Below are 57,500 nucleotides of genomic sequence, written 5' to 3' on the forward strand. Positions count from 1 at the left end.
GACGGGGACACTGGATATGTCAGTACAATTAAATCTTGAACATTTCATAACTACAGTATCGTCCATAATAATGATTACAAACATGTGATTCAGAATAAGCATTTTCTAACAAACATTTTGAGTATAATCAAGATATAAGTTTCCATGTAGTTATAAAGTGATCGGCGGTAAGGGTCAGAATCGCTTGCTCTGGAGGCTATTTGTCAATGTCGTTCCGTTCTGGGCGCAGGTCAGAGTTGGCGCAGGCGATGACCAGTAGAGCCTGGGTACCGTGGGAAGTCGAGGGTGAGTGGAGGGGAGAGGTCATTAATAGGAGTAGGAGTGGGAGAGGGAGAGAAACAGAGAGAGAGAGTAAGAGAGAGAGAGAGAGAGAGAGAGAGAGAGAGAGAGAGAGAGAGAGAGAGAGAGAGAGAGAGAGAGAGAGAGAGAGAGAGAGAGAGAGAGAGAGAGTAGAGAGAGAGAGAGAGTAAAAAGAGAGAAAGAGAGAGAGTAGAAAGAGAGAGAGAGAGAGAGAGAGAGAGAGAGAGAGAGAGAGTGAGAGAGAGAGAGAGAGAGAGAGAGAGAGAGTAGAGAGAGAGAGAGAGAGAGAGAGAGAGAGATAGAGAGAGAGAAGAGAGAGAGAGAGAGAGAGAGAGAGAGAGAGAGAGAGAGAGAGAGAGAGAGAGAGAGAGAGAGAGAGAGAGAGAGAGAGAGAGAGAGAGAGAGAGAGAGAGAGAGAGAGAGAGAGAGAGAGAGAGAGAGAGAGAGAGAGAGAGAGAGATAGAGAGAGAGTAGAAGAGAGAGAGAGAGTAGAAAGAGAGAGAGAGAGTAGAAAGAGAGAGAGAGAGAGAATAGAAAGAGAGAGAGAGAGTATAAAAAGAGAGAGAGAGAATAGAAAGAGAGAGAGAGAGTAGAAAGAGAGAGAGAGAGTAGAAGAGAGAGAGAGAGAGAGAGAGATAGAAGAGAGAGAGAGAGTAGAAAGAGAGAGAGAGAGAGAATAGAAAGAGAGAGAGAGAATAGAAAGAGAGAGAGAGAATAGAAAGAGAGAGAGAGAATAGAAAGAGAGAGAGCGAGAGAGTAGAGAGTAGAGAGTAGAGAGTAGAGAGTAGAGAGTAGAGAGTAGAGAGTAGAGAGTAGAGAGTAGAGAGTAGAGAGTAGAGAGTAGAGAGTAGAGAGTAGAGAGTAGACAGTAGACAGTAGACAGTAGACAGTAGACAGTAGACAGTAGACAGTAGAGAGTAGAGAGTAGAGAGTAGAGAGTAGAGAGTAGAGAGTAGAGAGTAGAGAGTAGAGTGTAGAGTGTAGAGTGTAGAGTGTAGAGTGTAGAGAGTAGAGTATAGAGTATAGAGTGTAGAGTGTAGAGTGTAGAGTGTAGAGTGTAGAGTGTAGAGTGTAGAGTGTAGAGTGTAGAGTGTAGAGTGTAGAGTAGAGAGTAGAGAGTCGAGAGTAGAGTGTAGAGAGTAGTGTAGAGTGTAGAGTGAAGAGTAGAGAGGTGTAGAGTAGTGTAGGTCATTAATAGGAGTAGGAGTGGGAGAGGGAGAGAAACAGAGAGAAAGAGAGAGAGAGTGGAATAGAGAAAGAAAGAGTGAAAGAGAGAAAGAGAGAGTGAAAGAGAGAAAGAGAGAGAGAGTAGAAAGAAGGGGTATAAAGAAAAAAAAAAGAGAGAAAGAGAGAGAGAGAGTAGAAAGAAAGTAGCGAGTAGAGTGTAGAGTGTAGAGTGTAGAGTGTAGAGTGTAGAGTGTAGAGTGTAGAGTGTAGAGTGTAGAGTGTAGAGTGTAGAGTGTAGAGTGTAGAGTGTAGAGTGTAGAGTGTAGAGTGTAGAGTGTAGAGTGTAGAGAGTAGAGAGTAGAGAGTAGAGAGTAGAGAGTAGAGTGTAGAGTGTAGAGTGTAGAGTGTAGAGTGTAGAGAGTAGAGAGTAGAGAGTAGAGAGTAGAGAGTAGAGAGTAGAGAGTAGAGAGTAGAGTGTAGAGTGTAGAGAGTAGAGAGTAGAGTGTAGAGTGTAGAGAGTAGAGAGTAGAGAGTAGAGAGTAGAGTGTAGAGAGAGAGAGAGAGAGAGAGAGAGAGAGAGAGAGAGAGAGAGAGAGAGAGAGAGAGAGAGAGAGAGAGAGAGAGAGAGAGAGAGAGAGAGAGAGAGAGAGAGAGAGAGAGAAAGAGAGAGAGGAATAGAGAAAGAGAGAGAGGAATAGAGAAAGAGAGAGAGGAATAGAGAAAGAGAGAGAGGAATAGAGAAAGAGAGAGAGGAATAGAGAAAGAAAGTGAAAGAGAGAAAGAGAGAGTGAAAGAGAGAAAGAGAGGGAGAGTGGAATAGAGAAAGAGAGTGAAAGAGAGAAAGAGAGAGTGAAAGAGAGAAGAGAGTGAGTGGAAGAGAGAGAGAGTGAGAGAGAGAAAGAGAGAGTGAAAGAGAGAAAGAGAGAGTGAGAGAGAGAAAGAGAGAGTGAAAGAGAGAAAGAGAGAGAGTAGAAAGAAGGGGTGGAAAGAAAAAAAAGAGAGAAAGAGAGAGAGAGTAGAAAGAAGGGGTAGAAAGAAAAAAAAGAGAGAAAGAGAAATAGAAAAAATGAGGAAGAGTGTAGCGAGTAGAGTGTAGAGAGTAGAGAGTAGTGTAGGTCATTAATAGGAGTAAGAGAGAGAGTAAGAGAGAGAGTAAGAGAGAGAGAGAGAGTGAGAGAGAGAGAGAGAGAGAGAGAAAAAAAAATCTTCAAACTTGAGAAACGGTTCTCCTGGATATTTTGTCTGAATATAAATATTTTCCTCTTTCCGTTTGGTGTTTTATCCTCAATATATTTTTAATCAATCCTTTTAAAAGGTAATGAAAGCACAAATACAATAACACACATGTTCAGTGCTCATAAAAATTGCAATATATGACAATGAAATATAACATTTATATCAAGAAACCACATGTAATAGCATTTTCTTTTTCTTTTCTTTTAACTTTTGTTGGCAGATTACCCATCACAGTGCTAGCATCTGACAATCGTTGAGCCTTGTTTATTAAGGCATCTCGGATTATGCTGTCGTGCCTTAGAAAGTCATGTATGCAAGTAATAAAAACAAATATGAGAAATAAGGTACAGTTTTCTATTCACTGAATTTTAAGTGAACTTTGTGCTTTCAAGTTTGTGGTATTATTTCTTAATCTTTTCCAATTAGAGAAAAGGCTAAGCTTTCCCTAGTTAAGGGGTTAACAGGGTGAATGAAAGGTGTTTTTACAGTCAAACAAAATACTTTATTGAAATTCTCTAGGTTAGCCATTACAGCATTCAACAAAACTTGCGCCATGAAAGACGATAAAATATTTCTAAATATTTCTTTGTGAAGGCAATAGTAAGAATCTAAAACAAAATAAACAAAAAACTAAATAAAAAGTATCCTTAAGAGTATGATTAGGATAGCAGATATGATCAAAATCACTGAAAATATCATAAAATTGTGGGGCCATTCCAGTAAATAAAAGACAACAAAAATTAAATACTAAACCTGGTGATTCATATATGGAAGTTGATGTAGTTTCAATCATGCTACATGAATTCTATCTTTTGCTGTCATTTTCTTCTTTTAAGTAACATTTTTTTTGCATTTATACATACACAAGAACAAATAATCCTCATACAAATGATCAGTTCATACACTTCTTGAACTAAGTCTCACAATAATAATGCTCTAACAGACATGTATGCAAGAATTAAATCACCAAACATACAGTATTTGCAATATAAATCTGAAACAAGCCCAAACACTTTTGCTCATAACAAAATCAACACGATGCAGAATCTCGTTATTAACAGAATAAATTCACCATTATATTTACAACACAATGATTCGAAAAACACCACAGATGAACTGATGTTGACTTGGGTACGTGCAATATCTGAGCAACAAACACAACCCTTCGAAAACCAGCTCATCTGTGACCAGAACAAAACGACTATATCAGCTTCCATACAATGTAACTTATCATTTTTTTTTTATTCCTTCTTCAGATCCACTATTGAGACAATTTGTTTATTCATATCTTTGGTAAGAAACTAAAAATAAAAAAGAGAAGGTGACCAAAGTGTACATACATACCCATAATATCTATAAGTAATAAGAAATGGAGGTGGGGAGCAGGGGGAAAGGGAGGGGTGTGTGGGGGGGAAACGTGAATATATCCATCCTATTGGAGATGTAAGAAATTTAGAAAAATAAACACTTAAAAATTTGTACACAATCCCTACTTTGTGTATGCCATGTTTGTTGACCACAGAGACTATGATTAGCTTTCATGACACTGGCCTTGCTCTGACCAGTAACTCGTGGTATGAAGATGAGAGACAGCCCTATTAATTAGTTTGGAATGGTCCCTTCACCAGCCTGCTTTGATGGCAAGTAGAATTAATTTGTAAATAACACAAGTGCCAGCAGGTTAAATTGAAGAAAATAAGAGAAAATACATGTCATAGATACCAATGATTATGTTTGGGGAGTTGGGGGACAGGTGATGAAGATTTTGGGGAGCATAAAAATGGAATGAATATCCAAGCACTAAGGGGAGGGAAACTAATTGAACAGGCAATAAAACATGATAAATAAAAGGATTTTCAATAATAAATAACTTCCTAGAAGGAGCTTGGATCTGACAACATTTGAACAAATACATGTTAAGGTAAACATTGCTAAACAGTGAAAGGGATCAAGAAAAGGCATAAGACGGTCTGATCTTGCTAAGGGGCATGCAAGACCAAGGTTAGATATTAAAGATGAAAGTGGTTGGGGAGCATAACCTGGGTGTTTCAAAAGGCCTTATTACCTACTGCTAATTCATATCATGTTCAACTTTCGACTTGTCTCACAAGCAGCTATAAATATATACTTTTTTAAAAATTTCTTTAAACTTCTCTCAACAAATGTAATAATAAGTAACAGAGTATTTGGAATATTTGAGAATCAGTTTGGTGCTAGTCTGGTACTAGTCTCCTGATGTAGCTATCTGCAAGTCACTTCAGAAAGTTGAATGAAATTTGAAATAGCAATAAGTGATATTGCCTAGACAGTGCCAAGAGGACTGAGTGCCTCAAACACATCACCAAATAGTCCTGCAGCAAAGGTGCGTCTTAACACATCAACAACGAAGGTGGGCCAGGGGGGAGGTGTTTCTGTCCTCACTGATCAGGAGCTGGTGCTTCACTGTTCCCCAGCCTACATCTTGGAAGACCAACAACTCCAAGCAATCGATGCTTGGCCTCAGAGCACTTAGGGTGTGTTGTGGAGAGGACAGTATAAACTGGCAATGACTTAACAATTTTTAAATAAATAAATAAATAAATAAATAAAAAAGGAAAATCAACAAATGGTGCCAGAATAAAGTAGAGGGCACTAACCCTACTGTGCTGTCACTACTGGGTCAGCTAACACTCCCCGTGGCCCATCTTGCTACAATATCAGGGATAACAAGATGTTTAAAACAAGTCCAAGATTGATTCTGTAACAGCTCTTATATATCAAAATAAACTGAAACTTTTTGAACAACTGACAGACATGGCATATCTTTTCTTGTGTTAGACATGGTTATATGAATATATAATGCTTTACACACTACGGGACCATTTAAGTGGGTAACATGAGTTATGTATGACTGTAATTGACACACTTGGACCTTAAACAATATCAACATGGTTACAAACACAGATCTCTACAAAAGCTGCCGTAAACACTGTACACAGAGTAGTTACTGGCACCGCCCTGGCCTGGTATGGGGGGCGGCAGAGTCAGGACAAGCAGAGCAAACTTCCAGCGGTTAATATCATCACTGACAAAAGTCTCCCTGGCCAAAGTGACCCACTTTTAAGTACATATTTTGATTTCTAACACTTGGAAGAGGGGGACTTGCTCGTCCTGTCTCTGGGTTCTGGTCATGACACTTTTTCCTGATGCTTTGGACTAGGCACAATAATGATCAACTACTGCTTTGTGAACAGAAGAGGTTCATATAGCAAAAATAGCAACACACATCTGGTGGGCACTAAAGAGACTGGGCGATGGGTACAGCTCGAGGCGGTAGCGCACACCCACGCCCAGCCCAGGGCCCAATCTACAAGCAGCGCTACTACAAAAGTAACATGATACAAACAGATAGAAAAAACAGCAAAAATAGTGGAATGTTTCATCTCTGGTAAGTAGTCAACGCGTCAACAGCAGAGAACTGGGTTATGATACTCTTAACGTTAGTAGAAAAGCAGAGGGGCGCAGGGCGGGTCAAGACGGTGCAAGGCATAATACTGGTGGCCGCCCTACCCCCTCCGTCTGGGCCCGCGGGCTCACCAACCCACCGCCCGCCCACAAACTACACATTCTTTTGGACTGTAGAAAGGTGAAAAAATAGACTTTGGAACTCCTTTTTTTAAGTAGATACGAACGAAGTCATGCTTCAGAAAGGCCAATGGAAGTGGTGAAGAAATTATCAAACTTTGTTGTAGTGTCCCAATTTATCACTGGTGTATTGTGACGGAGAGGTGACAGATGAAATGTGGCTCTAGGCAGGGGTTGTGGCACCAAGGAAGGATAAACATTTGAAGAGTCAACAATTGGAATGTTGGCTGCAAAAATCAACAAATACCTTGTAGGTAATTTGCCAGGTAACTTTTGTGCGTCTGCCAGGAGGATTGTGGCATTTCATCTGGACCAACAGGGACAGTCCGAGAGTGAAAGACGAAGGGGAAGCCCCCTCAGTACTACACTAAGTCCGCCTTAACCTATGGGTTGTTGATCTACACAGCACAGCGAGCACTAACTAGAAGTGGCATGTAGCTGCCCAGCCACTCAGCCACATGTATCCTGGGACTTTCCATGCAACAAGCACACACACAGAGGTCAGCCTCCACACTCAAAAGAGGACACCAGCTCATTCACCAGGACTGCGGTGTGTGGAGGGCAGCCACGAGCCCCGCACCATTGATGCCTTATGCCACCAGGACTGGGCCCGGCAGACCCAGGCAGACTGGCTGGCCAGCCGGGCCCTGACTAGTCTACTGAGGGCCCCATACAGCTGGTGGGATCCATACAGCTGGTGGGACCCAGACAGCTGGAGGGACCAGACAGCTCCACTAGCATCTACACAGTAGTATCAACAGGAGATATGTATTGTCCAAGCCATTCAGTGCTCCCTTGCAACACAGTGATTGGCTACGAGAATTTGAAAGGTAACATTTAATGCTTATGTGCTACCTAATACAGTTAACTAACTGGCGACAAACTGGTTACCGCCACTCCGAACACTGAAGTTGATTCATCATTCACTGTATTGGGAAAGCAAGCATTACCACAAAGGCCGTGTATGTGCTGTTAACACCTCTATTATGCCATACAGAGTGATGAGAAACAATTAAGTACGAGCCGGCACTTGACTAACAGCCCACGTCCATATGCCAGGCGTAGGATAACAACCAGGTACAAAGCAGACTGTTTCCTGCTCGCGACAAAAACAAGACAACAAATTATTTCCGCTCTACTACACAGGAAACCTTTTAACTTTTTAATCTTATCTGAGTAAATGGCTAGTACATCACAAAAACTAACTCCAGTGAATGAATAAACAGTTTCAACAGTTAAACAAGCTTACAATTTACCCAGCTTGGCACAACTCGTATGGCCAAATTCTGAACACGAAAAAACGAACAACCATTTTCATATCATAACAAAATGTGATTCTGCAGTTACATTCAATCTACATATCAAAGACCTGTTATTGGTTGCAGAAATTCACCAATTCTAAAAATCACTTGTGCCCTGTATCTGTTACCACAGTAACAAAAAACAATCATAGACTTTGTGCGGGGAATCTGCAACCAGCGGTCGGTTTTGGAGCGGACCCATTCCCGCATGAAGCAGAGGTGTGTGTGGCACAATCACAACACAGTCACGACCTTAAGGACTACAACACCGCACAACACTGGTAAGGCATGATCTCAGGGAAAGGTCACAAGTTGGTTTAGTTAATATCAGCCATCCTAGGCAGGGTTACAACAGGTTGAGCTTTGTATTACACTACTTGAAGCAGATACAAAAAAGGCAAGATAGGGAATAGTGATTACAACAATGGTACTCAACTTCTACCTAACATAGTGAGCTAGTCTAGATATATATCAACAGGTAAGGGCAATAAGGGCATATTAATCCGGCTGTTACCACACGGGTGCAGAACCCACAAGTCCAGCCCCGAAGGTGGACTCTAGGATGTGGCTGGCGGGCTGTGTGGTTAGAGTGCTTCATTACTACAAGGACAGAATTTGATTTCTGTTCTACATGTGTTTCAAGAGTTCAAGACAGTTGTTAAATTCATATTTCTAACTGTCAAATGTAGAAAACATCACCAAAGTTATATTATCACCTGTAATTTAGTTTGGCCCCCATTTTTCTTTAGTGTTTGTTGCTTCACAAAAATGACTTTCCTTGCATGTACAAAGATAAACATATCAGGCATTTGCTTCCTCTGACTTTGATTGTCACACTTGGGCTAAATTTATAAAAGCAAATCTGGGCAGGTTTAACATCTCTAGAAACACCATTAACTAATTTTGATATATATTCCTCAGCAAACAGTGTGAAAAGGGTATAACAAGTGAGTAGCAAACTTCTGGATGGCTCAACATGTAACTTGTCAATAGCATTGACTTTTTTTTCTTTCTTTTAAAATAAATAACGTCTCCATTCTGACCAACGGAATACTTGTAAAAAGGAACAAATTTTCCAGCCTTCCATAAAATGAAACTTAAAATCTTTTTCTTCTAAAAAAACAAAAGACCAGACTTCTTCCCGATAAATAAAACTGTTGGCTCCCGCCGAGCCATAGGACCGGCCGACTGGCCATCTTTCTGACTGACAGTGACAGACTAACTACATCCTGGCCTAACTTTGTTGTTAGCCCCTGAAATGGGGCACTGGCTGGCGGGTGGCCCTGGTAACAATATGCTAACCAGGGCCTTCTACTGCCCTGCCTCCATGCACATCTTGCCTGTAGCTCTCATGCACAATTCCTTACAACTAACAAATGCAATAGAACAATAATGGGTGAGTTGATCAGCTGCAGCTGCAATATATAAAGAGCTACAGCTGAGAGATGCTACCACTAGAGGGCAGAGGAGCACCACTGGCACCCTGCTGATGCGTGCAGTGGTGCTCCACTCCCAAACTTCAACACCTCAATAAATTACTGCACATAAATATGAAAAATAAAAGAAACTTAAACAAAACCAAAACAAAATACCATGAGCAGGCTATCCAAGAAACAAAACTTAATCCTTAATGGCACAACTTACGACTGTAGGTGCAACAAATAGAAAATTTTGAAATAAACTCTAAAACCAATTGAATAGTTATGTACATGACTATTGGCAGAGTTAGAAAAATTGAAAATAAAATAGAAAAACCTACTTTAACAAAAAATGCGAGTAAATGTAAAAGTGACTTGTATAAACAGGTATCTAAGCCCATTATATGGTAACTGCCTGATACCCAAGTACACTGGTAACTGGCCTCTTAGCCTATAAAGGAGGCCTCAGCCACTTTTTGACTAGGGGAGGGCAGACTTGGGCCTGGCATCTGCCCCTGGGAGTACAAACAACTGCAACCACCGTATTAAAAATAGACTATATGAAGGAACAGAGACAACACGGGAACCTTGCCTCTCACCCAGAGAAACAGCCTTCAACAGTGGCTGTTGAGGCTGACCTTGGCTTGGAGTGAGGGGTGAGGTCATCAGGAGAAGGTTAGTGTCCTGTCACTTGTGCCACACTTGTCACAGTGCCAAACAAGATTACAAGAAGTGTGCCTCTTTGGGCAGTATCAGCAGTCTTCATCTAACAATGCTGTACAGCTTCTCATGTTACAACCAAATTGGAAAGTGCACCACTGTGACTGTAGGCGAGATGAGGCAACCTCTGTCTCACATGTGGGGTGGCGGCACCTGCAGGTACCGGTAAACATACAGACGGTAATCTTTGGAGGCCAGGACCACTGATCCATCATCCATGAGTGCAACGTCAAAGCATTGGGCGTGCTTCACCTTGGACTCATACGCTGACACCAGCTGGCCATCCTGGGTGAAGAGTGTGAGGTTGAAGTTGTTGTGGTTGTCAGCAATCAGCACTTCACCTTGGCTATTGATGCCTACACCAATTGGGTAGTTGGTGATACCCTCACCACCAATTTGACGGAGGTACTGTCCTTCATAGTTGAACACCTGAAAATAAAATATATTAATATATGGCATGACATTTTTACCACGCTAAATGTGATGGTTATTTTTCAAACTTAATGCTGTGAATATAATTTATCATGTTTGAAGAAATTACAATTATTTTTTTTTGCTTCTACTGCATCTACTATCAAATACATTATTATAAAAGCAAATATATAAGATTTTTATTTCTTTGAATCTTGCTCATGCACGTAAAAGGCACACAATGAAGAATTACCTTTACACAATGAGCTCTGTTGTCAGAGATGAAGATTTCTTGTTTGTCATTCACCACCACACCATTGGGGAATTCCAAGTGGTTGGGGCAATTGAACTGATGTAGCACTGTACCAAACTGGTCGAAGATGATGACCCTCATTACTTTGCACTCCACAACAATGATGCGTCCTTTGTGGTCAACAGTTACACCACGTGGGTAGCATAAAGTGTTGGCTCCAAACTTCCTTACAAACTGTCCATACTGATTATAGATCTGTATCTGATGGGTTGGAGATCGTTCAGTCACAATGATGTCACCACTGGTGCGTACTACAGCTACCCTATTCGGGTAGAGCAACTGGCCATCGCGTTTCCCACACTCTCCAAACTGGAATTTGAAACGTCCTTCCTTGTCAAAGATCTGGATTCTGTGGTTGTTGGTATCTGCTACAATGATGTCATTCTGGGCATTGACAGCAACACCACTTGGTTCAGTAAACTGGCCCTCAAGAACACCGAACTCTCCAAACTTGCAGTGATAGATCATCTTCTGGCGCTTGATCTGTGATCGTGGTGGGAATATGGAACAGGACAGTAACTTGTGGGACAGATCGTGAAGAACTGGATCTGGTGCAGTAACTCCATTCACCTGTTCCTGGTTGAACACGCCTTCGCCGCCACAGCTCCACTTCTCATAGGATGTGAGCCCATTTAGGTTGAGATCTCCAAGACTTGTAGAGAATGGGCCCATGGACTGTGAGGAGCTGAATCTCTTGGACAGTAAATTTGACAGTTGACTGTTGCTATATGGACGCTCCAGCATTCCATTCAAATTGCCATTCATGGTGCTGTTTAATCCACTGGTAAGCCCATTAGCAAGTCCATTTGTTAAACCATTGGCAAGGCCATTAGTGAGACTATGAGATAATCCTGAACTTAAACTATTTGCAAGACTTGTGGACAGACCATTGGCCAACTGTCCATTAGAAATTTGCCCATTTGCCAAGTTCTGTGTGCTGACCAATTGCTGGGCACTGATACTTCCAGTTAAGCCATTGGCTAATGTTGTATTAAGTCCTGATAAACCATTCAGGCAACTGTTAATTGTGTTCATACTACTGACAGAGACGGAGTTGGAAGAGTTGGGTCGTGCAATGGGTGGCAACTTGGTTGGGCCAACTTGGATATCAGAGGCTGACCGAATATAGCCAAATGTGTTCCTGACTCCCACTTGAATGGCAGGGAAATTGCTCACAAATTCAAGATCACTGACATTTTGCATACCTAGGTCAAAGTTCTTGCCCATCTGCTCTGCCAGCTTTCCTTCAATGAGCTTTCGGAACATGAGCAACTCAGTGGTATTTGCATACTTCCTCAACTTTTCAATGAAATCACAAGTGGATAACAGTTTCTCCACACTCTCCTGTGCCTTCTGAGCAAAGACTGAGAGGGAGACTTGTTTGGCATGGTAAAGCGAGTCTAGCTCTCGCAACAATTCTGTCTTACGTTCTTCTACCATAGTTGTGTAGAAGTTGAAAGTATCATGAATCTCAGACTGTGCCTTCTCATACTGTTGCTGGAGACGTGTTGATGAGCCTTCAACAGATTTGACACAAGTACGGAGATCTGCAGCCCGGGACCGCCCGTCTTCCATGGCATGGCAAATCTGGTCCAAATGGCGGGGTGCTGCATCGTTCAGACCCTCCAACTCATGAATACCTTTAGGGTGGTCCATCATGATGCAATCATTGCAAACTGGTGAACTACAAGTAATACAGAAATACTTGAGAGGCTCTCCTTTGTGACGTATGCAGGTGACTGGACGCTCATCCCTCTGGGCTAGTTCTGCCAGTGTTACCACACGGTGTCCTTCAAAACAATGCATATACTGGTGGGCCATGACACAGTGTGGGCAGAGAAGCTTTGCGCAGTCCAAACAACGTGCAACAGCTGCTACGTCACGACTCTTGCAGGCTGTGCAAGAAGCAGGCTCATCCACTGGCGTTTCCAAAAGGCGATGGAGAGCGTAGTCTGGCAGTAGGAGTGGTGGGGGAACGGTCGTTACAGCTTGGCACTGAGGGCACACCAAGCGGTCTCCTCCATCACAAACTTTCTCTAAGCACCCAAGGCAGAAGATGTGCAGGCAGGAGAGAACTCGTGGCATAACATAAGTGTCATTGCAGAGCCCACACACAGTTGCCACTGGGGAGCTGCGGCCAACTATGGATCCTGTAATCAGAAAAACAGTCTTACTATTTACCGAGAAACCTGATACTAAAACAACTGAATGACAACCTTCCTTTCAATTGATTCAATATCAAAATAGACCATAGCATACCTATCACCAGTACTAGAAGGCAATATGCCAAGTTATGCAAAGAAATGTATCACTTTGGGTTACCTAAAACAAAGACACTTACCTGTGGTGGATGCAGGTGGTGAGTTCTCAAGGGAGCGTGGTGGATCCGAGTCTATCAGGGACCCCAGGGGCGTCCCTGAGAGGGATTCCAGCGATGGCGTGGGGGATCCTACAGACATCCTCGCCCCTCACCCAAACACAACCTGAAAGAAGTTACTCATTAGAAAAAGTCGTTACAAAAGAAAAAGAAATCTAAAAATTGTTGAAGTAAAGAAATATAATATTTCTATGCTTCCCAGAGTACTGACAGACAAGCTAACCAAGAAATTTCACGTATCTTCTACTTTACAGCACCAACATAAATCATCTGCCAAAACTAATTAAAGACGCGTAATTAAATGTGGTAGCACATTGCGAGAAGAACTCGAACGCCTGCGCGGTGGTGGAAGGCGAGGGGAGACAGCGCCGCAGGGCAAGGGAAGGGAGGAAGGGATGGAGGAGGGGAGGGGGGGAGGAGGGGAGGGGGAGAGGAAGGAGGGAGTGAGCAAGTGAGGGAGGGGAGAGGAAGGAGGGAGTGAGCAAGTTAGGGAGGGGAGAGGAAGGAGGGAGTGAGCAAGTTAGGGAGGGGAGAGGAAGGAGGGAGTGAGCAAGTTAGGGAGGGGAGAGGAGGGGGAAAGGAAGGAGGGAGTGAGCAAGTGAGGGAGGTGAGGGAGGGGAGGGAGGTGAGGGAGGGGAGGGAGGGGAGGGAGGTGAGGGAGACCGTAGCCTCCGTCGTCATACAATATTTACAACATGACCTTTCTCCCCTTGCCACTCTCATCCTCCTCCCTCTCTCTCCCTTTTTCTATGCATTAGGTGTAGACAGATGTAGTACAGCGAAACAGAAGCGGTATGTCAGAACACATTCTCAATCACAATGGTCTCTTTTCTTCAGACCGGGGACCTTTCTTTAGTTCCCGTGCCCGTGTTGCGGATGTGATAATTTAATAAAAGTCACTCCCTCTTTTATTCATTCCGACCTTTTCCTTTTCCACTGACCCCCCCCCCCCCCCCCCAATACCCCGCCAAGCAGTAATGTGTGTGCGGGAGTCCAGTCTCTGCCTTCCCCTCACCCTCCATTCACCCCCCCCCCCCCGGTCTCCTGGTGGCCAGGTTGGCGAGGGCAGACACGGTCATCGACCCTTCGGGCTGTGCCGACCAAGCCAAACATACAAACCTAAAAACTAAACCCTGGTATACATGTTACATACACATATTCGGGTACCCAATGCCCCACTTCCAACATAATAAAACAGCTCTACTATATAATAAAGCTTCACTGAAAGAATGTATTTTTTTATTACCCTTACCCCAGCCATTCATTGCAACTAGCGCGCACCTCAAGTGCCTCTCCTTTACAGACCTTCTTGAGAGCTCTACCTGCGCCACACCAAAACACAACATGCCTTGCTACTTGAGCATTCGTTCCGCTGCTCATCCCCGATCAGCTGTCGCGTCTTGGGTCTCCCCGCTGACACAGCACTCGCGGATCTACCCTCTCGGCGCTCTCGGTAGATTCTCAAGGTCGCACGGAAATCGGCACAGCCTTCCGTTCCCCGTGCGCCTCTCCCGGAGCGGACTGCCGTGCCTCTTACGCCTGCCTTTGTATCGCGGCCGAAAATTGACATCCTGAGAGGCTCTACCGATGTTTACAGATCACGAGACGTCTTGGCTATCGGGACACTTCTCAAAAAAAAACTTTACTTCTTTCCCTAGTTAATTAGCTGGGCTGTTAAAACCCCATGTAATCATCATTTGGATGGCGATAGTATCATAGACGGGGGGAATGACGCACGTTCCTTCCCTGTTGCAACCGGAAGTTGTTTGACCGTTTTATATAAATGTAAAGGTTATTCTGACGTATCGGCATTGTTTTCTGAATTATGGCGCCGCCTCACTTCGAAGGTCGATTATCACGGTGTTCTTTTTCTATCCTGGGAATCGATCTTCAGACAGGGAGGTTAACACCCAAATATTTAACATTCAGTGCAACGGATGGCTATAAACAATGACGTCCCCCTCCCCCCCCCCAAGAAATTTGCATATTACACTGGCCAAATCCAGTATCTTTTTTCGACGAAACTTCCCGCGAGGCAGCTGGTTCCCCGATTCACGTGTTGCGTGTAAACAAATGGCTGCCCGCACCGCGCCAGTACAGATAAACCACCTTTTTATCTCTTTTTTTTTTTTGCTTTACTTTTTAAAACATTATCCCCGAAACGAAGTTCAACGACACTGCTATATTGTTCAAACATATCTCTGGCCTGTGTTGTGTTGCTCCGCTTTTCCGATCACCAAACTATACAAAGGGCCGGGCGAAAAGAAAAGGAAAGTACAAGCTTCGAAGGGGGGGGATGAACCAGAGGGGGGGGGGGGGTAGTCGCCAGGGAACGAGAAGAGCAAGGGCGGTACGACGTAGAGAGAGAGAGAGTGAGTGAGTGAGAGAGGGAGAGAGGGGAGAGGGAGAAAGAGAGGGATGCTGACGTCACGAGTTGGAAAGCGGGATTGGGAATGGAAGGGGCGGGGTGCGTCATCGTGTTTCTGGAACTGCTCTATCGCAACGGACAATGCTAGGGTACGGCCAAACACGCGAAATGTTCACACGCCGCCCGCGCCCCTCTGCAGTCCCCTCTTCAAGGAGCGACGCGATCCATCATACAAATGAGCCACGATACAGCTCCTAAATATCTCGCTGTGCACCCTCGGCAGACTAGGATAAAATGGTTCCGCGGGACAGGCTTAAACAGTGCCATCAACACACGACGCCTTTGTTCTTTAGTAAAAACCACACGCACACGCACTCGATTCAAGCGTCGTCGATCAACAGGTTGAGGAGGAACTTTCGCTGCGAAGACAATTGCCTACTTCGAGATGGCCGTCAACTTCTGGCCGGGCGCGTGACACCGCGACAGACGCCGCCCTGTTGACCGCTTCCTTTGCCATTACATTCTCGGAAATGTTGTTTAAAAATATACACAAATGAACCATTTCAAATTTCGCCGCCTCTTCCAGTTTCCCTTTTTATTCCCATTGTACTCCCCCCCCCCCTCTCTCTCTTTTCTATCCCCCACTATCCTCGTCCAAACCCCTCTCCTATTCTCTCATCGTACCGTACCCAAGTCGAGCGGCGCCCGGCGGTGGGGTGGGGGTAGGGGAAGGAGGATGGGGGTGTACCTTGGCGTCACGAGACGGTCTGTGAGAAGGAGCGGAAGAGAGAGCCAGAAGGGGAGGGAGCGAGGCGGCGGAGAGCGCGCCGAGCTCTCAAGGTGAGAGGAGACAAACACAGGAAGGAGGAACGTGAAGATTGAGGGAGGGAGGGAAGAGGAGAAAGTGAGAGCGAGAGCAAGGGGGAGGGGGAGGGGGAAACAAAGTAAGAGCGAGAGCAAGTGGGGGGGAGGGGGAGTACTGAGAGGGACAGGGTAGGGGGGGGTGGTTGAAGAATGCGTGACAAAGAACAAAAATCTTAAAGAAAAGGGATGATGAGGAAGAGGAAAGAAAGAAAAGAAAGAAGAACGAAAGGACGAAGGAATGGAAAAAAAAACAAAAAAACATTGCTATAACAAGCTCTTGGTAAGACCATTAGTGGACAAGGAAACTCCACGGCCAGTTTGTCTTGACCGGAAAGCACCACCTGTTAAAGAGGAACCTCCAGGAGCCAAGCGTTCGCCTCTCATTTAGTCCGTATAAAGCCTTCAAATGTGGCGAGGAGACGGAGTCGCCGGTCGATAGCCAGAAAGAACATCAAGGAAACAAAGTAAAAAAAAACCCTGAAGATAAAGAAAGGGAAAACGAAAGAAAGAAACTGAGGGGAAAGTGCGATAAAAAGGCGAGATTAGCTACAACAGCTCCACTGGAGAATGACCCAGGCGTTTCGTCTGGCGTGTTTGTTGTGGCGGGATGCCGTCTGGTGTGTGCGGGGGCTGGGGAGGGGGTTGGGGGTATTGTTCAACTTGGTGTAGCACGTCGTTCAGATACTGGTGGTGCAAGGGGCCGCTTCGTGGCTGAACATTTGGATTCTAGACCACATGTAATGCAGTATTTCATGCTCCTCGAATCTTCCCTGCGTCTGGCAGGGGGAGAAGAAATGGGTGAGGAGACCCTGTGCGAAGAGCAGGGCAAAGGAACAGACGGAGATCACAGATGTTACCTAAATAATAAAACAGCCGAGGCTTTGAGAGGCAACTATTCAGAGAGCCCGAGAGAAAGAGAATACCAACAGGTTTACACCCAACTACACCCACATCAGAAGAGCCCCTCCCCCCACCCCTGCGAGACGCCCTCCGACCACCTCTCTCCGTCGGGCGCATCACTCGTCGGGGCGCGCGGGGCCTCCTTCGCCGCGCCACCACACTCAAAACATCCGGTAGAAGACGGGAAGGCGCGATAAAACCTCGCCCCAACTCCGGGGGTAGAATGCACGTAACTCAGGGCACGAGAGGCGAGGCGAGCGCGGCGTGCAACCATGAATGACTCGCATATGCGGTGCGAAAGGGGTCGTCATTCATGGCCGGGCTATAAATACACGAGACACACGAGCATGACCGCCCATTACGAGTCTCATCCTTTGGTAAGGTAGTCGCTTCGGGGATGGATTTCCAAACGCAACTCGTGCAGGGGTTTGGCGCAAAGAGGCTGGGGTTTAACGTCATTTATGCAGCTACGGATTCAAGACTAAAAATACTGCACTCCGTTCACTCCGTTCACGTAAACATACATAAAATAAATAATCAAATAAATAGACCAGACATGTCGAATCTCCTATCTCTTGGCTAATATATGACGCAATCTGATCTCAATACTAAGACAAGTCTGACTCTCCATCCACAACAACACAGCAATTACGTGAAGAAAAGCGGCGGGGGAGGGGGAGAAGAAAAATGATTAAAGAAAGGAAAGAAAACAAAAAACAGAATTAAATCTGTCGAGATCAGCAGCGGAGATGAGACGGCGGGACAGCTGTCTGTATCAGCATCATCGCTAGTTAGGGAAGAGGCAGGGAGGAACAGGGAAGAGGAGGAGGGGGGGGGGGGTCGTATGCCATCTTGTGACGTCATCACTTCGCACGTCATCTAGCCGCGTGACACAGCACATATTGGCGCGACGTGACTGGGCATGACAAGTAAACTGCAACTCCTTTCTCTGTGTCATGACTGGGACATGACCTGTTCGCCCGTTCCACTTGTCCACGTGTTTACAAGCGCATGGCACCTGAGAAGTAGGTGAGGGGGGGGGGGGGGGGGGAGATGCAAAAGGGGTCGAAGGTTAAACCCCGCCTCGTTTTCGCGAAATAATCTACGCGAACAGGTGGCCCTACACGAAACTTGCCGAGTCGACCTACGCTGCCTCTTGCTACGCTGCTGCCTCGACCGCCCTGAAACCACCCCTTGAAAACGCATTCGCCGCACTCCATCCCTGCCCAACTTCCGGCCCCAAAATCTTGGCACTGTGCGGCACCAGAGCCACTCACTCTCACTCCCAGTGTCACCAACATCAACAGGAAACACACACACACCACGTGTACAGGAGGAAATAAAAATCTTACGCTACGAACAAACTGATGCCTAACATTCAAATAGGTCCGGGTGTAACGTGGGGCGTGGCACCAGCCAAAACTGCAGTGCCACCGGTGCAACTCCCTTTTCGAGAAAAAAAGGTAACAAGAGCACAAATAAAGAAAAATAAATAAAAAATCCAGAATAACAAGACCTGTCATCAACGAATCACCACCATCAAAGAAATGAGAGAAAGAGAGAGAGAGAGAGAGAGAGAGAGAGAGAGAGAGAGAGAGAGAGAGAGAGAGAGAGAGAGAGAGAGAGAGAGAGAGAGAAGGGGGTTGGGGGTGGGCAAGATACAAAGTTATAAAGGAAAAGAAAATGGAAAAAAAGTAGGATGGGTAGATTGGAGAGGACTCGTCGGCAAATGTCATCGAGGACTTCACAAACTCAAAACAAGAGTTGGCGTTCTTCCAAATCTAAAAGCAACCGGCCACCCTTCCCCTTCCCCTTCCCCTTCCCCTCCCACTACCCCCACCCCACACCACCCCTTACCTTCTGCACCCTTTCCTCCCCCCAACCACAGCCACACCATATGCTGTCTCCCCCCCCCCCCCCCCATAACCCCCGATCAGCCTGATATGCACCCGCCCAACATACTTGGAGGCGAATAAGGAGGAAAAGAAAACAAGTGAAATAAGGGACCGCAAAACAGGAGTGGAACGTAGAGAATGGTGGTAACAGAGAGAAAAACAGAAGAAATGACAAATTAACAGATGGCCAAGTGGGAAATCCAGAGGAAAAGGATGAAGACTGGGATGAAGGTGAACGAGAGGGGGGGAGAGGGGGAGGGAGAGAGGAGAGGAGAGAGAGAGAGAGAGAGAGAGAGAGAGAGAGAGAGAGAGAGAGAGAGAGAGAGAGAGAGAGAGAGAAAGCTCCCTGGGTGGGCGGGCATAGATATATTTATACATCCGGGCCATCAAAACTTGCTCAGTCACAAAGGAGAGGAGAGGCGACGGAGAGAGCTAAGAGAAAAAGAGGGAGAGAGAGAGACAGAGAGAGAAGGAAGGGTGAGCAGACGCACCAGACTCCCAATAGGCTTATCTGTGCGTAGGAGCAGGGGAAGGGGGGAAGGGGGGAAGGGGAGGGAGGGGGGAGGGGTCACAGGGGCCTTTGCCAGGTACACAGTTTGGGTCTCGGCAACGACTTTGTTCATATTTCCTTTACTGGCTTCGTTTATCACTTTCTCTCTCTCTCTATCTCCCTCTTCTCCCTTCTCTTTGTCGTATCCGCCCACATTATCAACAGGATCAACACTATCGCTTGGTCCTCTGCGTCATTATCGGATATCAACGAGATAAATACAATTATCTGATTAATGTCAAGACGCACAGAGGGTGTCACCTCTCCATTCTCAAATTCTCTCTCTCCTTCCCACTCTCTTTCCAATCTCCCTTCCCTTCGTATGACCTGCCTCTCCATCTACGCCATTCCCCCTCGTTCAAACTGCGTTCCCTAGTGAAGGAGGGGAGAGAGGGGAGCGGCGGCGGAAGAGGCAGAGGGAGAAAAGCGAGCGGCGAGGGGAAGGGTGGACCAACCAAGGTCAAGGCCCTCTTCTCCCCTCGGTCTCTCGCTCTCGCTCGCTCCCTAACTCTCTCTTATTCGTTCTCTCCTTCTCCCTATCTCTCTCTCGCTCTCTCTCTCAGTTTTCACCCTCTCTCCTTTCTCACCTCACTTACTCATCCATTTTTTTTTATGCACTTGTCATCTTCCCTCTCCTTTCCTTCTTTCGCACTTCCTCTTTTCATCCTCTCCTTTCTTTTTTTCTTCCTCCCTCTCCCTCGCTCTCGCTCTCGCTCTCGCTCTCTCCTCCCTCTCCCCATCTCATCTATCCCGAGGCCTACAGTGGGGAAAGGGAGGGGAAGAGAAGGGAAGGGAAGAGAAGGGAGGATGCCATCACAACACCGAGGGGACCTGCGTTATTGATCACGGGGCAACTCCGCTCGCACTCACCAAAAAGTACCTACGCCGTCTATCGCTATCAAGGTGTGCTTTCCATCGCGGTGCTGCTGCCACACTACAAAGGCGGCAGGCATACGCGAGGCAAGACACGTATGCATGCATTGGTGCTCAGGAACACGTGTTTTGCGTGCGTTTCTGGAGGTTTATTTGTACCATATGTAAATCTAAGTACGTATATGTGAGAGTTTGAGCATGTAGGGATAGAGGGAAATGGATGCAGAGGGGAGAGGGGAGGAGAGGAGAGAGGGGAGGAGAGGGGAGGAGAGGGGAGGAGAGGGGAGGAGAGGGGAGAGGGGAGGAGGGGGGGATAGAGAGGGGGGGATAGAGAGAGGGGGGATAGAGGGATAGAGAGAGAGAGAGAGAGAGAGAGAGAGAGAGAGAGAGAGAGAGAGAGAGAGAGAGAGAGAGAGAGAGAGAGAGCGAGCCAACACGCGTGTTTGGTAACTGCTTCCCATTTTGGCGCCAGTCGCTCACACCACGCGGAAACTTGACTGATCGATACACACAGGTTGCAGAATGGGGAGTCGGAACGGACGGACGCACGCACGCAGGCACGCAGGCACAAGCACAAACACACACACATTAATCAAAATGAGAAAACCTAAGACATCGAAAAGCAAGCCGAAATCGAAACCCCGCGAAGGTTAATCTCATGCTCTCACTTTACATCAATCACTACGAGATGTAAACAAGCCTCACGAAACATACACATGGGCACACAAACAGATGGAGGCCGAGAGGGAAAGGAGGGGGATAGGGGGGAGGTAGCGAGGGATGAGGGGATGATTGGGGGGGGGGGGGAGAAAGGAGAGAAGATAAAATGGAGGAGAAAGGAATTACTAAAGAGAAAAGTGGGAATAAAAAAAAAAAGTAAAAAATAATAGAGCCAAACGGAAAGAGGGAAGAAGGGAGGGGCAAGGTAAGCAAGGTAAGCCACGGCGCACAGAGAATGAAAGGAGGTAAAAGAATTCAAATAAAAAGTAGAGAGAGAGAGAGACCTTTAAAAAAAAGAATCGAGGAAAGCGAGAGCCAAAAGTACTCGTACGACACTCGAAAGGGAAATGGGGAACGCAAACAAATTGAAGCACCGGAGGGAATCAAGGGGGGGGGGGGGGCGAGGAAGGAGGAGGGGGAGGAGGAGGAAAAAGAGGAAAATGCAGACAGGGGGCCAGAGCGAGGCGTCCCCGTGTCTGTCTCGCTGTGACTAGCGTGTCTGGGAGAAGAGGGGCGGGTCCAGAGACTACTGCTGCTGGTCGTGGCGGCAGAGGCGGAATAGAAATGTTTACAAGTGGTTGGGTAAGAGGGCGGGAGCAAGGAGGGAAAAGGGGAGAGGGAGGGAGGAAGGAGGGGCGGAATAGAAATGTTTACAAGTGGTTGGGTAAGAGGGCGGGAGCAAGGAGGGAGGGAGGAAGGAGGGAAAAGGGGAGAGGGAGGGAGGAAGGAGGGAAAAGGGGAGAGGGAGGGAGGAAGGAGGGAAAAGGGGAGAGGGAGGGAGGAAGGAGGGAAAAGGGGAGAGGGGAGGGAGGAAGGAGGGAAAAGGGGAGAGGGAGGGAGGAAGGAGGGAAAAGGGGAGAGGGAGGGAGGAAGGAGGGAAAAGGGGAGAGGGAGGGAGGAAGGAGGGAAAAGGGGAGAGGGAGGGAGGAAGGAGGGAAAAGGGGAGAGGGAGGGAGGAAGGAGGGAAAAGGGGAGAGGGAGGGAGGAAGGAGGGAAAAGGGGAGAGGGAGGGAGGAAGGAGGGAAAAGGAGATAGGGAGCAAGGAGGGAAAAGGGGATAGGGAGGAAGAGGATGGAGGGGGAAAGGGGAAGGGGAGGAAGGGAGGAAAGAGGAGAGTTGTGAGCGGGGAGGGCGGTAGGCGCCTCATGGCAGGTGGGGACATGGGTGGGTGGGGGCGGGAAACCGAACGGGTGGGCGTTATACGCTATATATAGAATAACCGGCGGTATGGGAGAAGGGAGGTGCCTCGGATCACGCGGTGGGTGTTAAGGTGGCTGGGAGGCAGGTAACCACGACACAAAAATCACGTGCGCACATTTATAACCAAACACAAACACACGAATGAAGGATTCCCTAATCAAATAACTTACACTCCATAATTCTTTTTGTTTTCCCTTTATAACATCGGTCGGTTAATAACAGCTTCCTGCGGCACAAAGCACACCTAGACACACGACAGGACAAAAAGATCGAGGCGGCGAGCGAGAAAAAAATGTAATACAAGAGACTTCGCCCCCCCCCCCACACCCTGCACTCCCCTCTCCGCTTCCCCTCACTTCCCTCGCTCCCCAGAAGGCCCAGCGCTCTCTCCCTTCACCCCCTGCCCCCTTTCCCTTTCCCCCTGCCCCCTTCTCCTCCTTCACCCCTGCCACACTAGGGCCTCTCTCTCCACCCAGGTTTCCTCCTTCGTCAGCCGCAGTGTTGTTGCCATGCCAGTTTCTCCCACGTCTCCCCCCCCCCACCCCCCCTCCATCCACCGTTCCCTTACCCCTCGATCTCTTTCCTTAGTCACGCAAGTTCTCATTCCCCTTCTTTATCACAGTCGCCTTGGACTCGGCTCTTCGCGGCAGGTACAAATGTTTAGTAGTAACGAGGGCCAGTACGCATTTGAGAAAGGCAATGCAAGATGGCCCAAGTTTGCATATTTCTAGGTTCGTATAGACAATAATTACAAACCCATACATGCAAATTGCAGATCGTATATGTTAATGTGGATAGGCATATACTTTTGAAGAACAAAGAAGTACACGGAAAGTAAAATAAATCGCATCCCATCTGGCATCCATCACAGCATCCTCTGATAACCTGGCTCCTGACGCAGACGTCGGCGGGGAGAGAGAGAGAGAGAGAGAGAGGAGTGGTGGGGCAGGGAGGGAAGGGAAGGGAGGAAAGGGGGAGGGAAGGGGAAGGGAAGGGGAGGGGAGTCTCCTCACCCAACTCATCGGGCGCGAGGCGGTCGGGCTGGCGGCAGCGGCAAAGGGCGAGCCGGGCTTTTCTGCAGTGAGGTGGAGGTACTGCGGCAGACCCTGGGACGCGCCATGCCGACCCCTACGCACAAGAACGCGACAAACGGCCGACGTCGTAACAAAAAGGCAAGTATTTATTCGTGTGCCTATGGGGTACTTTTTAAAAAATCATATTACGTTATATATACCTTTACATACACACCCAAGAAATGTGTTATGGAGTATTCAGCTTCCCATTTAAGCGGGCCCGGGAGAGTAAAGGTGCGCCTACCTCAATCTCGATGAGCGGGGAAAATATACCAGAAAACGAAAGAATTATAAGAAAAAAAAAATAATAAAATAAAACCCACGAGGAAAAAGTACTGCGCTACTGGAGATACAAAAAGGAGAAATTACAGTCCATAAAGAAAAAAAAAAAAAAAACGAAAAGTAAAAGAAAACGAAACAAAAATAAAGTAAACGAAAAGAGACGCCGCAACCCAGCTGCCCCCCCTCCCCCCGCCCCCCCCCCCCTGCCACCACCACACACTCATACACAAACCCGAAAACGAACATCCCAGAACTCCGACGAGATAAGACTGCGGGCGAAAAGAGGGCGTGTTGCAGCGTAGAGAGAGAGCGAGAGCGAGCGAGAGAGAGAGAGACAGACACAGAGACAGAGAGAGAGAGAGAGAGAGAAAGGGCGGAGAGGAGAGGAGAGGAGAGGAGAGGCGCAAAAATAGGAGTGGGTGTGTGAGAGTTGGAGAAGGGGGTGGAGGGAGGGAGCAAGAATGAGAGAGAAAGAGCAAGAGAGAGAACGAGAATGGGGAGAGACGAAGAGAGAGAGAGAGAGAGAGAGAGAGAGAGAGAGAGAGAGAGAGAGAGAGAGAGAGAGAGAGAGAGAGAGAGAGAGAGAGCCGCATACACCCCCTCCCCTCTCCTCCCCACCCGAAAGGAAATTTTCCCGCCATAGGTCTAGCGATTCGCCCCCTCCCCCCACCCCCTCCCCCCCTCCCTCGCATACCTGGTAGTACCACTGCGGCGGGGTCTGACTCACCGCCGATCGCGTCCTCGTAACTCGCCCGGCGCCCTGTGTGCGTGTGCGCGTTTAAGTGTGCATGTGTGAGCGTGCATGTTGGAGTATGTGCGCGCGTGCGTTCCAAGTCGCAGACGCTCTTAGACGCAGCACGTACATACGCATAATGAGACGCACCGATGGGGAAAACTGGAGGGGGAGGAGTAGGAGGGGGAGAATATGGTAAGATGGAGAGAGAGGAGGATGACAAGAGGGATGAGAGGAGTAGAGAGAGATGAGGAGGGATGACAAGAGGGAAGAGTGGAGGAGAGAGAGGAAGATGAGGAAAGGGAGAAGAAGGAAGGCGAAGGAAGATATGAACGGGAGAGAGGAGAGGAAGGGAAAATAATCGAGAGGAAACTCACTAGAAAGGGAGAAAAGGCGTGCCTGGGGGAGGGGGGGGGGGAGAAGGGTTGCGGCCAATGTGAATGTGGAGAAAGGACAAAACCAAAAAGAGAAGGCACAAGGTATTGAGAAAGTGAAACAAGAAAAAGGAGAGAAAAAAAAAAAAAAAATCAAGTACACGTGGCTGGAAAATATAATTGAGTACGGACAACAGGAGCGAACGTAAGAAAAAAAAAAAAAAGTAAAAATAACGGGAAAAGATGGGGGGAAGATAGGAGGAAAAAACAGGAATGAAAGAAGTATGAGATACACAACAAGACCGAACTACAGCTGGAGAACAAGGCAAGTTGCATAACACGGGTCGTTTGGAAGCCGTTTCATTTACACTTCCTGTATTCGCCCAATATTTCCTGCAGCATGATTTAGGATACGACAAAGGAGAGAGGCAAAGATGAAGGAGAAGAGAGTGCGGGAAGTGGAGGGAGAGAGGAGAGAGGAAGGGAGAGGAGTGGAGAGAGAGAAGGGGGGGGGGGTATTCAAGTGCGCGTGTCGGTTTATTATAAAATACTTTCATAAAACTATCTATCCTTGCCCTAGATAGTTTCCCACGGCGAGCCAACGAAAGGGCTCAAGGAAGCGGCCGACACCTAGCACCAGACCCTCCAAGTACTGTCAGCAGCAGCAGCAGCAGCAGCAGCAGCAGCAGCAGCAGCAGCAGCAGCAGCAGCAGCAGCAGCAGCAACAGCAGCAACAGCAGCAGCAGCAGCAGCGCCTGTGCCCTCATACCCTTTCGACGTCCGCTCATTCACTTCACCGCCAGCCGTAATACACACGATCGAGAGAAATCATTGCGTCACCCCCTTACCACTTACCAACCCCTTATGCCAAACCCCAACCGCCACTCGCTCCCCGTTGCCAATTACCACTTTGCTTATGTTGAGATTAAACCCAATTTAATCCGTCGCCCGCCACCATAAAATCAAATCGGGCGGCAGAAGGAAAAAAGCAGGGAGTTTAGCTGTGTTACGTAACCCCCTCCTCCTCTCCTAGCACCCTCTTACCCCCCCCCCCCCTCCGAGCCAACCCCGAGGCGCACACACGCTCTCACGCACGTTAGTGAAAGTGCCACACCCTCCCGTGGCCCCCCTCCCTCTACCCCTTCCTCCTCCTTCCACACGCTGGTTTTCACGTCCTACATGACGATGCCGATAGATTTTTGTACATCTATTTACGGGCACAATTCGACACCATCCTCAAGGCGTCTGCTCGTCTTTCGCCGAAGTGACGGGTCCACCGGGTTTACCTTCACAAAATACCGGCAATCCTAGTTTCCCTCAAAATCAAGCTAAAATCTATTTATAGGTCCACTCTGCGCTTCACTGACACAAACTTCCCCTCCGCGCTCACGTACCAATTACGTGACAGGCAAATGAATACCACAATAAAGACGCGTTGACAGGTGAAATTCTTCCCTTACGATCTCACAACAAAGACCGAAGACCAAAAAGGCAAATACGCCAACGCCCACTTACGCTCAAGCACACAAACAAAGCCGCACCAACCCCACTAATTCTCCAAAGTGAAAAATCTGCAGCTCCTGTGGCAGCGCGTCCAGGATCTGGACCTTCCCCACGCAGGGCGACAGTAACTGCGGTCATGGGGCAGGGATAGAAAATGAACGGCAGAGGAGAGTTGTGGAGGATGGAGGAAGGGTGAAAGGTGAATAGGAAAAGGAAAAGAGGACAAATGGAGAGTAATCCTTAAGAGTAAAATCAGAACTACGCGCCCATATAAAGCCATCTACCCAAACATACACATATAGATGGCTATTTCAACAGTACCAGAGATCTAGGAATACTTGTGACAAATAATTTGGTTACTCAATCGCTCACAGTAGTCGCAACCGACGGCGTGGCTGAAGCCAGAGTTCACGTGGAGTACGGAGGAAGAGATCCTAAACGAGGGGTCCCCTCGTCCTAGGAATAGTGATGACGTAAGGTCGCCGCCGCCGCTGGTCGTGGGACGTCCCCGCGGGCGAGAGCTAACCATGTTCCGCTCTCCTGCACCTCGGAGCGCGGGCGGCGGCAACAACACAATCACATCGGGGGAAAAAGGAAGAATGGGAGGGCCGGGAAGGGGGAGGGGGAGGCGTAACCACCATTGCATCTTAATGTAAAACAAACAAACAAAATGACATTCCCTTCCTGGAATGTTGCGACCTTCTTTTGCACTGCTCTCCCTCCGATGAGGCAAAAGAAAAGAAGAAAAGACAGCGAATTAAACTAAAAGCAAGCGCACACGAGAGCCCGGTCACGCCAGAGCCAGGCAGCATATGGGCCAGGTGGTCGCTCGCGTGACGGCTCTGACTGTACTAACCGACAACTGCACCGCACGGAACGTTGCGTTGCGTCACGACCGGGGGCAGGGGGCGAGGGGCGCATGAGGGGACGGGTGGGGAGGGGAGGGGACAGAGGGGAGTGCCAATAAAAAAGACCAGTAATGCTTGAAATACAACTACACGCACTGTTACAACCTACGCGTTGCTACAAATGCTTGGTTGGCTATTCTCGCCAGCGACACAATGACCAGATCCATTTATAGGTCATCCCGCAGCGCCTCCGACAGGATTTTCCCCTCGTCATGAGGAATTTCTGACTCAAGCAGGTGTGTATTAAGAGCGCGCGTGGCGGGCGGGCGAAGCACCCCAGCGCCGCTCCCATTCACGCCCTCGTGGAAACACGTGACGACCTTCATTCGTGTCGCACGGACAGCAGTAGGCAAGAGAGACGGGCACTCTCACCTGCGCCTGTGTCATTATTCGTGTTTTATTACTCTTAAGGGATGCTGGTGACGGAGGGAGAGGGGAAGGAGGGGGAGGAGGGTCAGGTGAGAGGGTGGATCGGGGTGGAGATGGCGCTGATGGCTCCGGCAGAGGCAGCTGGAGCCATCATAATCTACCCGCATCTTCACCCTGCAACCCTTTCAATGCAGGACCCCCCCCCCCCCCCCGCCTTCCTCATCTCCCCTCCTCAACCGAGATCCTTCTCAGGGCAGTTCTTTGTCTCCTCCTCCTCCCATAAACAAACCAACAAACAAGTATCTTGAGTAAGAACAGCCAATAAAAATCTCCTTCCGCCATACACTGCCTCTTCTTCCAGACTGCTCCTCCTCTGCCAAACAGCCGAACTCCCCTGCCCCTTCCCCCAACCCCCATCCCCTGCTCGGGCCTTTGCCACGGCTTTATTTCCCAACGAGCACACACTGACGAAATCCGCTCGCTCGCTCGCTCGCTCTCGCTCTCTATCTCACACACACACACACACACACACACACACACACACACACACACACACACACACACACACACACACACACGCGCGCGCGCGCAAAAACACGAGCGCACACATATACACAAGCACACGCACACGCGCGCGTGCGCACACACACACAGAGAAACATTCTCCTCGCAGCCGCACCAAGCCGAGTGAGGTGGTAAGGCGGCTTGCACAATGGGAACTCCTCTCCCTCTCTCCCTCCCTCTCTCTCTCCATCCACTAGCTGCTCTCGCTCCCATCTACCCCTCCCTTTCATCTCCCAGCCTCTAGCCACTATCTCCTTTTGCTGCTCCTCACCTCCTCCCCTGCCCTTATTCTACATCCTTTCTGTTCATATTCAAACACCCATCTCGATCAGAGACGAAATCTGGACGGAGATAACCTCGTTACAGTGTGACCCGCACCGCCTCGCCGCGCTCCGTCTTTGCCGACAAGTCCCTTCCTACAGGAGCCGAGACTTTCGCACAAACCCCGTAATTATAACGGCAAAAAACAATAACAGCAACACCAACAAAGTACTTGTGTCCGAGATTGCGAAATAAATGCGCTTATCCCCATCTCGTTCGTCAACACTTAAAAAGGGTAAGGCGATCCCCTCCCCCAGCGCCGTCCGCGACTGAACGACTTGAACAAAACTCAAGTTCGCTTCAAAGATGCTCTCTCGCCCAGCCCCGGCGAGGGAGGCGATTCATCACGCTCAAGGGGAAGTCGGAGGGGAAGGGGAAGGGGAGGGAAAGGGGAGGGGAAGTCGGAGGGGAAGGGGAAGGGGAGGGGCAGGTGAAGGTAAGGGGAAGGGGGAAGGGTAAGGAAAGGGGAGGAAAGGGGAGGGGGGAGGGTGAAGGGCAAAGGGCGAAGGGCGAAGGGGAGGGAAAGGGGAAAGGAGCAGCCCTAAATTCACAACAGGTCAACAACACGACGAACACTGTCATTACATAAATATTAAATAACATCCGGTAGGGAAGGAATGAGAAGGGGGAAGGGGGGCAATAGCGCGATAAAGGGCAGGGGGGGTTAGGTAAGCCTGGGTTGTTGGGGGGGGGGGAGTGGGATGAGGAAAGGTCGGCCGTATAATGAGTCATAGCAACAAGGCCCTCCGTTTGTCCTCACCATCGACAGCGAATGTAAACACAGAAGGTCAAGGCCAGGTGTCACACTCCCCCCCCCCTCCTCCTCCTCCTCCTCTCACTAAATATCTTCCTACCAAATCAGTGATAGAGATAATGCGGGCGATAATAAATAAGGAAATAAACAAACAAGTTATCTAGGTGAAGGGGGATCACAAGAAAACGCCACAAGGTTATTTGGTACCTACCCCCCCCTCTTCCCCTCCCCATAGGACCAGCAGAGTGAAGGGTGTTGCTCCTCACCCACGCAACGCTCCCCCCCCCCTACCCTCCCCTTCTCTAACATCACCATCCTCCTCAATGACCTATATACTATACCATACTGGCTTCCAGAACCTTCACCCACTCAACATAAAAAAATGAGGGAGGGAGAGAGGGAGGGAGAGAGTGAGGGAGAGAGTGAGGGAGAGAGTGAGGGAGAGAGGGAGAGAGAGAGAGAGAGAGAGAGAGAGAGAGAGAGAGAGAGAGAGAAAAACACCCTCACGCCCTACTTTAGATCCCTCCTTCATGAGCCCACCGTTCTCGTGTCGAGAACTGCCATTAAAACAATGTAATGTTCCCCTCGGTGCATGTCTAGGGGCAACATCATCTTTACTGCAAGAAATGACACCGATTGTCAACAGTCTTTTCGTGCAACGAGCGCCAGTCGGCTCTCGAAGAAGAGCGGGGCACGGGAGGGGGGGGGGGGGTCAGAAATAATCCATAACAATTAAATTTTGCTTTTTCAACTTTTCTTTCTTTCCTTACACCCTCTCCTCCCCTTCATCGTCTTCCTTCTCCTCCTCCTCCTCCTCCTCCGATAATAACTGGTCCCATTCTAATTACCGTCAAGGTCAAGAACTCTCTATACGGCGCGACAAAATGTCACCTTGGCACATAAAAGCGGCGCACAGTCTCGCAACGCCCCGGACATTTTTTCCCGTCCGCATTTCTAACGGCTGAATCACGCCCGGCCAGTCGCTCTGCAAGACACGAGCGCCCACGGATCATAACACGGGGACACATGGAAACACGCACGACGCCTCTATGTTGGCAAGAGCGGTAGAGAGATAAAAAATGCCATCAATAATAATAATAATAATAATAATAATAATAATAATGTATTTGGGTGTTGATGATCATTAATAATAATTGTATTTGTAAAAGTAATAAGTACTACTACTAATAACATCAACAATAATAATAATGATTACTGATAAAGGCAATGGCAGCAACAGAATAACGAAGAAAGTCAAAGCGAACTCCAACCCTTTAGCCTGCAAGCCCAATCTGTGCAAACCAGGCGACGCCAGCAGCGGGGCACGTGATTGGGCACCAGCGACGGTGACCTACTCACGCCATTGGTCATCTGAATGGACCCAACCTCGTCACCCCCCTCCCCCCTTACCCAATCTTCTGCTCCTACTCAACCCGTGGCGAGGAAATATCACTTGCGCTTGACCCTTTATCTAGCTTACCCCTTTAGAGAACCCCTTGACCCTATTCACGGGATGACCTCCAACTCATCCCCCTTGACCCCGCCCCCTATGCTACCCCATTCCCGCTCATCCCCCCCCACACTACCCCACATTCTCTCTCTCTCTCTCTCTCTCTCTCTCTCTCTCTCTCTCTCTCTCTCTCTCTCTCTCTCTCTCTCTCTCTCTCTCTCTCTCTCTCTCTCTCTCTCTCTCTCCTTTTCGTCCATATATGGGATAGTGTATGGGACTGTTCAGGGGGGTCTTCAAGATAATGGTTCAGATCACAGTTCTTTGGGCAATCAACAGGCTCTTTTCCGTGTGTTTTTTTTACCCTCCCAGTATTTACTCTCTCTCTAATTCCACACTCAATCCCGCCCCTCTGTCACTTCCCGTCCCTTTACGCTCTTCCTCTTTCCTTTCCCATTTCCCCTTCCCTCGTCCCCTCTCCCAAGATCCGAGAATCGTTCGAGGGCAAGCAAACAGGTCTAACAGTAATCCCCAGCTATTGTCTGGCCGCACGCCTGCCTGTCGGTCGGTCCTCCAGCAAAGCCAGGCTTCTCAGGCCTGACGAGCAGCGGCAGACGAAGGCCTAAATCGTGAGTCTTACTGATCGACGTGAAGGGCATACAGTCTTCACTTGATAACACTCGCAGTCCCTCTACCTCTCCCTTCCTCTGCCTCTGTCACTCCCAGTTCTCCCTCTCCCCCACTCTCCCTCTCTCTCTCCACAATACAATGCGAATACAATGACACATGAAGCGACGTTAAAATGACGGAAAGGAATGTAGGGGAGGGGGGAGGAAGACGAGGAGGAGAGTGGAGACGTGTCGTGTGTCCTCGTGGGCTAACAATCAACGCACTAACTTTAAACAACTAACAGCTGCGTGTTCCAGGTACGAGAAGACGAACGGCAACAGCTAGCCCTCCCTCAACAAACAGCTGGTGGAAAGGAACAAAAAGAAAAACAGCGGAGAGGGATGGATTGGGCGAGAGACAACAAAAACAAACAAACAAGAGAGAATTTGACAGATATTCGACAATCAAGACGCAAGAAAAATAGAGCTACAAACAAACGAACCAATAGACACACTGACAGACAGACAGACAAGCGAGAGAAATGTGAAAACGTCGCTCTCACGGCCTCACAGCGGCGACGGTAACCTTCAGCCCAGGAGAAACTCGAAGGCATCCTTGAGAAGCGCGCTGTGATGACCCGGAGGGAGGGGAGGGGGAGGGGAGGTAGCTCGGGAAAGTGACGTGACGAAGGAGATGGAAAGGGAATGCTAGGGGGGGGGGGGGACGGAGGAGGGGAGGAGGGGAGCCAGGAACAGACACGTGCGTAAAATGGGAAGAAAATATACAGACGAGGAATAGGTTGAGAGAGAGAGAGAGAGAGAGAGAGAGAGAGAGAGAGAGAGAGAGAGAGAGAGAGAGAGAGAGAGAGAGAGAGAGAGAGAGAGAGAGAGAGAGACAGAGAGGGAGAGCATAAAAGCCAGCAAAACATCAAAAACGAAGATGAAAAGAAGAACCAGAGAAATGAAAAAAACAACAACAACAGCTGGGCGGTTGCACCTGCACGCCCGCACCCCAGAATTCTAGAGAGAGAACCTTCATTAGGATGGAGCTGCTCTCAGACCCTCCTTCCACCTTTCCCTTCCCTCCCGTACACTACTGCTGCCTCCATTTCCCTTCAATCCTCTTGCATCCCCCCTCCCCTCTCCAGCTGCTCCCCCTCCTCCTCCTCCATCTCTTGCCTCCCCCCTTCCCTCCTCCCACCCTCCCTTCCCTCCTTCACCCCTCCAACTCCCGGTGCCCTCATTCCCTTACCCTATTACACACGCTCGGCACCATCATCAAGCAAGCGAATGACGACCACTGGCATCTCCCTCTGTACTCACCCGGGGCACGGCACAATGGCACGCCTCGCACGCCAACCTCACCCTCCAACGTACCTGTAAATAAAGAAAAAGAAGTTAGAAGAGAAAAAACAACAACAACAATCTAGAATAAAAGCAACTCAAGACTTCGTTGCAATGCAATGTAATATATTCTACGGACAGCTGTCGAGTGACTTTCAAAATTGGGGGCGAACATATTTCCCCTTTCTTCTTTTCACAGCTTCTGTAAATCCAGAATCATCCCGGGGCTGAGGGCAAGAGCACAGTCACCGGGAACAAGATATGGGGTGTAGAGCTCATAAATTTACGGTGTGGGGAAAAAGGGAGGAGGAAGGGAGGGAGGGAGGGAGGGAGGAGGGAGGGAGGGAGGGAGGAGAGAGGGGATGAGAATGAGTGAACTGAGAGAGAAGAAAGGAGAGGAGAAAAAATAAAGAACGAGAGAGAGAGAGAGAGAGAGAGAGAGAGAGAGAGAGAGAGAGAGAGAGAGAGAGAGAGAGAGAGAGGTGGGGGTGGGTGATTAATGTTGGTTTAGTGGTGACGTTTCAAATTAATATTACTGATATGCTTACATCAACTTCTAAAATGCTTACCAATCACATTAACATGTGCATATACTAGGTCAGCTATTCAAGAAACACATGTAACGATTTAATCACAGCAGAAAAATAAAACTTCCTAATCCACACAAACAACAGCTGTGTTTGTGTGACAAAGAAGGAGGAGGAGGAGGAAGGAGTAGAGGAGGAAGATGAGGAAGGAAGAAAAAGAAGAAGAGAAGGAGGAGGGGTTGAACATGACAGGGAGGTGGTGGAGGGGGAGGAATTGAAGAGGGGGAGGGGAGAGAGTGAGGGAGGGGGATCGCCGTGTAGCCTAGTTGAGGCGAACATTCAAGAGTGAGGGGCGATATTCCGTAACAAATAATGTACACTTTCACTTTCGTATCTCGTACCGACGTCCACGCTCGCGCTCGCGCTCGGTTCCAAGACGTCAGCCAAGCTCTCGAAATCGCTCCTGTAGAATATCCTTGACGGGGAGAAATGGGCTACGTGGGAAGGAAGGAGGAGAAAAGAAGGAAGAGGGAAGATATTGGAAGGGGGAGAGGGAAGGAAAGAAGGAAGGAAGAGGAGATAATAGGAGGGGGAGAGGGAAAGAGGAAGAAGGGGAGGGGGGAGAGAAACAAAGAAAGAGGGAAAGAGGGAGGCCGCCTCACCATCTGTGGCATTTCACCCCCTTTTGATTTTCGTGTAGGCCTACTACAGACCTATTTCGTTAATGTTTTGGATAAGGGAAGGTGTTTTCGGGATAGGAGGGGATCTCCAGGCTCAATATCGTATTTGTTATTTGATCTCTCTCCCTTTCCCTCCCTCCCTCCCTCTGTTTCATCTCCCCCTTCCCTCTTTCCATCTCTCTCTCATCCCCTCCCTCTCTCGCACACACAATGCCATAACCTTGGAGGAGCGTCTGAGGCTAACACCCAAAGACCCAAAGACAAGGGCGTGCAAAATCTACCATGCGAGTGGCAGCATCAGAGGTGAAGGTTGAGGTGGGGGTGGGAAGGGGGTGGAGGATGAAGGAGGGGAAAGGAGGGTTAAGATAGAAGAATGGGGGGGGGAGGGACAGAGGAAAAGGAGGAGGAGGAGGAGGAAGAGTAGGGGGAGAAGGGAGAAGATAAGAATTGGAATAGAAGGGAGGAAGGAGAAGGCAAAGGAGGAGGAGGAGGAGGAGGAAGGGGCAGCACCATTAGGACAACAATGAGAAGGTTGTGGTTTGGTTGTGCGCGCGGAGAGTCAGGTTGGAAGCCGCGCCTCCAGAACCTTAGGCAAAGTAGTCGTTTAAGAAGGGAAGGGGAGGAACAGCAGCAACAGCAGCATTAGCAGCAGAACACGTACCAGCTTTATTACAGACTCCAAACAGGAAAACTACGAACCCAAGGATAGGAAAACAGCCTAAAATCTAAAAAGGAAGGGTAGATAGACTGACCGAATAAAGAAGAATAAAAAAACGAGACCCCTAGGTAGGGGAAGCGGCGCAGGAGAGGGGGAAGAGGGAGGGGGTGTCGGCCTTGACTCCCTTGAGGCTTCACTTTCATCTACCAAGAGAGAGGGAGGGGAGGGGAGGGGGGAGGGAGAAGAGGGAGGGGGGGGGAGGGAGAAGAGGGAGGGAGGTTCTGGAGTATGGAGTATCTGTTCGCATGTTGCTTCTTCCCTTTTAACGTAAGCTGTTAAATATCACCGTTTGCGGACGTGTTTGCTGTATCCATCGCCAGCACGATCTGAGCACATGTTCCGAGAGGCTCCGCCCACCCACACAGCCTTCACTTTCTCTCCACGAAAATACACCCGTCAGCCACAAACCTACCTACCTACTTACCTACCTATCTCCCCCCTCCTCTTCCACCCACATATGTTGTCACAATATCAACAACCTACTGTCCTTAGTGTGAACCCCCTCTGTCCATCTACTTTCCATCCTCTTACATAAAGTCTCCATTTCCTCTCCCTCTCTCCCCCCTCAGCCCCCAAATAAAGACTATTAACGAAAGACGCTTGCACAGTGAGTAAATGCCTACCGCAGTGCTGACACAAATCACGCGTGTGGCGGATGACGTAAGAGAAAAGAACTGGAGCCGAGAACAATAGTTATACACAAGGAATGACTCGTGCAAACCTAATAAAAGCCCGTTGATCCCGTTATCCACGCGGGTAGATAAACGCGCGAGGAATAATATTTATCATAATAAGAATAATTACAAATAGGGAAACAACGACAACAACAAACCGATGAATAAAAACAACAAATGGGGCCCCCAGCATGTCACACGGACACCAGAAGTGAAGCGAAAGACGAGAAAGGAAAATAAATAAAAAGAATTTCTTCAGTGTACACGTCACAATCCCCTCCTCCCCTCCCCTCCCCCCCTTCACCACGAGGCCCTCGACCGACATTCCCACTTCGACTCCCCCCCCTCTCCATCTCCCCCCCCCCGTCATGTCTGGTCAGCAAACTTACCTTCACTTGCAATTTGTGCATTTCATGACGTTCCCAAATAAAATCCCCAACCGCCCTCCCTCCCTCTTTTTTCTCTCAAGTGGGGGTCAGGGGGCGGGGGGCGGGGTGACTGTTGAATGTCTTCTATTGTGGGAAAAAAGACATGGGCTTTAAAGGGCAGTTCTTGGTCAGATAAACGTAACTTTGAGGGGGGGGGGATGGTGAAAGAGCAAGACGGTAGGGAGAAGGGGGAGGGACGGAAGGAGAGATAGTAGAGAAAGAGAGAGAGAGAGAGAGAGAGAGAGAGAGAGAGAGAGAGAGAGAGAGAGAGAGAGAGAGAGAGAGAGAGAGAGAGGGAGGGAGGGAGAGGGAGGGAGGGAGGGAGAGGGAGGGGGAGGGAGGGAGGGAGGGAGAGAGAGAGAGAGAGAGAGGGGGAGGGGGAGGGAGGGAGAAAGGGGGGGAGAGAGAGAGAGAGAGAGAGAGAGAGAGAGAGAGAGAGAGAGAGAGAGAGAGAGAGAGAGAGAGAGAGAGAGAGAGAGGGGGAGGGAGGGAGGGAGAGAGGGAGGGGGAGGGAGGGGGGAGAGAGAGAGAGAGAGAGAGAGAGAGAGAGAGAGAGAGAGAGAGAGAGAGAGAGAGAGAGAGAGAGAGAGAGAGAGAGAGAGAGAGAGAGAGGGAGGGAGGGAGGGGGAGGGGGGGAGGGAGGGAGGGGAGAGAGAGAGAGAGAGAGAGAGAGAGAGAGAGAGAGAGAGAGAGAGAGAGAGAGAGAGAGAGAGAGAGAGAGAGAGAGAGAGAGAGAGAGAGAGAGAGCATGAGCATAACAGTCACAGCCACGGCCCCAATCAACCTCCAGGGAGCAAGACAATATTGCAAACGTCACGGTGCAAAGAGAATTGCAAGCCGCACGCGCCATGCAACATTCATGTAGCACGATGACTTACCAGGTGTTTTAAATACCACCGCCAATCGGTTGTACTCATTGCAAGGGCCAGAAAGAGGAAGAGGCAGCGATAGAATATGAGGGAGAGGAATAGCCAGTGGATAAAGAACAAGAGGAAAGAGGAGGAAGATGGAGAAAGGAGAGGGAAGAAGAGATGAAGGAAAAGGAATTAAGAAAAGGAGGAAGAGAGAATGATGATGATGATGACGATGATGATGATGATGATAATGATAAGATAAAGAGGGTGGTGGTGGTGGTGGTGGTGGTGGTGGAGGAGGAGGAGGAGGAGGAGGAGGAGGAGGAGGAGGAGGAGGAGGAGGAGGAGGAGGGAGGAGGAGGCTGGAGGGCCACATTGCAGCATCTCCAGCCCGAGAAGATGCAGTGGGAGATAAAAAAAGCGCTTCGGAACGGTAGGGAAAGCGTCCAAACCCCGGAAGACATCAGTCGCATCTTCACTTTCCCTATTCATTTCTCTCTCTCTCTCTCTCTCTCTCTCTCTCTCTCTCTCTCTCTCTCTCTCTCTCTCTCTCTCTCTCTCTCTCTCTCTCTCTCTCTCTCTCTGCATTCATTTATCTATTTATTTTATTAATTTATTTATTTATTTTATCTATACTGTTCGGATGAGGCGCATTAGGGGATCGATTCTTGGTTCCTTCAAGGAAGCCATTAAAGAAGAAAAAGAGGAGGAGCAGGGAGGAAGAAGTGGAAAAGGAAGGGAACACGGAGAAAGGAAAAGGAGGAGGACGACCCTGCTGCTCGCCACCCGCCCCTGCCCCCCCGCACCTCCGCCTGCGCTACCGTCGCCGCCGCCGCCGCCGTTTCCCCCGACATATATCGTGCGATCGACGCGGAAACCTACCAATATTTCCCCAGACAAAACCCGTGTCGCCTTGGCTGCAACATGAAATATGCAAGGCGAGAGTCTGGCGCCCTTCCTCGCCCAGCGCCACATCCAACACACAAAACATTCCTTCCACGATTTTTCATCGTACATTCGAAAATCAATAAATCTTTTCGGGGTGGGGTGGGAGGTGGGGGGGGGGAGAGAGAGAGAGAGAGAGAGAGAGAGAGAGAGAGAGAGAGAGAGAGAGAGAGAGAGAGAGAGAGAGAGAGAGAGAGAGAGAGAGAGAGAGAGAGAAATATCACTCAAGAAAGACCCGGATATATATAACGGTAAGAGCATCATCAAGCACCACCCCGCAAACAAAAAAGAAAGAAAAAAGAAGAATAAAAAATAAAAAATGTAATAAAAGTTTATGATAAAATACCGACCTGTGAGGTATCCCAACAAACCGGTTCGTGACGAGGTTGCCCCCCCTCCCCCCACCATCCAACCTTTTTTTAACGACAACACTTTTCAATCTTACTTGAAATGTTTTAAGTGAGGTTTGCGTGTCATGGGGCAGAGGTCCAGTTACTGCGTAAGATATTACACCCTGATATGGATGTGCTATTGCAATGCACATGCAGTGCGGGTGCGGGTGCGTGTGCGTACGTGTCAGAGAAAATGAGAATGAAGATCTCAGGCAAAAAAAATTATAAATGCAAAGTAACAAGGAAAATTCATGTAGTTATGTTTACTAATACGTTCTCTTGGCGTGCATCGCGAAGATTCACGTCAAAAGGAAATTTCTTATCAACAATAACTGCGTCTTAACTTGCAACTTCCATGCAAGAGCTAACAAAAAGGAAGGGGCGGCGGCGAACACACTATGGGGAGGAGATACAAACACAGGAAGAAAAGGAAAGAGGGAGAGGAGAGACACGGAAAAAGGCCAGGAAGGAGGGAGGGAGATAGAAAATATTTGTGTGTGTGTGTGTGTGTGTGTGTGTGTGTGTGTGTGTGTGTGTGTGTGTGTGTGTGTGTGTGTGTGTGTGTGTGTGCGTGTGCGTGCGTGCGTGTGTGTGTGTGCGTGCGTGCGTGCGTGCGAGCGAGTGCGTGGAAAGGGAGAGGAAGAGGGAGCAAGGGAGGAGCGCACCTTGAAATTAAATCCCAACTCCGTTTCTAACATGGCTGAACATCCCACGTGACAGGAGCCTCTCACCAAAACCTGGACAACCCGAACCCCCCCGCCACTCGAGGGGCTCTTGCGGCACAACGTAATTACATAACACCAACACACCGCACTTTTGCCATACCTCGAACGCGCACAAACACCCGAACAGAAAAATGGGAGATCAAGATAAATACAGCGCCTAAATTTCCCTGTAATCTTCAGCCCGGAGGGAGAACATATACAAGTTGGGGAAGGAAGGCTGTGTGAGAGAGAGAGAGAGAGAGAGAGAGAGAGAGAGAGAGAGAGAGAGAGAGAGAGAGAGAGAGAGAGAGAGAGAGAGAGAGAGAGAGAGAGAGAGAAGGATGAGTATGAGGAGGAGGGAGGGAGAGAAGGACGATAAGGATATAGAGGAAAATACCTGTAAAATTTTGAAGGCGAAAAATGTATAGCCTATATATTCCACGGTGGAGAGAATATAAAAATGCAATTGTCGACGTTACTACAGGTCGGGGGAAACGTATAAATCTCGAAGAGCACAGCTACGTAATGCAGAGTGCAAAGAGCAGGGCGCCGGCAGGGAGTGAGGGCAAGGGATCGGTGTAGCGACAGGGGAAGGGATAGCCATGACAAGCAGCTGCAGTTTCTCCAAACAGGTCTCGTCAAGGGCAGCCCTCAATATTCTCCTTGTAAGGGGCTGGAACACATTACGATACCCTGTTCGACTCGGCAAAAACTAGGCGCTGTGGTAGGGACGCGAGGGAAGAGGGAAGCGGGAAGGAAGGGCGGCAGATGGCTACGGGAGGAGAGGAGGATAAGAGACGAAAAAAGTCATGGCAGGGAGGATGCAGAGGAAGGGAGAGGAGGGGAGAGGAAGCGAAGAAGGGTGTAAGGAAGAACGAAGGAGAAAGGAAGAGCGAGTAAGATCTAAAGGGAAAGGGAGAGGATGAGGGAGAGGGAAGTATGAATAAGACTTAGGGCGAGAGAGAAAGGGGGGAGGGGGAGGGTTGTAGCATGAAAAAGGACCGTGGGTGAAGGGAAAGGCACCTTGCAGGCCTCGTGAAAAGCGTTGGAGCGAGGGGGGACGGGACGGAAAGGGAGGGCAGCGAGAGGCAGATTGAGTTTACATCGCAGATTACCCTCCTTTTCCCCCCTCCCCCCGCCTCTCCCTTACACCCCAGCCCTCCCAACACCACACGACGCTTGTAACTCAGGATAACGACGCCCTCGATTGCATGGCGGCTCTAGGACCCGATTCCTCGCCGAGACCGATATCGAGGCCGCCCGGACCGGACCGGACCGGACCGACAAGGGTGCCGTTAACCAGCCCGAGTCCGGCACTTTCCCTTTCGTTCGCCAGGCACAGCCACTGCCAGCTACCCGCAACATCTCCATTGCAACCTCTCTTCCCTACGCCCCCCATCCCGCCCCTTCCATTGCATCTTTGCAATTGCCGTTCGTTATCCTTTTTTCTAGTTTATCCGTTACTTTATTGCACTCCGCCCATGCCCGAACTTCTTTACATTTTTTGTAGCCATTCGCCCTCGAAGCATGACTAGTCCTCCTTCAACCGACGTCCCTCTCCCTCCTGCCACTCCTCTCTTATCATTCTATATTCCTACCTCCGCAATCACGCCGCCTCCCCGCTACCCCTCATAGTGCTCTTACACATGCCGGCAGTCATTTATTTTTAACCTATCTAAAATTTCTTTCGCCTTCCCCACTATCCCCTCTCCCTCTTCCCCATCCGTGTTAGTTGGCCACGGCAGAGTTTAATCTCCCCATCACATTTTTATGAAAACGGGGAACATCACCCTCGCTTACGGGAACCCCTTACGCCCCCTCCCCCCTCCCCCTCCCCTGCCTTGCCTTGCCTTTCCCTTTCAATTCTCTTCCTTAGATTGCCTTGACTTTCTTCCCTTCCCCTCCCTTCCCACTCCCTTGCCCCTTTACCAACCACCTTTCCTCTCTCCCTCCCTTCCTCTCTTGTTCTGTCCACAGTCCGCATTCATCTGTGTCTCTCTCCTTCCCTCTCCGGTTTGCCTCTCCTTTCTGCAGCGGCCCGTGTCGAGTTGGAGCAATATCGACGAGCCGAAGCTGCAGTCGGGAGCACGAAACCGAACGATACATTACGTCGTCATTATTTCTCCGGTCCCACAAGGCAAAGAGGCGAACATGTGAGCGAAATACGTAACTTTGCGCTAACCGAAAAAGGAAGAGAATTCGGTCATGTCTAGGAAATCGAAGCAAAATTATTCTGGGAAAACAAGATAATCTATGACAGCTGTTGTCTATCCAGACTGCTATGGGCTTGCATTCTATCTGTCTCTGTCTCTCTTCCTCCCAACATAAGCTGTCTCAAACAAGTCACCGTCCGCCAACATTCTCTTTCCTTGTTTATCATGACATTCGATCTCCCGGGTACAACAACTTTCCTATTATTTCATACCATTGCACAACTTTCCAGTTTTCTATCTCCTTTCTTATTCAGGAGGAAAGGGATTTCCGGGCGCGCGCGAGCTAGTGCCGCGCCGTTTCGTCACACCCGAAGCGGACGACCTTCCCAAAACACCAAAGCCTAAGCCTATATGACGCAAGAAGGCCGGCGCCGAAATGTCAGCGCTCGACCGACCGAAGGCGGACCGGACCAGTCGCCGTTTGTTTGTCGAGCCCAGACCAATATTGAAGGGAGGAGGGGAAGCCGACACTAAATCGGAAAAGGCAAAAGAGGGATAAGGAGGCTAGAAGAGGAAGAGGAAAAGGCGGATAATGGCAGAGGACTGAGGCAACGCTTATGAGATAAGTGCTATTGAAACCAGGAAACCGTAAAAAGCTCACGCGATTACGCAACAACGGCAAGAAGACGGGACCAGGATACAACACAACAGGACTCTGTGTGCAACAAACATAGGCCTTAGGGGACAAGTATAATATCAACAGCAGCAACAGCTCTGCAAGGCTCAGTATGAAAGCAAGCAAGCCAGCAGGCTCAAGCAACAAGTAGCTACGGGTGTTGGGACCCTAGAGGAGGGGAGGGGAGGGGAGGGGAAGGGGGAGAGCGGTAGTAAACAAGCGTCACCCCAGCATGAACCTAGACGGAAGGATCGTCATGCAGACGCAAAGCAGAGGGTGGGAGGGGGGTGAAAGGACAAGGCGAGGAGGGGGCGCGGGCGGGCGAGGAATTGAAGAGAACTGAGTGGGGAAACAAATACAGGTCAGAAATCGAGCTTACATAAACCACCACAGCGCATTTCAAAAAAAATCACCAGCAAACTCATCACCGTCCTGTGCACATATTTTCTAGCTGTATCCTCCTCTCTTCCTCGATTCCAAGTCACGAGAAGACGAGAGAGAGAAAAAGGGGCGGAGAATGCCAACCCCGCCTCTTCCTCCTCGGGGCACACCCTCGACATGCATGTACCACTTAAGGAGCGAATGAGGAGGCGACAAAAAGCGGAACGCGACGAAGAGATACGAGACTGGAAACAGCGAAAGGGAGGAAGGAAGGGGAGATGAAAGATCAATCGTACAATATAGATTGTATAAAAAAGTAAAAGGGAGAAAGTGTACATACATACATATAAACACATACATCCATATATGCAAGCGAGAGGATAATTACGTCAAGGGAAGCTTAAGACACAAAAAGAATTAACGAAATAAGGAAGAAAAAAGCAGACGAAGCAGCGAGAACCGCAACACCGGCGACAAAGACCCCCAAAAGCCGCCGAGAAGTGGAAGGATCACCCACAGGAATCGTCTATGACAACCAGATAAAACACACGAGATCCTCACAAACGGAAGGCGGAGGAGAGGAACGGGATGAGGAGGAGGAGAAGGAGGACGATGGCAACAGCTGAAAAAAGAGGGAGGGGAGAGCGAGCGAACGAGGGCGAAACAAGAAAGGATTAGTGAGAGGAGAGCCATAAAGACATGGAAGTAAAAGATTGGGGACGAAATAACGTGAGCCACATTCACAGACATACACCTTATAAATGTTTACATGCGCGCGCGCGCGCACACACACACACACACACACACACACACACACACACACACACACACACACACACACACACACACACACGCACACACGCACACACACACATTCCACAAACGCAAGCCCTCAGAGGCAGGCTGGGACATAGGTGAACGTGAGGGCAGGCGAGGAGGGGAAGCCTAAGAGCATTGAGGGGAAACTCCACAGGAGGATCGAGCTCCGGAAGAAAGCAAGCAGCACCGGCAAGGGGGGGAAGGGGGGGGGGGCGCAGGCAAGCCGGGGAGTCAACAAGATCACGGCGACGGGAGAGGGGTCGGTGGGGGTGGGGGGTGGGGGGAGAAGAAGGGAGGAACGAGAAAAGAGGGAAAGGAAGGATAATACGGGGGGGAGGGGAGTAAAGAAAAAAAAAATCAAGGACGAGGGAGAGAGGTACGGAGAAAAGAAAGAATAAACATGAGTTGGGTTTTCCCTTATCCGCTTCTCGTTTTTTCCCCCTCTCCCTCCCCACGAATTCCTGTGATGACCTACCTTACTCTCCGCGAACATGACCCTCCCTTGCTTCAAACTCTACTGCGGGTAAGACGGCGCCGGATGAGGAGGCACAAGAAAGACAAGGAGAGGCGAGACGCGAAGAAGGGTCTGGGAAGGAACGGTGGGAGAGGAGAGGAGGGAAAGGAGGAGGGAGATGGATGGATAGTTAGATAAACAGGTAGATAGTAGATAGGAGACAGAGAGAGTAAACAGAAAAAGGCTGGGTCGTAGGAGGAGGAGAGGAGGAGAGGAGGAGAGGAGGAGAGGAGGAGAGGAGGGTGGAAGGGAGGGGAGGGAGGGAAGAGTGCGAGGAGGAGAAAAAGAGAGCGCGGCCTGCCCCTGTACCACTCGCTCTTCCTGCAAGCATTCCTAATTCTCCCCCCCAACCCCCAAATATGAGCGCGTCGCTTCCCTGCTTGCTTGCTTTGCCTATCTCCCCTCTCGGCCTCCCTCTAAGCAACGTCCCCTTGGAAATATAGGGTGAGAGGGGAGTAAAGCAAGGGAAGGGGAGGGGAGGAAAGGGAAGGGGAGGGGAGGAGAGGAAAGGGAAGGGGAGGGGAGGAGAGGAAAGGGAAGGGGAGGGGAGGAGAGGAAAGGGAAGGGGAGGGGAGGAGAGGAAAGGGAAGGGGAGGGGAGGAGAGGAAAGGGAAGGGGAGGGGAGGAGAGGAAAGGGAAGGGGAGGGGAGGAGAGGAAAGGGAAGGGGAGGGGAGGAGAGGAAAGGGAAGGGGAGGGGAGGAGAGGAGAGGGAAGGGGAGGAGGGTAGGAGAGGAAAGGGAAGGGGAGGGGAGGAGAGGAAAGGGAAGGGGAGAGGAGGAGAGGAAAGGGAAGGGGAGGGGAGGAGAGGAGAGGGAGGGAGGGGAGGAGAGGAGAGGGAAGGGGAGGGGAGGAGAGGAGAGGGAAGGGGAGGGGAAGGGAGGGGAGAGGAATCCGAGAAAGCGGTCCTGGGGGTCGGGTCCCCTCGTGCAACTGCATCACCCCCTCCAACAGTGGCCTTGCCGCCCTGCAGATGCAATATTCTGCGGGGGCCACGTGCTGCTTGCTTCTCATTCCGACGCTAATTAATCTATCCAGACAACCACCGAGTTGCCCGGATGCTCGTCATTTCGCTTCTCTCTCTCCTCCTCCTCTCCTCTTCCTCTCTTCGACTTCTCTCCCCTGCTCTTCACTCCATTGGAAATGTTTTCACAAAGGAAACACCAATCAATCAATCCGTCAGTCAATCAATCAATAAACAAATCAAAGCCAACAACTACAAAAGATCACGAGCGTCCCCCCCCCCACCCCACCCTGCCCCTCGACCCCGGCTGACAGCCTGCGATTTCGCGAGGTTTCATCCCCGCCGAGGTTCGAGGATCCAGTTGATTCCCGGGAATATTACGTCGCGAGGGGGAGTCACGTGGACCGGGCGCGACGTTGCCACATCGACCTCGGGGATGTGGCGGTCGCGGGCGGGCCGAGAACTGCGGGTTGGAGAAGAGAGGGAAGGACAGACTGGAAGGAGAGAGAAAAAAAAAGGGGGGGGGGGGTTGAGAGAGAGAGAGAGAGAGAGAGAGAGAGAGAGAGAGAGAGAGAGAGAGAGAGAGAGAGAGAGAGAGAGAGAGAGAGAGAGAGAGAGAGAGAGAGAGAGAGAGAGAGGAGCGCCCAAGAGCGGGCAAGAGGGAGATAAAGAAAAGGTAATCGTCATAACAAAAGTTCGACTAATCGACGCTGAACATTTGCAGCGCTGGGCGTCGGTGTTGTTTGCTGTTTACTATGAAAAGCAGACAGGAAGGCCCCTCTCCCGCCCCGCCCCCTCCCCCACCGGTTCCAGGCCAGGTGGCAGCGGCACCCAGGCGGCAGATCGATGCAGGCGGCGGCAGTGGCGGGCAGACACGCCGTCCGCGAGCCACAGGTAGAGAAGACCGCCACTGCCACCACCGACACCATCACCACGCCGCCGCCGCCGCCGCCGCCCTGCCGTCACCATATGTCCCTGTGGCCGCCGTCAGCTCGCCGTGATCGCTGCGTGAAAGTTGTTCGTCCTTGACCTGCGCTGACTTGTCCTTACCACTTTTCCCCTTTGATTTAACAGATCCAAAAAAGGGAATGCTTGTCCTACCACAATGGCGGCATCATTAGGGACAAATACAGAAGAGCAAGCGCGTTGCTCTGCTTTCAACCCCCACCAACTGTCTGCCTCCTCCTGCCAGCGTCATCAACGTCAGTTTAATAGAAATGTCTACGTGTAAATTACATTGATTCATACATATACATCCCCATATAGGCCTATATATGTATATACATGTGTATATAATATATAATAATTATATAGTACATATATATGTATATATAATTATATACGTCATATATAGTTATATACGTCACATATATATATATATATATATATATCATATGCACATCATATTTTCATATATATTATATATATATATATACACACACCATATATGTCATATATATATATATAATCATATATTTCATATATACACATACAATTATTTATATACATATATGATTACATATACATATATTATGTATATAGATATGATAGATATACATCTATATCTATATCTATCTATCTATACACACACACACACACACACACACACACACACACACACACACACACACACACACACACACACACACACACACACACACACACACACACATTCATAAATATACATATAAATACCTAGATGCAGATAGACATACAGATATGTGGCGCCAGTGTAAATTGGATTTCTTTTTCAACACTGATTCATCTCCCTGGCCACTGCTCAGTCAAGCTGCTGCTTCTACTGGCCTTCACAGGTGGATCGAAAGAAAAGTCTCGAGCAAGAAAGGGGGGGGGGGGGCAAAGGAACATGGTGGAGGACGAGTAATAGGCAGTTAGAGGGGAAGAGGAGGAGGAGGAGGAGGAGGAGGAGGGGAAAGGTGAGGTAAGGGGAATAAGAGTAGGGGAGGAGGACGATGGAAGAACACAGAGGAACAATATCATCACACCAACCAACAGGTAGTGACACCATAACAATCCTCGACCAGTTCAACTTTACCCAGTTAAGCCTCAACAAGTGGCCGCATCTCATTTTTCCCTCTTCCTCTCTCCAAAATCTCTTGACCAGCGCCACGGCAGGGTCTCCCCACCTCCCCCATTACAACCCCCACAAACGTCCCCTCCCCTCCCCCCGCCAACTCCCTCGACCGCAATTGCCTTTGCCATCGTCACCTCCATCATCAGCCAGCGAACAGTGCGAGGCGGCGAGGCAATTAATTAGGAGGGGGGAGGCTCGATCTCTGCAGTTGCAGTGTCAACGTCTGTTTCGCCCGGGGCCTGTTGCAACTTCGCCCTTCGTTTGCGTCCGAAATGGCTCGCTTTGTGCACGCGTGGACGGATGGTCATGAGGAACGCGAAACCGGAAGCACGCGCTTGCTCATAATCAACAGGCTACGTCAGGAAAAGATTAGTATGGGGTGGAAGAGGGAGGCAGGACAGAGATGGGGAGGGAGAAGCGAGAGAGGGAAGAAGAGAGGAAAGGAAATGGAGGGGGAGAGAGAGAGAGTCGGACAGAGCAAAGAGAAAGCCATCCTAGCAAAATACGGTGTACACTTTCACTGTTATCCTCCCGTTTATGAAGCTTGGTCAAAAAATGTTTGTATGCTTCTTTGGACTTGAATCCTCAGCCACCACTTTGAGGCCCGAGAGCGCGCGCGTGGCTTTGGTTCGTGCGTGTGCCTGCTTGCCTGTCCGTGCGAGAAACTAGGGGAAACAAGCTTTTATCGTCTTAAAATCACCTCTGAACAAGTCACGACAGAGCTCGCCAGCAACCCGCCCAATGTTAGCTAGAACAAGACTGCATCGACTGCATATGTCAAGCCCTCACATCCTGGCAGCTGCAGCCGGTGGAGGCCTAAGAAAAGAAATCCATAACCGATCATCATTCGAACAAAAAGGTTCACGGAACAACCTAGCCGCGTCACGCCCCGCCTTGGCAAGTCGAACATTCCCTCCCCTTCCCTCCCTCCCTCGCCTCCTCCACCCCCGGCCAGGCTGTGGTAACAATTTTTCAGCAATTGGAGAGCGCCTTCGAGGGAGACGCCGGCGCCAGCACTTCCATTCACCTCGTGGCGCGCCCAAGACACCAGGGCTCACAACCTAGGGTCGGTCGGTCGGTCGGTCGGTCGGTCCCACGTGTGCGCCGGCCGCCAGGTACATTCACATCCAGGTGACCCACTTTTGTGCTTGCTTGTGGGCACAACGGTTAATTCCGTTGGTTCCTTCGGAATCTTTCTTTCTATTCCCTCGTCTCAAGAAATGGGAAAGCGCCCCGTCCCTCCAGGCACCTCTCTCAGTTTAAGCATTCCCTTCATATTCTTATTTTTACTCTCCCAAACAAAATGAGAGCACACGAAACCGAGCTAACGGGGCGGATTCTAAGGTCGAAACCTTTCACGTCCATCGAGTGCTTCGTTAGGATAGAAACTTGTGTGTGCACTCGAGCCCAGGCGCCACACCCTCCCTGCATTTCTTTCAAAGAAAAATAACGATAGGAGAGAGTGGGGAAGGAGAGGGAAATGGAGAGGGAGGAAGGAGAGAAAAAGACTAAGCTCTCCCCTGATAACCCACAATCTCCTTACCACATCTGAATCTCCTTGGTCTACCCCTCGTCCCCCAACCGCCACTCATCCTACGGTAGATGCACAGGGTCTATATAGGCTCCCGTAATTAACCTGTCAACACACGCCTAGGGAAGGAACAAGGGTGAAGAATAAAAGAGAGAGGGATGAGGAGGAGAAGAAAATGGCATTGAGATAAAAGAGAAAGAAGAAAAAAACGACGAACAAGGTTAAGGAAGAGGAGGAAGATATATATATATTTTTGTTTAAATCAGAAGATCGGTGTGCAACAACGCGAAAAACAAATGACAAGGAAAAGGGCGTGGAGGGGAAGAAATCGCCGCCGTGGAGTCTGCGGTAAAAGTAAGTTGGGGACATTACGGAGCGCGGTAAGGACGGACGGAGACGGACGACCGCGTGGTAGTAACGGTCGAGAGGATATAAGGACAAGTGAAGCACCCCCCTCCCCCTCCACCACTAGATCCTGCCTCTCCTCCGACGCCCCCGACGCATGGAGGTGTGGCGTAACGTGTCGCAAGGTCGGCTGCGAGGAACCAGGAGAGGAGAGCACGACGAACAGGACATCTGGAGCGTCCGCAAGAAAATAACGGCGCCTTCGCAGAGTAACAGGACAGGGCGGCCGGCCGTTAAACAGGGCGGGCTGCCAAGAAGAGGGAGACAGAGAGAGGGGAGGGAGGGATTGAGGGAGAGAGGGAGGGAGGGTGGAGGGGTGCGCTCGCCTTGCACCCACCACCCGCACACAAAACTCGTTCTGAAGACCTGCCCTCCCTCGGTGTGACGTCATACATACACACAAAGAGTGGGGGTGGGGGAGTAAGGGGGAGTGGGGGTATAAACAAGAGGGAATCACCAAACACACAGGCAAAGGATATACGGCTGGACAGATGCACACAAACAAAAGCAACGCATGCATGGGCGATGGCCCCACCGCTTACAAGGGACACACGTTATACCCCAGAAAAAAATGTTTAAAGAATGTATGTATATATTTACTTTCCCGCAATATTTCTGCACAGGAAACAGATACACACTGGCGCACAACCAAGTGCAGCTGTCACTTCACCGCATACCTACAACTGGTCAGCCCTCTAAAGCCCCTCCTCTCTCTGCCCCCCCCCTCACTCCCTCCCACAATACACATCTTGAAACACCCCTTCTCCCCTCATAAAGCGCCCCCTCCCCTCCTTCGAACAGGTCAGGGTTACACCTCTACCTCTCCCTCCTTCAACTCCCTATCCGCTCTCGCCCATTCCAGCCCCCCCCCCCCCCTCTCTCTCTCTTTCTCTCCCTACCTCCGTCATGACAACACGAGGCGTTTTGAGTGGGTAATGTTCCAGATCGCTTGATTACACCACCCACTACTACTCCAGGTGCACGCACACGACAAAACACATGACTGCCACAAGTATACACACGCTTAGGCTTGTACAAACATACACACAGACAATGCCTAATTCATCACTCCCGAAGACAAAGGAAAATAAAGATAAGATAGCCACATTGTAAGTGCGTTAATCATTGCAAACGTGTGTGTTGTTTGTGCGTGTACTATAAACTGCATGTACGTGCATCCAAAACAAACACAGGCACACAAGGTGTGAGGGTCGTAATGTGGATGAAGGAGGTGGGGGCAGGGGGAGGCAATGGAGGGATGACGTCACACGGCAACCCTGGCCTCCTGATTTTCACTTTCTAGATAAAGGGAGGGGAGAGGGGGAGGTAGACCTTCACAGCAACCCCTGATCAGCTCCGTGACGTGAGAGTAGACCCACAAAGCTTCTCTCAGTGGGCTTTCTTTACCCCCCCTCCCCCCACACCAAGCTCCCATTGGCCGTGCCCGGATGTGTCACAGAAAGCCAGGTGGTGTTACCGTCTGGAGGTGAAGCGATCTTTGTCTTGTTACAGACTGGCGCTGACGACCTTGCCTGCTGTTACAGGATAGTGGTGCGCGGTTTTGCAGGGTAATGGTGCAAACTAGACTCAAAGTTGAAAAAAAGATTGCGCAACTGTGCAAGTTTAGACAAGCTGTGATGTGGGCCAGGACTCCCTTTGTAGGCCTCTTCGCAGACCGCAGTGTTGACGCCGCTTCCTCCCTCCGTCTGATTAACTTAGGGGCGGCATTTCCTTTGGCGAAGGAGGAGTTGGAGGAGAAAGTGAATTAGCAGGGAGATAGTAGGGGAGCAGCGGCTGTATGGTCGCCCTCGCTTCAGAGGCGCCCAACCCCACGCTGCAGGGAGGAGGGACTTCACGAATAGCACGTTCACGCTCGCTCTCGCTCTCGCTCTCTCATACAAGAAGTTTTAGCGTCACGAAGGCGACACCTTGCTACCGAGAAGTGACAAAAGTGAGGGTAGGGTAGGGTAGGGTAGGGTAGGGTAGGGTAGGGTAGGGTAGGGTAGGGTAGGGTAGGGTAGGGATGGTAGGGTAGGGAGGGTAGGGTAGGAAAGGAATCCAGGCCCAAGACCTCATCAGAAAGGGTGCACAAGGCTAAGACACATTTTTACATTAACTTTCTCCCTCGTAACATCACTGGCTCAACTCCCCACTTAAAACTTTGCGAGACAGGACTTCAAAACGAGATTAAAAAGCTGTTCCCCTCCCTATCTGCCCCCCCCCACTCCCAACACCCAAGGAAACACGTCTTAATGGCAGGAAAGGGGAGGGGGTGGAGAGAGGAGGGGGTGTCAGTCACACACAGGGGAAGGAAGGGTAGAAGGGGTGGAAAAGGGTAGATAGATGCCGCCCACCAGATCATCCCCATGCGAATGCGAACGCCCGTGACGAGCTGCGCGCCCGCCCGTCAGTGCAAGCAATTCACAGATCCGGGACACCTCGCCCGCGACGCGAACTCAGTCAACAGCGTCTTAATCGGGGTTTACATCCTCACATGTCAGCAGCGTCTCCTTTCAGGCTTCGTATCATCCTCATTATCAATATTCTCTCTCTCTTTCGGTCCACTTGGCAAGTTCAAACCTACACCTCTGGCCCTCCCCTCCCATTCCCCCTCCCCCGGTACCTCTCGCCTGCTCCCACCCTGCTCAATCGAGGTCAACACCAGACATCTTATTACACACATTCCCACTTTACATATCTTTCATAAAGCGCTGACGACGACTCGCAATCACGGCGACGAGTCAAGGCCAAATAACGGAGGAATAAAATCTAAAATACCATCCTTCATAACCCAGTAGCTAATTCACGCTCCCCTCCCGACCTCACCAAACTGGAAAATGGATTACAATGTGGAAGTTCTCCCTCCCCCTCCCCTCCTCCACCTAGCCCTGCCATCAACAGACGCCACAAGTGGTTGTGCACTTCTCTTGCAACTTTGCAACTTCTTTACAGCTCCCATACTTTTCATCAAAATGCACCAAGGGGGAAAAAACATGTGGCAGATAATGTCAAAAGTAAATGTGTCAACACGGTCTCATTCTCTCCCTCTCTCTCCCTCTCTCCCTCTCTCTCTCTCTCTCTCTCTCTCTCTCTCTCTCTCCTCTCTCTCTCTCTCCTCTCTCCTCTCTCTCTCTCTCCTCTCTCTCTCTCTCTCTCTCTCTCTCTCTCAGCGTGTACACGTATCCTAATTCAGTGAAACCCCATAACCAGAGAAAGAAGTTGCTCCCCAGCCCCTTCTTTCTTCGCCATGACGCCCTGAAAGTTTCCTTGTGTAATGGATACCCACCTCCCTGTAATGCCACCGTCGAAGTCCCGGGAGTCCGGTGCGCCGATTCCTTCTCCCCTAATCAACCTGTCTTCAGATCCCCCCCTTCCCCCTTCCCACCTTCATTATCTCCCTCTCCTCTCCATTTCTCCTTCCCTCCCGGCCTTCCTGCTCCCCCTAGTTTCCGCCGCCACCATTAAATGTCACCTTGAGAGACTACCACCTCCTCCCAGCTCTCTCCATTTCGCACAAACAGACTGTTACGCAAGAGCTCCCGTGTTCATAATAGGCCTCTCCGTTCGACCTTGCCCTCAACTTTCCCCCCCATCTCCCATTCCCACTCCCCTACCTCCCCTGCTCACAACCTTATGGAAAAACGAAGGTTTTCCTGTGGGTGTGGTAACGAGGCAAAATCATTCCCTATAACCCCAACCCCCCCACCAACGCTTCAAAACCTTTTTTCCCGAAAAACCAACGCGAGCGATAAGGCATGCGCAAAATGAGCCCTCAACCGCCCGCCCGCCCGCCCGCCCGCCCGCCCGCCCGCCCGCCCGCTCTCCCTCCCTCCCCCCGCCACCATACACCCACAACCGGTACCTACGCAGCAACAGGCAAATCGGGAGAGGAAGGGGCGGGGTGGAGCAAGGAGGGGCGAGGTCGGGGGCTAGGGGCACGAATGAATTTACCTGAGGCTGTGGCACATAAGGAAACGTTCTGGCGCTGACTGGTAAACACAAATAATCACAGGGAGAATACTAAAACCAAAACAAAACTAGAGCTCTAAAAAAAAAAATGACGACGACGACGGTCAAAACAATAACAAAACAAGAACTACCACAATCACCTTTACGCGCTTTACGACTCTTATTCACCCCCCCCCCTCCCTCTCCACACACAGTGCAACATTACACAGGCTTGAGAATATAAACACGTGTCTCGATTAACACCAATACATAATAATAATAAAAAATAATGTTACATCACTGACATAAATGAACAGTATCATTGAAAGACCGTGAGCTCCATTAACCGAAGAGCATTAGAGGTTTCTTTGAAAAGGGAGCTAAAATAAGAACACCAGCTTTGGAGGGGTGTGAAAGGGAGGGGGGAGACGGGAGGCAACCAATATTTCCAATTCATACTACTTTGAACATCCTGTGGGAATATAAGTGTCAAGACGAACGTATTTCAGACTTTTAAAACCTCCTATATAGAGCGATTGCAAAAAAAGAGAAAAACGCAGCTAATTCCCCCCGCCAACACAAGAGAACTGCTTCTAAACACCCTTTGTTGTGATAGGTGCGCATATCAAAACAACGTTTAAAGCACAGCCACAGGTGACGAGTCGAGTTTGCACCACGAGTCGTTCGGGCGCAAAATACCCGTCCTGTTATCGTGTCCTAAATCTGCGGGCCATGTGAGCTTCCAAACACCCGGGGTCAAGGGGGGGGGGGGTGAAATGACCCTGGGGGGAGAGGGAGGGAAGAGATGTGCATGTAGATGTGTGAGCAGGAGGAGGGGGTGTTGGGTGGGGGAAAGTGAGAAGGGAATCAACAATGTCGAGATCACAGCATTTAAGGTTTAAAGAAAAAGACACAGACATGCTATCAGTGGCGAGTTACGTCACAGATCCGCCGGATGTCGAGATGTGAAGAACCACGCCGCATAAAAAAAAAAAAGTCGATGCCTTCACAAAATCACCATAACAGCCATTTGTTTTACTCCCTCTATATTACATCACTCCTTAACACCATCTGCTTATAACGAGCAGTAAGAAAACGAGGCCCGCAATAGACGTGAAAGGCGGGCTAGGATTTTACCTACACTATGTACAATTAACCGGCTAACCTTAGCTACCGAATCTTGCCAATTCTCTCTCTCTTTTCTTTCAATCATTCTCCCAAGGGCCCTATATAGTGTGAATGTAGGCCTAGAAGTATATGAAGGGCGACTGAAAGAGGAAAAAAACAGGGAAAGGGAATGAGAGAGATAATACAGGGAACTTTCTCAATTCCAACCTTTTATCGCCCTAGTCTGCTGACCCCAACCATTACCCTTAGGTGTGTGATGGATAGAAATGACCCTCCAAGGCCTAATACGAATACCCCCAACCTGCCGTCGATAGAGAGAGAGGGAGAGAGGGAGAGGGAGAGGGAGAGAGAGAGGGAGAGAGAGAGAGAGAGAGAGAGAGAGAGAGAGAGAGAGAGAGAGAGAGAGAGAGAGAGAGAGAGAGAGAGGGAGAGGGAGAGGGAGAGGGAGAGGGAGAGGGAGAGGGAGAGGGAGAGGGAGAGGGAGAGGGAGAGGGAGGGAGAGAGAGAGAGAGAGAGAGAGAGAGAGAGAGAGAGAGAGAGAGAGAGAGAGAGAGGGGGGGGGGGAAGGCTACATAGTCGTTATAGAATAAAAATCAATATCTCAATAGGCTTACATGAAGGAAAAACACACATTATCGTTTCTGAGTGACTGTTCTAAGCCGTCTCCTCCCCTCCCATTTAATTGCCGCGCCCTAACTCCCGATAAATCATTAACTAAATCTCCTTCCACGAACTCGGAGATTACATTTTTTTCCGAGAATTCGCTGAGTGAATCCAAAAGCCATCCGCCTTACACGCTGAAAGCGACCCCGGCGCAGGTTAAAACGCACATGTAAATAAAACTTAAATAAAATCAGTAAACAACGCAAATAAAAGAGAACATCGCAAAAACAAAGCAACCTTATACGACAACCATAAAGGTAATAACAACACGCCCGCTCTCCATCTGAAAATGTCATCGTATTACGTCATTAATTCAGGATTCAAGGTAACTACGCCATTTACATACCAATCTAACGCTACCTACGCTTCCATACGCACGTTCTAACCCCCCCCCCCTCCCTTCCCTCCCAGCCACCCACCATCACTAACCAACATTGAACAACGGTGGAACAAAAAATAAAGATATATAGGTGCACATGTACCTGATTGACACTGCGTCTTCAGAGGAAAACCCACCCAAATATAAACAAAACAATAAAACAAGCAAGTATGACCCCAAAACGGCAGTCATTTTTCAATAAAAAAAAAACCCACAAACCTAAACATCTTCACAAACCACAACGGGATTTCACAAACATCCTTCACAACAGAGAACCACTTCCTCGCTCATACAAACAACAACTGTGCCATCAGCGGCGAGAGAGAATTCCCGCTCCCTCGTCCTCGAACATATGGTAAGAGCCAAAACGCCAAACTACACGCGTATTTCTTTTTCATTTCTTTCCCAAGAGAGTTTCGGAAAGTTCTACCGACATTAATGATCATCTAGTAAACGTGACTTAGTAAATAACGGATAAAAACAGAACGCCACAAACACACACCAATAATAAACAAGGTAAAACGCCATCCCCCTGAGGACCAACATTTCATCATATATTAAAAAAAAAAAAAAAAAAAAACATGTTTTCTCACTCTTTAATTTCTTTTCCTTCTTCCCTCTCTATCCATTTTCCTCTCCATCCCCTGTCCTTGTAAGCAAAACACGAAGCTAAAGTAGGTTAGAGTGGGGCCGGAGTGACCTTGGGGGGGAGGGAGGGGGAGGGGGTGTGGAGGAGTCCCTCTCACTTTCGTTTTCAATCCGATTCTCTTTCTTATATATATGTATATCTACGGTTTTCTTTTTCCTCGGAGATTATGTAGGGGGGAGGGGGTTATTGTGAAAAAGGGAGGGAGGGACTCGAGATGCAGTTGGAATACATAGCAAATAACGAAAGGAACTTTAGCAGGAGAGAGAGAGGTAACGTGACGAAAACTATCCTAACGAGGAAAGGTTAAACGAAAGAGGGAAGAAGCTGGCGAATAAAAGTTTAAACGAGACGAAAGGAACTTTGACGAAAGGAAGGTTTAACGAAATCCTCTTCTCCTTACGATTAAAAAAAAAAAAAAAATACTTATTCAACAGGTTTCTTTTTAAGGTGAGAAAACTTACCTCGAAAAGCGAAGAGTCTGCGCATTCAAATCCACGGTGTTTTCTTCTTCTTTCTCTCTTTCCTTCTCTTCTTTTTCTCTTTCCCTCTCGTTTCTTGTGCTTTGGTATTTTGTTTATTTTCTTAAACCTTCCTTCAAATATTCATTGATCCTCCATTGGATAAGGGGAATTGGGACAATCGGTAAGGTTATCTTCTTCTTTTTTTCTAATCAAAAGGTTTGTTGTTGTTTTTCCTCTTTTGCAGGACGTGGGAAAATAATAATAAAAAGGAGGAGGATGGAAGGGAGGGAAGGAGAGGGGGAAAAAGAGCAGCACACACCTTATTCAAATTCCTATTGCACCTTTCATATGAGAAGAATTTATGAATTTATAGCCATTTAATAAGCTATTTCGATCTGAGGCAAGCGAGCCATGGAAATGACTAGGAGGAGACGCGGCCGGGAGACGGAGCGGCGGCAGGCGAGAGCGGCGGAGAGCACGTGTATCCCGTCTCACAGTTGGAGCAACACTGAGGGAGAGACACGCAGGCGGCGGTGAAGCGGCGAGGACGAGGGCGGGGTCAAGCGAGGCGGTTGCCGCGGGTTTATTCTTCTTTCCCTTTTATCATCCCTTTCTAGGTCTTAGAAAGCATTGTGCTTTTACTATTTCAACGCAGGATCGACTGTTGGTTATGCAGAAGGAATAGAAATCGGTTGTCATCCACCATGGAAGCGGGAAGACCGGAGAAGGACGAGAGATCATCGCGCATCGGCCATCGTAAACAAGAGCACGCGCGCCAAATCTCTTTGTCCCGCACGCTCGCCTTCGAACCGCCATTTGCGAAAGAACGTGCGGGATCCTCTCCTACGGGCCGATATTATGACTTGACAACTATCATTCGCTGCTTCAAAGATATGCAAATGCCGCACGTATTGGAATTAAGGGAAAACAACGTGGGAAATAGGTGCAGCGGCCCCTTTTCTTTGTCCTGAAACGTGAATACACTCACGGGCGCGGTACACAGTTGCCAACATTTGCAACGCGATGACGTTTTTTTTCATATTTATTTTCAAATGACATCGGTAATTACCCGAAAGAATTCACTTCGCTCGTCTGCCTCGTTTGGGAAGGCGTGTTGACCAGCGCCGACAAACAACGCGTGATGAGCAGTAAAGTCCCGCTGGCAACGCAGAGCAGAAATTATTATCGTTATGCAAAAAGAGGGAGAGAGAGGGAGAGAGGGAGAAAAGCAATGATGCAAACCTCACCCCCCTTGAAAATCAATGACACATCATACACGCCACTTTTTTCGAGTGAGTTTTGCCCCGTGGATCCCCAAGCGACGCCAGATCTCCCCTTAATCAGCCAGAAAAGGGTGAAAAAAGGGAGGGGATATCATTTAAGGGGGAAACGGCGGCGTGTGGTAACTAGGGCGGGAAGGCAGTTGGCGCGCTCAGAACGGAGCAACAATGAAGGCCTATGACGCTCTCTCTCTTTATTCACGTCAGGGGAGGCCTACGGCGCTCTCCTGTAGGCTGTGGACGGCGGAGGGCGAGAGGGATTACGCGCCGGAAGGAGATCGGTTTAATGACACTTTTATTCTGATGGTAATTATCATCGTTATTGCTGTTATTATTACTGTTGTTTTTATTGGTATTCATGTCTTTTTAAGTCTTTTGGTATCTTTGCGGCTAATATGATTATTATAATCATTGTCATTATTACAGTAATAATTATTACCAATATTGTTATTGTTGTTATCATCATTGATATTATTACTATTATTATTATTATTATTATTATTATTATTATTATTACTGTATGGCATAAATCTTTTGCTAAAGTGAAAACGTATAACGAATAAACGGGATTGTAAAGAAAGTAATAATAATGATAATAATGATAATGATCATGATAACAAGGATAACAACAACAACAATGATAATAATAATGATAATAATAATAATGATAATAATAATAATAATAATAATAATAGCAATAACAATAATAACAATAACAACAACAATAATGATAGCAACGATAATAATAACGATGATAATGATAATAATAATAACAACAATAACAATAACAATAATGATAATGATAACAACGATGATCATCATAATAAAAACAACAACAACAACAATAATGGAAAAAAAAAAAAATAATGACGATGCTCCCTCGTGGCGGCGACCGGAGTGTCTCCTTTATGCTGTTGTTGACAGGAAGTGTTTTTAGAATGGCAATTGTATAAATAAAAGGGGGGATTATTTCGGAGATCTCGCCTGAACTTTACCCCCTTTTCCCAACCTTTCCTT

The 57,500-nt window shown here is 49.0% G+C and overlaps 1 protein-coding gene across 1 annotated transcript; it reads right to left on the reverse strand.

Annotated features, from left to right (window-relative positions):
- Positions 1 to 3,182: 3,182 nt before the first annotated feature.
- Positions 3,183 to 55,723, reverse strand: LOC125027715 (brain tumor protein-like). The gene is made up of 4 exons (XM_047616859.1): positions 55,204 to 55,723; positions 12,832 to 12,973; positions 10,431 to 12,640; positions 3,183 to 10,195 (listed from the first exon to the last, which is right to left on the reverse strand). Exons 2-4 carry the CDS (start codon positions 12,947 to 12,949, stop codon positions 9,899 to 9,901), a joined length of 2,625 nt encoding a protein of 874 aa, XP_047472815.1. The 5' UTR covers positions 12,950 to 12,973; positions 55,204 to 55,723; the 3' UTR covers positions 3,183 to 9,898.
- Between the last annotated feature and the right edge of the window lie 1,777 nt (positions 55,724 to 57,500).

This window comes from Penaeus chinensis, chromosome 1, assembly GCF_019202785.1.
Source record: "Penaeus chinensis breed Huanghai No. 1 chromosome 1, ASM1920278v2, whole genome shotgun sequence".
Taxonomy (NCBI): Eukaryota; Metazoa; Arthropoda; class Malacostraca; order Decapoda; family Penaeidae; genus Penaeus; species Penaeus chinensis.

Excerpts from the sequence above, each read along its gene's own strand:
- LOC125027715 (XM_047616859.1), bottom strand. The coding sequence starts at position 12,949 with ATGTCTGTAGGATCCCCCACGCCATCGCTGGAATCCCTCTCAGGGACG. Across the intron at positions 12,641-12,831 it reads ACCACCTGCATCCACCACAG|GATCCATAGTTGGCCGCAGC; the intron begins GTAAGTGTCTTT and ends TTCTGATTACAG. Across the intron at positions 10,196-10,430 it reads ACAGAGCTCATTGTGTAAAG|GTGTTCAACTATGAAGGACA; the intron begins GTAATTCTTCAT and ends TTTTATTTTCAG.